Source organism: Oncorhynchus kisutch, linkage group LG13 (assembly GCF_002021735.2).
Source record: "Oncorhynchus kisutch isolate 150728-3 linkage group LG13, Okis_V2, whole genome shotgun sequence".
Taxonomy (NCBI): Eukaryota; Metazoa; Chordata; class Actinopteri; order Salmoniformes; family Salmonidae; genus Oncorhynchus; species Oncorhynchus kisutch.
Window position 1 is genome coordinate 4,302,635 of NC_034186.2, and position 72,089 is coordinate 4,374,723.

The window sequence follows — 72,089 nt, forward strand, 5'->3', positions numbered from 1 at the left end:
GCAGGAGAGTCAGAGCTGACAGCTGTAGAGTCAGAGCTAACAGCTGTAGAGTCAGAGCTAACAGCTGTCAAGTCAGTCAGAGTTAACAGCAGGAGAGTCAGAGCTCACAGCTGTAGAGTCAGTCAGAGCTAACAGCAGGAGAGTCAGAGCTGACAGCTGTATAGTCAGAGCTAACAACTGTAGAGTCAGAGCTAACAGCTGTAGAGTCAGAGCTAACAGCTGTAGAGTCAGAGCTAACAGCTGTAGAGTCAGAGCTAACAGCAGGAGACTCAGTCAGAGCTAACAGCTGTAGAGTCAGAGCTAACAGCTGTAGAGTCAGAGCTAACAGCTGTAGAGTCAGTCAGATCTAACAGCAGGAGAGTCAGAGCTGACAGCTGTAGAGTCAGAGCTAACAGCTGTAGAGTCAGAGCTAACAGCTGTAGAGTCAGTCAGATCTAACTGCAGGAGAGTCAGAGCTAACAGCTGTAGAGTCAGAGCTAACAGCAGGAGACTCAGTCAGAGCTAACAGCTGTAGAGTCAGAGCTAACAGCTGTAGAGTCAGAGCTAACAGCTGTAGAGTCAGTCAGATCTAACAGCAGGAGAGTCAGAGCTGACAGCTGTAGAGTCAGAGCTGACAGCAGGAGAGTCAGAGCTAACAGCAGTGGAAAGGAGATATAGTAATACCCTTGCCTTTTGGGGTAGAGATGTGAGAGTCTTACTACAAGCTCTATGTAAACACAAGATTCAGAGCGCTGCGTTTTCCTCACACAGGGACCTTGTAATACGGTCTGGCATTCGTACTTTTTACTAGTGAAAATTGAGACACGCCGTATCATTCATTCCGCAGCCGTGGGGCCAATGTTTTCACTTGGTTCTTGTATATGACCTATAGGCTATATAGGCTATTCATCAAAGTAACCTATTTTAAAGTAACCCAATGATAACCAAATATAATCTCAGTGAGAAACCAAACAACAAGAATCCACCGAAAAGGAATGTTGTTTAGCAGTAATAACTAGTGATTACAGGCTATTGTGAAATGCTAGAACCTGCTGTAGCCAGCTAGCTAACCATGTGCTTTTTTTTCTACATGAAAAAATATGCTGTTCTATTATTAGCTGGGATGTGAATACACAGGCAGTATATTAAACTGGGATTATGTTTTAGGTTACACAGGCAAGTTTAACAATATTTCCCAGGACATATTTTTTGTTATTATAAATTGGATTTATTTCACATGGAAAGCTGAAAAGCTATGTTTTTAGCCAGGCTAAAGCCAGCTAGCAACTACTAGCAAGGGTACAGTGCCTTGCGAAAGTATTCGGCCCCCTTGAACTTTGCGACCTTTTGCCACATTTCAGGCTTCAAACATAAAGATATAAAACTCTATTTTTTTGTGAAGAATCAACAACAAGTGGGACACAATCATGAAGTGGAACGACATTTATTGGATATTTCAAACCTTTTTAACAAATCAAAAACGGAAAAATTGGGCGTGCAAAATTATTCAGCCCCCTTAAGTTAATACTTTGTAGCGCCACCTTTTGCTGCGATTACAGCTGTAAGTCGCTTGAGGTATGTCTCTATCAGTTTTGCACATCGAGAGACTGAAATTTTTTCCCATTCCTCCTTGCAAAACAGCTCGAGGTCAGTGAGGTTGGATGGAGAGCATTTGTGAACAGCAGTTTTCAGTTCTTTCCACAGATTCTCAATTGGATTCAGGTCTGGACTTTGACTTGGCCATTCTAACCATTTCATTGTAGATTTTGCTTTATGTTTTGGATCATTGTCTTGTTGGAAGACAAATCTCCGTCCCAGTCTCAGTTCTTTTGCAGACTCCATCAGGTTTTCTTCCAGAATGGTCCTGTATTTGGCTCCATCCATCTTCCCATCAATTTTAACCATCTTCCCTGTCCCTGCTGAAGAAAAGCAGGCCCAAACCATGATGCTGCCACCACCATGTTTGACAGTGGGGATGGTGTGTTCATGGTGATGAGCTGTGTTGCTTTTACGCCAAACATAACGTTTTGCATTGTTGCCAAAAAGATCAATTTTGGTTTCATCTGACCAGAGCACCTTCTTCCACATGTTTGGTGTGTCTCCCAGGTGGCTTGTGGCAAACTTTAAACTACACTTTTGATGGATATCTTTAAGAAATGGCTTTCTTCTTGCCACTCTTCCATAAAGGCCAGATTTGTGCAATATACGACTGATTGTTGTCCTATGGACAGAGTCTCCCACCTCAGCTGTAGATCTCTGCAGTTCATCCAGAGTGATCATGGGCCTCTTGGCTGCATCTCTGATCAGTCTTCTCCTTGTATGAGCTGAAAGTTTAGAGGGACGGCCAGGTCTTGGTAGATTTGCAGTGGTCTGATACTTCTTCCATTTCAATATTATCGCTTGCACAGTGCTCCTTGGGATGTTTAACGCTTGGGAAATCTTTTTGTATCCAAATCCGGCTTTAAACTTCTTCACAACAGTATCTCGGACCTGCCTGGTGTGTTCCTTGTTCTTCATGATGCTCTCTGCGCTTTTAACGGACCTCTGAGACTATCACAGTGCAGGTGCATTTATACGGAGACTTGATTACACACAGGTGGATTGTATTTATCATCATTAGTCATTTAGGTCAACATTGGATCATTCAGAGATCCTCACTGAACTTCTGGAGAGAAAGTAAAGGGGCTGAATCATTTTGCACGCCCAATTTTTCAGTTTTTGATTTGTTAAAAAATCCAATAAATGTCGTTCCACTTCATGTTTGTGTCCCACTTGCTGTTGATTCTTCACAAAAAAATACAGTTTTATATCTTTATGTTTGACGCCTGAAATGTGGCAAAAGGTCGCAAAGTTCAAGGGGCCGAATACTTTCACAAGGCACTGTAGGTGACTCTTCCTTGCTTTCACAAAATGAGAAGACAAAAAAACAAAAACAAATGTTTCCCGGCAGGATATCATGTTACCAAAAGGTGTTTTCTGCACCAAAAATCCCACTCCACACGCACATAGATCTAAGGAGTGAATTTATAATTATTATTTTATAAATTTGACCTTTTATTTAACTAGGCAAGCTGAAGCTTGTAGTAAACTTAATGCTTAAAATGATTTTTGGCAATGAGGCCCTTTTATCTACTTCCCCAGAGTCAGATGAACTTGTGGATACCATTTTTATGTCTCTGCATGCAGTTTGAAGAAAGTTGCTAACCTAGCGTTAGCGCAGTTGCTAACTCCTGTTAGCACAATAACTGGAAGACTATGGTAGCAGATACCAAGACCTCCAGTCATTGCGCTAACGCTAGTTAGCATTGGCTTGCGGAACCATCTCTTAATTTCTTCATACTGAACACGGAGACATAAAAATAGTGTCCGGGAAGTTAGTCTGACTTTGGTGGAGTTACACATCATTGCCAGAATCTCAAAGTTTTCCTTTTACACTATGTAACATCATGGTACAAAGTGACATCATGCTAATAGTACCGATACTGATACGTGTCAGCGTGATGAGTGACGAAGGAAAAACCCATGTTATCAATAGGTGTACAGACTGGCTCTTCTCAGAGGAAATCACGTGACACTTTATGCTTCTTTATTGTTATAGTACTATACATCTGACGACCTGTTTCTAAGGTTGGAAAGTTTACTGTAGGCTTACTTTTCTCTTTAAATAATAAGAGCTGTTACAACTATTCACAAAGAACACAAAGGTATTCACACTCAAAATAAAATGCACAGACTACATAACTAGAACTTGATATTAGCAGACTACATAACTAGAACTTGACTTCGGAAGACTACCAATTATTTAAAAAACATATTTAAAAAAATAATGTAAAGTGAAAACAACTACTACTCAAAATCAAAAATCTCTGCCTCCTTGTCTTTCCAGAAAGTGAAACTCCTGTCTATGTATTTGCAAATCTCATCATTGCTGAAACTGGAAATGTCTGTTCCTTGTTTAATCAGAGCCCCTTCATCTGGTGTCGGGGTTTGGAGGATGACTATGGGCACAGGCCTGACCTCTGGTGGAAACTGTTGTTTCTCTACCTCTGGCAGTACAGACCGAGTCGTTGACACCTTCCCAAAGAACTTGACCTTAATGTCCTCGAAGCCGTCCTTCCACTCACGGTTCCCGGCCTCGATGTCCATCATGACGGCCTTGTGGAACTCCCGGATGCTCTCCCAGGTGAAACGACCAACGTGGTCAAACACCTCAAAGCACAGCAGGTGTCTCATCTTCCTCTCGTCCGCAGAGAGTTCGAGTTCCAGGATGTGGAAGTACCCCAGCATAAAGAGGTCAAGGGTCAGACTGTCATAGTCCACCATCGCCCCGTCCACCTTGTGGAGGAATTAGAATCAGATTCAGAATCACAATCAGTGTGTGTGTGTGTAGAAAGTGTCTGTGTATAAAGTGTCTGTGTGTGTGTATAAAGTGTATGTGTGTGTGTGTATAAAGTGCAGAATGACCTTGGGGAGGAACTGTTCAGGGGAGTATGGTGCCTGCTGCCGGTGGAGACGGCGGATCTGGCGAGACGGAACGCTGGAGATCATGCTCCTCCAATCACCAATCATCTTGTTGATGACACTCCTCTGTTTGAAGAAATGTCCCAGAGGCATCTGAGATCCCTTCTGTGGTCCCCTGCCATCTGTCCCCCCAGGTTTACCGCCAACCTCCTCCACACTGGCTCTCCTCTCGGCCTCTCTGGTCTTCAGGGTCACCGTGTAGGCGGACTTCTTCCAGTGGCCCAGGAACAGCACCACGATACGTTCCTTCCGTAGACTGGTGGTTTCCCTAACGTCGGTCATGTCGTCATCGCAGGCTATGCCTGAGTCACTGTTCCTGTCAGCTTCGGGGGCTGGGTTCATCTCTTTGGGCTGTTCCTGTGTTCCTCTGACCTCTGACCCCAGGCCTTCCTCCTGTGTGGCTGACATCGTGTGGACCTCTTCTTCTGTTTCTTGTTCATGACCTTCAAAGTTGGACTTCAGATTCCGGACGGACACCCCAAACTGTTGGATCTCGGACTCTATCTTCTCCCTGCGCCCTCGGGTAGAGGTGGGTCTGTCTGGGCTCTGGGAGAACACAGTGGATAGCTCTGTGTTGGGCATCTTAGAGTACGGCCCGTCTGCCAGGTTGGCCATCAGCAGTGACATGCTCTTTACGATGCCTGAGATGCGGTTGCACCACACGGGCAGAGGGACCTTAATTAAGGGATTACAATGGAAATAAGTAATTGACTTCATTGTGTGATTCTAAAAACATTGTTCATGTTTGTAAAATAGAATTACATATGTAATTTAATAGGATCTCTGTGGTTTATACACTGTTGAATTTTTTGTTGTTGTCAAATAAACTCAAACCTGAGACTCCTGGTTGGGGTTTCTGAACTGAGTGCTGGCTGTGATGTTGACGATGGGAGCTGGCAGGATGGTCCTGAGCTCCTCAGCCAGGCGAGCTAGCTCTGTCTCATAGCCTTCACAGTTTTTCTGGTTGGACACGCTCTGGATCTGCTTCTCCAGGTAAATCAGGTCGTCCTCTGTCAGCAGCTCTCCAAACGGGCCCAGGATAGCGTTGTGGGCCTGTGAGTACCTCCAGTTCACCGCTTTGGAAGTGCTGTTCCCATTCTCCTACAAAGGTTGAGGAGACACAGTACAGAGGTTTTTAAATATACAGAACACGTCATATCACTGACATACACACGATGAGGGATGAGTTTGTTTTTTGGAACACAAGAAATTAGTAGACTTAATCTGGGTCTGAGAATCCATCTCTTTATGTCCTGATTGGTGTAATGACTACGAATAACATGCCAGCTCTATTGATGTGGCCATACAGCATCATGAGTTATCCAATCAGGGCTGTGACCGTATTGGAACATGAAATCAGAGTGCCTCACCTTCCTCCTCTGGTCCTCCTCGTCCAATAGCCTGGCCTGTAGCTGACGCACCATGACCTGTCTCTTCCACTCAGCGATTGGCCGACCCCGCTCGTCATGGGTGGGAACCAGATAGTCAATGTCTGATAGGTTGGCCTCTTCCGTGGGCAGAACTACCATCCTGTTCTGTTGGCGAACAAAACAACATCCAGTTTACCACCAATATAACAGCTGTTCTATTCGTCCAATATGGACGCTGGACGAGATGGGTCTCTCTTGGGACAGGGCAGAAACTGTGGCCAAAGACCGACTCCAGTGGCAGAAGATTTGTTGCCTTATGTGACACACCAGACAAAGAGGACTAAGTAAGTAAGTATTAGCCCAAGTAGAGAAAATATATATATTTTTTAAAGAGAAGTGATGTGATGCTTACTGCTTGTGCTACAGCTACTGTGGATATTTCTGTCTGTTTCAGAGATGTGATGGATTTCATGTTGTCGAGGAACTTTTTGTCACCGAGCAGGTTTTTGCCAGCCAGGAGATTCTTGTCAGAAGCCTTCGCCAGATCAACAGTTTTTACCTCAGCCTTTACCAGTTTCTTACCCTGTTTAAGACAAAGAAAGTTAACATTCATTCCGTTATGACAGCTTGGCGGTACAAGTCTAAGAACATAAATTGAAACAACGGAAGAGGAAATTTGATGTGTTTACGGCGTGTGCTGCGTCAGCTGAAGACTTCATATCAGTGAGGGGCTTTTTGACACCAAGTGTCACGTTATTGGTCAGATCAACAGTAATCACTTCTTCAGAAGGTTTGTTCTGACTGATTCCGTCTGCCGAAAATGTATGTCTCACCACTATTTTACTCTGTTGAAGACAAGACAATACCACACATCAGTTAAAATAACTTGGTCTAATGGACCTAAAGGGGGGCAAAAAAGTATTTAGTCAGCCACCATAATATAACATAATTTGCAAATAAATTCATAAAAAATCCTACAATGTGATTTTCTGGATTTTTTTTTCTCGTTTTTTCTGTCTTAGTTGAAGTGTACCAATGATAAATTACAGGCCTCTCTCATATTTTTTAAGTGGGAGAACTTGCACAATTGGTGGCTGACTAAATACTTTTTTGCCCCACTGTATTAGCCCAAGAACAGTAACAAGATATCAGAGAGTGAAGAGTAATTACAGCATTTGTTGAAGCTTCTGGAGACTTGATTTCACAGAGGAGTTTTTTTCCACCGAGCCCAAGGACATTTTGGGTCGGATCAACAGAAGACTGTTCAGAAGGTTTGACCTCTTCTGTGGAAAACGACACCATCTTACTCTGTTGAAGACAAAGCTATATCATTCAATCATTCACATACGGTGTCCATATTAGGACAACCACAGACACAGCAGGACTTGTTTCCTAATACGGACACAATAATAATAACTGATTAATAATTAATTATAATTATAAGGAGTATTAATACAAAAAAACACAAATATCTGAGGAAGAGAAAAGAGGAAATCCAATGCAATGGCTTTCATCAGCATCTTGTTTCTGTATTAGTTCAAGAACAACAAAACAAAAGCGTTCGGTTCAAAATCTGTACAAAAAAGATATATATCTGAGGAAGAACTAACTACTGCAGTTGGTGAGGATTTCAATTCACAAAGGAGCTTCTTTCCACCCAGCTGAACTTTGGTGAGATCAACAGTCATCTCTTCCACTACTATCTTATTCTGTAGAAGACAAAGAAGACCAACTATTTATAAGTATAACAGCCTGGTATATCATCCTAAAAAACAGGAAGAGACTTATCAAAGGGTTTGGTAAAGTGATGCTTACTGCTCGTGTTGATACTAGCTCTGATGGTTTCATTTCTGTCAGGAGCCCTTTGACACCGTTGATTGTACCAGCCAGGAGGTTTTTGCCTGAGACCTCGGTCAGATGGACAGTTTTCACCTCCTCGCTGCTTTGAGTTAAAGTTTTCAAAACTGAAATAAAACAGTGACAGATGTGTTTGTTTTAAACGAGAGCTGTGTCCTACTCGTGTTAACACATGGCAACAGACACAAAACATCAATTCCAAACGTCATGGATTGACCAATGATTGAACTGAACCAATGGTGAAATCAATTCCCAAACATCATGGATTGACCAATGATTGAACTGAACCAATGGTGAAATCAATTCCCAAACCAACTATTACAAGTAGTGACTTGCTTAGTAAAAACAATTGTTAAATAAATAAATGAAGTAGAAATAGAATGCAATACTGGTATGACACTAAACTGGTCGGGACGATGTCAGTATTGTGATAGTCGTTAGCATCGTGTCAAGGAAACAAAACATGAAGCGGATTTTCCTTCTGTAGGACCCTAATGTTGGAAACAAACATATTATGTTGTCATCCAGAATCACATGTATTTATTTCCCGAGCTATAGAACACAACATTTTTGTTTGTTTGTTTTCAAAGGACCAAAGTATTTGGTCTGCTTTGTGTTTTCATTTTTTGCCATGTCAAAAAATATTGGGATACTGGTATCATCACTAACTGGTGTTAACCCTCACCTGTTGATGCCACTATAACATGTTGTACACTGGAGATGGCAGATGGTTGTGGTTGAGAGGAGGATGAGGTGGGTTCAGGCAGAGGAGCAGGGTATTGAGCCTGAGGGTACTCCTCTGTCTCTGGTTGCTGGGCAGGAAAACAAAGAGATGGTGAATCTTTGGGATATAGGATATGGGACTACATGGGATATACAACATTTCCCCAACAGCCCTGGAATTTGAATTGGAAACCCACTGGGTACTGGCCCACCTCTCAAACCTTGAGGCTATGTGATATATAGAGACAAATAATCACTGACGGTAGCTAGGTTAGAAGGTAGGTTAGTAGATAGGTTAGAAGCTAGGTTAGAAGCTGGTTAGAAGTTAGTTCAGAAGCTAGGTTAGTAGCTAGGTCAGAAGTTAGGTCAGAAGCTAGGTTAAAAGCTAGGTTAGTAGCAAGCTTAGAAGCTAGGTTAGTAGCTAGGTTAGAAGCTAGGTTAGTAGATAGGTTAGAAACTAGGTTAGTAGCTAGGTTAGTTGCTAAGTTAGAAGATAGGTTATTAGCTAGGTTAGTCTTCCGACTAGCTTGGAAAGACGGTACCGTGCAGTATCGAAGAGCCCTCACTGCTGCTCGATCATCCTACTTTTCCAACTTAACTGAGGAAAATAAGAACAATCCAAAATGTATTTTTGATACCGTCGCAAAGCTAACTAAAAAGCAGCATTCCCCGAGAGAGGATGGCCTTCACTTCAGCAGTAATAAATTCATGAACTTCTTTGAGGAAAAGATCATGATTATTAGAAAGCAAATTACGGACTCCTCTTTAAATCTGCGTATTCCTTCAAAGCTCAGTTGTCCTGAGTCTGCACAACTCTGCCAGGACCTAGGATCAAGAGAGACACTCAAGTGTTTTAGTAATACATCACTTGACTCAATGATGAAAATAATCATGGCCTCTAAAGCTTCAAACTGCATACTGAACCCTATTCCAACTAAACTACTGAAAGTGCTGCTTCCTGTGCTTGACCCTCCTATGTTGAACATAATAAACGTCTCTCTATCCACCGGATGTGTACCAAACTCACTAAAAGTGGCAGTAATAAAGCCTCTCTTGAAAAAGCCAAACCTTGACCCAGAAAATATAAAAATCTATCGGCCTATATCGAATCTCCCATTTCTCTCAAAAATTTTAGAAAAAGCTGTTGCGCAAGCAACTCACTGCCTTCCTGAAGACAAACAATGTATACGAAATGCTTCAGTCTGGTTTTAGACACCATCATAGCACTGAGACTCCACTTGTGAAGGTGGTAAATGACCTTTTAATGGCATCAGACCGAGGCTCTGCATCTGTCCTCGTGCTCCTAGACCTTAGTGCTGCTTTTGATACCATCGATCACCACATTCTTTTGGAGAGATTGGAAACCCAAATTGGTCTACACGGACGAGTTCTGGCCTGGTTTAGATCTTATCTGTCGGAAATATATGTTTGACTCTGTGGATGGTTTGTCCTCTGACAAATCAACTGTACATGTTGGTGTTCCTCAAGGTTCCGTTTTAGGACCACTATTGTTTTCACTATATATTTTACATCTTGGTGATGTCATTCGGAAACGTAATGTTAACATTCACTCCTATGCGGATGACACACAGCTGTACATTTCAATGAAACATGGTGAAGCCCCAAAATTGCCCTCGCTGGAAGCCTGTGTTTCAGACATAAGGAAGTGGATGGCTGCAAATGTTCTACTTTTAAAGTGGGAGAAAACAGAGATGCTTGTTCTAGGTCCCAAGACACAGAGATTTTCTGTTGAATCTGACAATTAATCTCGATTGTTGTACAGTCCTCTCAAATAAAACTGTGAAGGACCTCGGCGTTACTCTGGACCCTAATCTCTCTTTTGACAAACATATTAAAGGACAGCTTTTTTCCATCTACGTAACATTATAAAAATCATACATTTTCTGTCCAAAAATTATGCAGAAAAATAAATCCATGCTTTTGTCACTTCTAGGTTAGACTACTGCAATGCTCTACTTTCCGGCTACCCAGATAAAGCACTAAATAAACTTCAGTTAGTGCTAAATTCGGCTGCTAGAATCCTGACAAGAACCCCAAAATTTGATCATATTACTCCAGTGCTAGCCTCCCTACATTGATTTCCTGTTAAGGCAAGGGCTTTACTGCTAACCTACAAAGCATTACATGGACTTGCTCCTACCTATCTTTCCGATTTGGTCCTGCCGTACATACCTACATGTACGCTACGGTCACAAGACGCAGGCCTCCTGATTGTCCCTAGAATTTCTAAGAAAACAGCTGGAGGCAGGGCTTTCTCCTATAGAGCTCCATTTATATGGAATGGTCTGCCTACCCATGTGAGAGACGCAAACTCGGTCTCAACCTTTAAGTCTTTACTGAAGACTCATCTCTTCAGTGGGTCATATGATTGAGTGTAGTCTGGCCCAGGAGTATAAAGGTGAATGGAAAGGCACTGGTGCAAATAACCACCCTTGCTGTCTCTGCCTGGCCGGTTCCCCTCTCTCCACTGGGATTCTCTGCCTCTAACCCTATTACAGGGGCTGAGTCACTGGCTTACTGGTGCTCTTCCATGCCGTCCCTAGGAGGGGTGCGTCACTTCAGTGGGTTGAGTCACTGACGTGGTCTTCCTGTCTGGGTTGGTGCCTCCTTGGGTTGTGCCGTGGCGGAGATCTTTGTGGGCTATACTCGGCCTTGTCTTAGGGTGGTAGGTTGGTGGTTGAAGATATCCCTCTAGTGGTGTGGGAGCTGTGCTTTGGCAAAGTGGGTGGGGTTATATCCTGCCTGTTTGGCCCTGTCCGGGGTTATCATCGGATGGGGCAACAGAGTCTCCTGACCCCTCCTGTCTCAGCCTCCAGTATTTATGCTGCAGTAGTTTATGTGTTGGGGAGCTAGTGTTAGTCTGTTGTATCTGGAGTATTTCTCCTGTCTTATCCGGTGTCCTGTGTGAATTTAAGGTTCTCTCTCTCTCTCTCTCTCTCTCTCTCTCTCTCTCTCTCTCTCTCTCTCTCTCAGTTTTAGGCTGAGTTTCTGTACAGCACTTTGAGATATCAGCTGATGTAAGAAGGGCTATTTAAATAAATGTTATTTGGTTAGTAGGTAGGTTAGAAGATAAGTTAGTAGCTAGGTTTCGAAGCTATGTTAGAAGCTAGGTTAGTAGCTAGGTTAGAAGTTAGAAGCTAGGTTAGTAGCTAGGATAGAAGAGCTAGGTTAGTAGCTAGGTTAGAAGCTAGGTTAGAAGAGCTAGGTTTGTAGGTATGTTAGAAGCTAGGTTAGTAGATATGTTAGTAGCTAGGTTCGTAGATACGTTAGAAGCTAGGCTAGAAGCTATGTTATAAGCTAGTTTAGTAGCTATGTTAGAAGCTAGGTTAGAAGCTAGGTTAGTAGATAGGTTAGTAGAGAGGGTAAAAGCTAGGCTAGAAGCAAGGTTAGTAGCTAGGTTAGTAGCTATGTTAGAAGCTAGTTTAGTAGCTAGGTTAGAAGCTAGGTTAGTAGCTAGGTTAGAAGCTAGGTTAGAAGAGCTAGGTTTGTAGGTATGTTAGAAGCTAGGTTAGTAGATATGTTAGTAGCTAGGTTAGTAGATATGTTAGTAGCTAGGTTAGTAGATATGTTAGAAGCTAGGTTAGTAGATATGTTAGTAGCTAGGTTAGTAGATACGTTAGAAGCTAGGTTAGAAGCTATGTTAGAAGCTAGTTTAGTAGCTACGTTAGTAGATACGTTAGTAGATACCTTAGAAGCTAGTTTAGTAGATACATTAGAAGCTAATTTAGTAGCTATGTTAGAAGCTAGGTTTCCATCAAATTTGCATAAAATAATATGCACATTTTCCCACCAGAGATGTGTTTCCATCAAACAGATTTTTTGCGGATAAAAGTCTGTGTGATGAATGGTGCACATAAAGATAATGTTTGCGGTTCAATTCCCATGTACTGAATGAAAAATACAAGGAAATTGGTTTCCATCGCATTTTCAACTCTGAGAGTTTTGTTATATAGCAAATGTGCTCACTCTGGTCTTGGTACGTGCCCTCTCCAACAGCTAGCAGACACAGTACGGGTAGGCTAGCTACATTATGAGATTATTATGGATAAGAGAATATTATTTTTATTTGTCAAATGGCAGCCAAGCATCGATCATCATGTCACCAGAATAAGACCCTCGATATTTATTGGAAAGGAGCATCAAGCTCATCACCGTGCACATTCACCACCTTGTGAAGTGGGAGGACGAAGCCTAGAGAGGAACCAGAATCAGAGGGGAAGCCCATCTAGAGAGGATCCAGACTCAGATGGGAAGCCCATCTAGAGAGGATTCAGACTCAGATGGGAAGCCCATCTAGAGAGGATCCAGACTCAGATGCCAACCATCAGCTCGGTATCATACTGTCAGTATGTCAGCCAATCACCTTTAAGCTCTCCATATTTGTTTTGTTGTTATTGTGGAAGTAGTCCCGGCCGGGGTCGCTAAGGCGACGGTAGTAGTCCTCTTTACTGGGCTGCCACGCCACAGCCTGTCTCCCCCTCACATCCTCCTCTACCGGACCTAGTTCTTCTATTGGCTGGTCTGCTGAGAAGGGCTGGGAGGGGGACAGAGAGAGAGAGAGAGAAAGAAGCTCAGATCGGTGAGGTACAATGAGTTCAGAACAGAGTAGAGAGGAGAGGAAAACAAAGAAATAGAGGATTAGGGAGTGGAGTAGAAAGAAACAAACCTTGCATGTATTGGCAGGATTTCAACCCCTGTGGGGAGGATGCAGGATATATGGAAGCGTTTAGATCTCCCCTAATGAACCTGTGATGTCCTAATGGAGGCCATGCAGAATGCAGATCAAATTCTGCTCTCAAAGGACAGGAATAAAACCCACAACATCTGTGTTCCAAACGGGACCCTATTCCCTATATAGTGCACTACTGTTGACCAGAGCCCCTAAGGCTCTAGTGTACAGTATAGGGAATAGGGTGCCATTTGGAACACACTAAACATCAAAGGCAGGGCTGATACGCAGCAGAACACTATTGTGCTTTGTCTCCAAGGAGTGGTCCCAGCCATTTCCACACTCACACCACTTTGATGTACGCTGTGACACTGCTGCATTGCTCTCGCTGCGGAGTTAACTTCAAGATGGCGCGGACAGACAAGGTCACCCTGTCCCTAGCTCCTAACCGACTTTGCAGTATTTTTGTTGTGTTATTTTTTACATTATTTTGCTCAGAACGTTTTCTTATTAACTATAGCCGGAAACAACTTAGGTTATTAGATTGGCACTGTTGGTTTCATGCCTCTGGATGTTACGCATGCCACTCATTTCTACAGGAGGACGAAGCTGTCACCATGGACAGCTGCTGGTGAGTCTCTGAGGCCTCAGTCACATTCCTCTCCTCATCGTCGGGTAGAAGCTGTATAGGTAGGCTACAGATCTAGGAATAGCTATGAATCTAGGAAGAGCTCACCCTTTTCCTCCCAGATCTCAACTGTAACTATTGAAGGAGCAATCTGCAGTTACCATAACAAAGTGGCCACCCCACTAGTGTTTGGTAAAAAGCTGAGGGATGGGGCTGGAGAAATGTAACATTTCTCTAATTCATCGACAGATGCTAGGACTGAAGATCCATGAAGTCAAAATTATAGTTTTAACCATGTTTTGAGGCTGTACAATGTTTGTTTACATTGTTTATTTGGGGTTCTGATTGGTTATGACACTTGAACTAAGCATTTATAAGTTAGATTCACCAGCGTAACGACCAGAAGTCCGACTCAGGGATAGTTCATACTATTCACCGCATACGCATTACTTGCTAATGTTCAGTCCATGGACAATAAAGTAGACGAGCTCAGAGCGAGGATCTCCTTCCAGGGAGACATCAGGGACTGTAACATACTCTGTTTCCAGATTCATAGCTCTCTCCGGATATACTGTCCCCGTCCATACAGCAAGCGGGGTTCTCCATACATCATGCGGACAGGAAGAAAGATAGAACTCTCCGGGAAGAAGAAAGACGGAGGTGTTTCATGATTAACTATCATGGTGTGATTGTGTTAACGTACAGGAACTATTCTCCCAATCTGGAATACCTCAATATAAAATGCAAACTTTTCTTTTGTCTCTCCCGAGAGAATTCTCTTGTCACAGCCGTGTATATTCCCCCTCAAGTTGACACTGCGACAGCTCTCAAGGAACTACATTGGACTTTGTGCAAACTGGAAAGCCGCATATCCTGAGGCCGCATTTATTGTAGCTTGGGACCAATAAATCAAATCTGAGGAAAATGCTACCAAAGTCTTATCAACACATCTCTTGCACTCTGTTCATCAAGAAACTCTTGACCATTGCTACTCCCCCTTCCGGGATGGCTAAGGAGCCCTCTCCTGACCTCCTTTTGGCCAATCAGATCACTTCTCCACATTCTGCTCCTCCTTTCCTATAGGCAGAAACTTAAACAGGAAGTTCCCGTGGTAAGGTCTGTTCAATGTTGTTCTGACCAATCAGAATCTATGCTTCAAGATTGTCTTGATCAAGCGGACTGGGATATGTTCCCGGGTTGCCTCTGAGAATAACATTGACGTATACACTGACTCGGTGACAGAGTTCATCAGGAAGTGGTATAGAGGATGTTGTTCCCAGTGTGAGGATTATTCTAACTAAAACCTTCTGGATAGATGGCAGCATTCACACAAAACTGAAATCGCAGGCCTGATTACCAACAACGACGAGACAGCCGACAGGGAAGAGGTGAGGGCCCTGGCGAAGTGGTGCCAGGAAAATAACCTCTCTCTCAGGGTAGCCTAGTGGTTAGAGCTTTGGACAAGTAACCGAAAGGTTGCAAGTTCGAATCCCCGAGCTGACAAGGTCGTTCTGCCCCTGAACAGGCAGTTAACCCACTGTTCCTAGGCTTGCAAGCATCCCCCCTTTCCCTCCAAACATAAATATTGTCATTATGGCAAACAGTTCTATTTTTGTTTCATCAGACCAGAGGACATTTCTTCAAAAAGTACAATCTTTGTCCACATGTGGAGTTGCAAACCGTAGTCTGGCTTATTTTGTGGCGGTTTTGGAGAAATGGCTTCTTCCTTGCTGAGCGGCCTTTCAGGTTATGTCGATATAGGAGTCATTTTACTGTGGAAATAGATACTTTTGTACCTGTTTCCTCCAGCATCTTCACAAGGTCCTTTGCTGTTATTCTGGGATTGATTTGCACTTTTCGCACCAAAGTACGTTTATCTCTAGGAGACAAAACGCGTTTCCTTCCTGAGCGGTTGCCTTGGTGACAGCTTTGCACACTCTTGGCATTCTCCCAACCAGCTTCATGAGGTAGTCACCTGGAATGCATTTCAATCAACAGGTGTGCAATGCGCAATCCACACATGCGCAATCCATATCTCAAGGCTTAAAAATCCTTCTTTAACCTGTCTCCTCCCCTTTATCTACACTGATTGAAGTGGATTTAACAGCTGACATCAATAAAAGATCATAGCTTTAACCTGGATTCACCTGGTCAGTTCATGTCACCAAAAGAGCAGGTATGTTTTGTTTTGTATAGTCAGTGTACATACTGTATATATGTTTTGTATAGTCAGTGTACATACTGTATATATGTTTTGTATAGTCAGTGTACATACTGTATATATGTTTTGTATAGTCAGTGTACATACTGTATATATGTTTTGTATAGTCAGTGTACATACTGTATATATGTTTTGTATAGTCAGTGTACATACTGTATATATGTTTTGTATAGTCAGTGTACATACTGTATATATGTTTTGTATAGTCAGTGTACATACTGTATATATGTTTGTATAGTCAGTGTACATACTGTATATATGTTTTGTATAGTCAGTGTACATACTGTATATATGTTTTGTATAGTCAGTGTACATACTGTATATATGTTTTGTATAGTCAGTGTACATACTGTATATATGTTTTGTATAGTCAGTGTACATACTGTATATATGTTTTGTATAGTCAGTGTACATACTTATTGTTGTATAGTCAGTGTACATACTGTATATATGTTTTGTATAGTCAGTGTACATACTGTATATATGTTTTGTATAGTCAGTGTACATACTGTATATATGTTTTGTATAGTCAGTGTACATACTGTATATATGTTTTGTATAGTCAGTGTACATACTGTATATATGTTTTGTATAGTCAGTGTACATACTGTATATATGTTTTGTATAGTCAGTGTACATACTGTATATATGTTTTGTATAGTCAGTGTACATACTGTATATATGTTTTGTATAGTCAGTGTACATACTGTATATATGTTTTGTATAGTCAGTGTACATACTGTATATATGTTTTGTATAGTCAGTGTACATACTGTATATATGTTTTGTATAGTCAGTGTACATACTGTATATATGTTTTGTATAGTCAGTGTACATACTGTATATATGTTTTGTATAGTCAGTGTACATACTGTATATATGTTTTGTATAGTCAGTGTACATACTGTATATATGTTTTGTATAGTCAGTGTACATACTGTATATATGTTTTGTATAGTCAGTGTACATACTGTATATATGTTTTGTATAGTCAGTGTACATACTGTATATATGTTTTGTATAGTCAGTGTACATACTGTATATATGTTTTGTATAGTCAGTGTACATACTGTATATATGTTTTGTATAGTCAGTGTACATACTGTATATATGTTTTGTATAGTCAGTGTACATACTGTATATATGTTTTGTATAGTCAGTGTACATACTGTATATATGTTTTGTATAGTCAGTGTACATACTGTATATATGTTTTGTATAGTCAGTGTACATACTGTATATATGTTTTTTATAGTCAGTGTACATACTGTATATATGTTTGTATAGTCAGTGTACATACTGTATATATGTTTTGTATAGTCAGTGTACATACTGTATATATGTTTTGTATAGTCAGTGTACATACTGTATATATGTTTTGTATAGTCAGTGTACATACTGTATATATGTTTTGTATAGTCAGTGTACATACTGTATATATGTTTTGTATAGTCAGTGTACATACTGTATATATGTTTTGTATAGTCAGTGTACATACTGTATATATGTTTTTTATAGTCAGTGTACATACTGTATATATGTTTTGTTATAGTCAGTGTACATACTGTATATATGTTTTGTATAGTCAGTGTACATACTGTATATATGTTTTGTATAGTCAGTGTACATACTGTATATATGTTTTGTATAGTCAGTGTACATACTGTATATATGTTTTGTATAGTCAGTGTACATACTGTATATATGTTTTGTATAGTCAGTGTACATACTGTATGTATGTTTTGTATAGTCAGTGTACATACTGTATATATGTTTTGTATAGTCAGTGTACATACTGTATATATGTTTTGTATAGTCAGTGTACATACTGTATATATGTTTTGTATAGTCAGTGTACATACTGTATATATGTTTTGTATAGTCAGTGTACATACTGTATATATGTTTTGTATAGTCAGTGTACATACTGTATATATGTTTTTTATAGTCAGTGTACATACTGTATATATGTTTTGTATAGTCAGTGTACATACTGTATATATGTTTTTTATAGTCAGTGTACATACTGTATATATGTTTTGTATAGTCAGTGTACATACTGTATATATGTTTTGTATAGTCAGTGTACATACTGTATATATGTTTTGTATAGTCAGTGTACATACTGTATATATGTTTTGTATAGTCAGTGTACATACTGTATATATGTTTTGTATAGTCAGTGTACATACTGTATATATGTTTTGTATAGTCAGTGTACATACTGTATATATGTTTTGTATAGTCAGTGTACATACTGTATATATGTTTTGGGGCGATTTTTTTTTGTAGTATTTACATTTTTTTGAGGGGGGGGGGCAGTAACTGAAAGGTCGCTGTTTTGAATCCCCAAGCAGACTATGTGAAAAAGCCGCTCGATGTGCCCTTGAGCAAGGCTAAGGAAAAGAGCGTCTCCTAATTGACTAACGTGACATAAAAAAAGAGACAAACAGTCACACATCTGTTGTTGTTCTTGGCTCTGTACTCCAGCACTTTGGATATGAAATGAAATGTGTTGCTTTTATGGATTTTGTCTTGTTGCTTTTTGTCCTATGTTTCTCTGTCTGTATGCTATGTCTTGCTTGTCCTACGTTGCTCTGCGTGTGCTCACTGCTCAATGATTGTCTATATTGTAATTGTTTTTAATAACCTGGCCAGGGACTGAGGTTGAAAATTAGCCGGCTGGCTAAAACCGGCACTTTTACTGAAACGTTGATTAATGTGCACTGTCCCTGTAAAAATTAAAATAAAACTCAATGACTATGAGGTAAAAGTGCAGACTGTCAGCATAAAATTGAAGGTTTTCTCATCCATATTGGGTGAAGCATTTATAAAGTACAGCAGTTTTTGTACATGACTCTACAAATTTGTTGGATAATCCTGAATGAATTGTGAATAATGATGAGTGAGAAAGTTACAGATGCACAAATATCATACCTCCCCCAAAAAATGCTAACCTCTCCTGTGATTGTAATGGGAAGTTAGCATGTCTTGGGGGTATGATATAAAATGCTAACTCTCCCTGTTATTGTAATGGTGAGAGGTTAGCATGTCTTAGGGTATGATATAAAAATGCTAATCTCCCCTGTTATTGTAATGGTGAGAGGTTAGCATGTCTTGGGGTATGATATAAAATTCTAACCTGCCCTGTTATTGTAATGGTGAGAGGTTAGCATGTCTTAGGGTATGATATAAAATGCTAATCTCCCCTGTTATTGTAATGAGAGGTTAGCATGTCTTGGGGTATGATATAAAATGCTAACCGCCCCTGTTATTGTAATGAGAGGTTAGCATGTCTTGGGGTATGATATAAAATGCTAACCTCCCCTGTTATTGTAATGGTGAGAGGTTAGCATGTCTTGGGGGTATGATATTTGTGCGTCTGTAGCGTTCTCACTCATCAATATTCAAGATTCATTCAGGATTATCCGTAATCATTGTAGCATCCACATTAATGTAGAAGTGTGTAAAAAAATATATTCACAATAAAAGTGACTTCAAAATGAAACAATTCATTATTTACCATTAATTTACCATACTAGCCAAGCAATTTGGACACATCATTCAATGGTTTTTCTTTATGTTAAACATTGTATTGTAACATTGTAACAGTGAAGACATCAAAACTACAGTGGTAGGCTTGATTACCAACAACAACGACGAGACGGCCTACAGGGAGGAGGTGAGGGCCTTCGGAGTGTGGTGTCAGGAAAATAACCTCACACTCAACGTCAACAAAACAAAGGAGATGATTGTGGACTTCAGGAAACAGCAGAGGGAGCACCCCCCTATCCACATCGATGGAACAGTAATGGAGAGGGTAGTAAGTTTGAAGTTCCTCGGTGTACACATCACGGACAAACTGAATTGGTCCACCCACACAGACAGCATCGTGAAGAAGGCGCAGCAGCGCCTCTTCAACCTCAGGAGGTTGAAGAAATTTGGCTTGTCACCAAAAGCACTCACAAACTTCTACAGATGCACAATCGAGAGCATCCTGTCGGGCTGGATCACCGCCTGGTACGGCAACTGCTCCGCCCACAACCGTAAGGCTCTCCAGAGGGTAGTGAGGTCTGCACAACGCATCATTGGGGGCAAACTACCTGCCCTCCAGGACACCTACACCACCCGATGTCACAGGAAGGCCATAAAGATCATCAAGGACAAAAACCACCCGAGCCACTGCCTGTTCACCCAGCTATCATCCAGAAGGCGAGGTCAGTACAGGTGCATCAAAGCTGGGACCGAGAGACTGAAAAATAGCTTCTATCTCAAAGCCATCAGACTGTTAACCAGCCACCACTAACATTGAGTGGCTGCTGCAAACATACTGACTCAAATCTCTAGCCACTTTAATAATGGGAATTGATGGAAATTGATGTAAAGTATATCACTAGCCACTTTAAACAATGCTACTTAATATAATGTTTACATACCATACCATACATTACTCATCTCATATGTATATACTGTACCCTATATCATCTACTGCATCTTTATGTAATACATGTATCACTAGCCACTTTAAACTATGCCACTTTGTTTACATACCCTACATTACTCATCTCAAATGTATATACTGTACTCGATACCATCTACTGCATCTTGCCTATGCCGTTCTGTACCATCACTCATTCATATATCTTTATGTACATATTCTTTATCCCTTTACACTTGTGTGTATAAGGTAGTAGTTTTGGAATTGTTAGGTTAGATTAGTCGTTGGTTATTACTGCATGAGAGCCCTGACCTAAACCTCCCCGAACACCTTTGGGATGAATTGGAACGCCGACTGCGAGCCAGGCCTAATCTTCCAACATCAGTGCCGACCTCACTAATGTTCTTGTGGCTGAATGGAAGCAAGTCCCGCAGCAATGTTCCAACATCTTAGTGGAAAGCCTTCCCAGAATAGTGGAGGCAAAGGGGGGACCAACTCCATATTAATGTCCATGGTAGGTGTCCACATACTTTTGGTCATGTCGTGTACATTTTGCCCCTTGCGAATTGAAGGAAAATTATGAAACACAGAGAGACGAAAGATACATTTAATGTTTTTAATTTAATTTTTTTCTTGGTTCCCATGAATAACACTGCTTCCAATATCGTTTTAGAGAATTTGGCATCTAACCGTTCTCAAAACCGCAGACATTTATGGTGATGTGTGGGCGAGCATTTTGCTGATGTCAGTGGTGTGAACAGAGTGCCCCATGGTGGAGGTGGGGTTATGATGTGGGCAGGCATAAGCTACAGACAACGAACACAATTGCATTTTATCGACGGCAATTTGAATGCACAAAGATATCTTGACGAGATCCTAAGGGCCCATTGCCGTGTCATTTATCCACCGCCATCACTACATGTTTCAGCATGAAAATTAACAGCCTCATGTCGCAAGGATCTGTACACAATTCCTGGAAGATAAAATTTCCCAGTTCTTCAATGATCTATGTACTCACCAGACATGTCACCAATTGAGCATGTTTAGAATGCTCTGGATAGTCGTGTACAACAGCACGTTCCAGTTCCCACTAATATCCAGCAACTTCGCACATCCATTGAAGAGGAGTAGGACAACATTCCACCGGCCATAATCAACAACCTGATCAACTCTATGCGAAGGAGATGTCTCTTTTTTTTCTACAGTTTTCTTTCTACTGTGTTGTTTATTGTTAATTGTTTACTCCATGTGTAACTCTGTGTTGTCTGTTCACACTGCTATGCTTTATCTTGGCCAGGTCGCAATTGTAAATGAGAACTTGTTCTCAACTAGCCTACCTGGTTAAATAAAGGTGAAATAAAATTTAAAAAATGTTGATCACACCAGATACTGACTGGTTTTCTGATCAACGCCCATACTTTTTTTTTAAAGGAATCTGAGACCAACAGAAGCATATCTGTATTCCCAGTCACGTAAAATCCATAGATTAGTGCCTCATTTATTTATTTCAATTGACTGATTTCCTTATGTGAAATGTAACTCAGTCAAATGTTCAAAATTGTTGCATGTTGCGTCAGTATAGTATCCTACCCCCTGGCCTAGCTAATCAACACTATTGACAAGCGTTTGACTCAAAAGCATTGTATCAAATAAATCCAATACAATCAACAAAATCAATAAGTAACTTACGGCTCAGACCCGAGTGAGTCCTTCAGTCAGTCAGTTAGTTAGTTATCCAGTCAGTCAGCCCTCAATGATGAAGATGTGACAGAATCTGCCGATAGTTACCCAGCCAGCCATCCAGCCTGCCAGGTAACCAGGCAGCTAGCCATTCAGTCAGCCATCCAGCCTGCCAGATAACCAGGCAGCCAGTCATTCAGGTAGGTGCTTGACACCCCCATGAACAGACAACTAGCCTCCACACTGCCCCGAGGGCCGCTCTGCCAGCCAATAAACAATAACACTGATCGGAGAATGGTGTTAATTATTAAGGTGTAGGATGGGATGGCCGGTAATGTCCCTAATGCAGGACAAACCAATAGCTATGTTGTTGTGGCACCGAACAAAGGAAGAGAACTGTCCCAATGGCATCCTATTTCTTTTATAGTGCACTAGTTTTGACCAGAGCCCTGTGGACCCTGGTCTAAAGTAGTGCACTATATAGGGAATTGGGTGTCATTTGGTACGATACCTATATCTGTCAAAGCTGCTGGAAAAGAGACATTTTCTACAGAAAATGTATGTGGACATGAATTCAAATGAGTGGAAACAGTAAGTGCTGTTATTTTGAAGTGGAAACATGTTTCAGCAGATCATTATCCCTATTTCAGCTGATCATTATCCCCGTTCCAGCTGATCATTATCCCCTTTCCAGCAGATCATTATCCCCGTTCCAGCTGATCATTATCCCCGTTCCAGCTGATCATTATCCCCTTTCCGGCAGATCATTATCCGTATTTCAGCTGATCATTATCCCCGTTCCAGCTGATCATTATCCCATTTCCAGCTGATCATTATCCCTGTTTCAGCAGGTCATTATCCCCGTTCCAGCTGATCATTATCCCCGTTCCAGCTGATCATTATCCCCGTTCCAGCTGATCATTATCCCCTTTCCAGCTGATCATTATCCCTGTTTCAGCTGATCATTATCCACGTTCCAACTGATCATGATATCTGCTCCAACTGATCATCATATCTGTTTCAGCCGATCCGTATCCCTGTTTCAGCCGATCCGTATCCCTGTTTCAGCTGATCCGTATCCCTGTTTCAGCTGATCCGTATCCCTGTTTCAGCTGATGGATGTAAAGGCCCTTTCTTGACTTTCCAATGTAAAAAATAAATAAAAATAACTGTCTTTGTGTGTGAATGAAGAGCGGAAGTCCTAGGCTGTGTCCCAAATGGCACCCAATTCCCTATATAGTGCACTATAAAGAGAATAGGGTGCGATTTGGGACAAAGCCCTCAATGCCTGTAAAATAAACTGGAGGTCAACCGGTTTATGATTTTTCAACACCGATACTGATACCGATTATTGGAGGGCCACAAAAAAAAAAAGGCCGATACCGATTAATCGGCCGTTTTTTTTATTTGTAATATTGACAATTACAACAATACTGAATGAACACTTATTTTAAGCTAATATAATCCTTCAATAAAATCTATTTAGCCTCAAATAAATAATGAAACATGTTCAATTTGGTTTAAATAATGTAAAAACAAAGTGTTGGAGAAGAAAGTAAAAGTGCAATATGTGCCATGTAAGAAAGCTAACGTTTCAGTTCCTTGCTCAGAACATGAGAACATATGAAAGCTGGTGGTTCCTTTTAACACGAGTCTTCAATATTTGAGGGTAAGAAGTTTTAGGTTGTAGTTATTTTAGGAATAATAGGACTATTTCTCTCTACACCATTTGTATTTCATTAACCTTTGACTATTGGATGTTCTTATAGGCACTTTAGTATTGCCAGTGTTACAGTATAGCTTCCGTCCCTCCCCTCGTTCCGCCCTGGGCTCGAACCAGGAACACAACGACAACAGCCACCCTCGACACAGCGTTACCCATGCAGAGCAAGGGGAACAACTACTCCAAGTCTCAGAGCGAGTGACGTTTGAAATGCTATTAGCGCGCACCCCGCTAACTAGCTAGCCATTTCACATCGGTTACACTAGTCTAATCTCGGGAGTTGATAGGCTTGAAGTCATAAACAGCGCAATGCTTGACACACAACGAAGAGCTGCTGGCAAAATGCACGAAAGTGCTGTTTGAATGAATGCTTATGAGCCTGCTGCTGCCTACCACCACTCAGTCAGACTGCTCTATCAAATCACAGACTTAGTTATAACATAATAACACACAGAAATAGGAGAATTAAGTCATTAATATGGTCGAATCCGGAAACTATCATCTCGAAAACAAGACGTTTATTTTTTCAGTGAAATACGGAACCGTTCCACATTTTATCTAACTGGTGGCATCCATAAGTCTAAATATTCCTGTTACATTGCACAACCCTTAATGTTATGTCATAATTATGTAAAATTCTGGCAAATTAGGAGGCCCGAAATGTTGCATATACACTGAATCTGCGTACAATGAACGCAAGAGAAGTGACACAATTTCACCTGCTAACCTGGATTTCTTTTAGCTAAATATGCAGGTTTAAAAATATATACTTCTGTGTATTGATTTTAAGAAAGGCATTGATGTTTATGGTTAGGTACACATTGGAGCAACGATACGCACAGCATCAATTATATGCAACACAGGACACGCTAGATAAACTAGTAATATCACCAACCATGTGTAGTTAACTAGTGATTATAAGTTTATTGCTAGCTAGCAACTTACCTTGGCTTATTCGCGTAACAAGCAGTCTCCTCGTGGAGTGCAATGAGAGGCAGGTGGTTAGAGCGTTGGACTAGTTAACTGTAAAGTTGCAAGATTGAATCCCCCGAGCTGACAAGGTGAAAATCTGTCGTTCTGCCCCTGAACGAGGCAGTTAACCCACCATTCCTAGGCCGTCACTGAAAATAAGAATGTGTTCTTAACTGACTTGCCTAGTTAAATAAAGGTTCAAATTTTAAATTGTCCAAATCGGTGTCCAAAAATACAGATTTCCGATTGTTATGAAAACGTGAAAAATCGGCCATTCCGATTAATCGGTCTCTAAAATAAACCACAAGGTTTTTTATTTGATTGCAGCTGTTTCTGAAGGAGAGGCACTACTGGTGGTAAGAGGTGGGCAGAGCTGCTGGCTGGCTGGCTGACTGACTGACTGACTGGCTGGCTGACTGGCTAACTGGATAGCTGGCTGGCTGACTGGATAGCTGGCTGGCTGGCTGGATAGCTGGCTGGCTGGCTGGCTGACTGGATAGCTGGCTGGCTGGCTGGCTGACTGGCTGGCTGACTGGCTGGCTGACTGGATAGCTGGCTGGCTGGCTGGCTGGCTGGCTGGCTGGCTGGCTGACTGGCTGGCTGACTGGATAGCTGGCTGGCTGGCTGGCTGACTGGATAGCTTGCTGACTGATTGGATAGCTGACTGACTGGATGGCTGGCTGGCTGGCTGACTGACTGGATAGCTGGATGGCTGGCTGGCTGGCTGACTGACTGGATGGCTGACTGGATAGCTGGCTGGCTGGCTGGCTGGCTGACTGGATAGCTTGGTGACTGACTGGATAGCTGGATGGCTGGCTGGCTGGCTGACTGACTGGATGGCTGACTGGATAGCTGGATGGCTGGCTGGCTGGCTGGCTGACTGGATAGCTGGATGGCTGGCTGCCTGACTGACTGGATGGCTGGCTGGCTGACTGGATAGCTGGCTGGCTGACTGACTGACTGGATAGCTGGCTGGCTGGCTGACTGACTGACTGGATAGCTGGATGGCTGGCTGACTGACTGGATAGCTGGCTGGCTGGCTGACTGGATAGCTGGCTGACCGACTGGATAGCTGGCTGACTGACTGGATAGCTGGCTGGCTGACTGACTGACTGACTGGATGGCTGTAGCAGAATGCTAGCTAAATAAGGAGGAGGGAAGGTGACCTCTTTAGGATTAAAAACCAAACATCAGGAAATACCTAGCACGCAACACTCTTTCCACCAGGCCTGTTAAAGCTGCCGATCAGGAAACGAGACCAAGTGACGGACAGACACTTTAGAACGGACAGAAACCCTACAACGCCGTGAATTACACAGTGCTCTGTGAACGCGTGCCACTAAGGGACGTGTAATTAAAATGGGGTAGTGGATTTTTACTGCAAGGTTTTCACAGTACTACTGTTCGCAATGCCTTCAATTTCATGGGATTAAATGGATTAAAAAGTACAAACATTATCCTTGAGAGTTTACATTTTACACGAGATTTTAGAGTCTTTGTTGAGAATATTTCACCAAAGCCCTATTTTAATCTGTCATAATATGATATGCTATGTGTAATGTGTGATCTGGAAACAGAACGTGACACTCGATCAAACCGAGGACGACGTGTGTTTGAAGCCAACATGACATCCTGCTCCCGAGGGATAGAGTTTTCGGGTTCCAGGCTTCCACAACCACTGTAAAAACGATGAAACCCGAAGCCCTCAGATCTCATAACCGGCTCAGGCCCCTAGGCCAGGCCCTCTCCCCGCCACCTGAGCTTCCTATCTGGGGTAACTGATAGGTCCCAGGGGCTCACGGCGGCTCCAATCCACAGCTGCAACACTGCAGCGCCAGCATGCTCCACAGTTAATTAGCTGTCCCATTGTTAACAAGAGGAAGGAGGGTTATTTTAGGTGAAGGGGGAGGTGAAGCTAACCCCGTCAGCCAAGCCTCGCTGGGTACTCTCCAAATGGCCTTCTATTCCCAATATAGTGCACTACCTCTGACCGGGGCTGGCACCCTATTCCCTATATAGTAAACTACTATTGACCGGGGCTGGCACCCTATTCCCTATATAGTGCACTACTATTGACCGGGGCTGGCACCCTATTCCCTATATAGTAAACTACTATTGACCGGGGCTGGCACCCTATTCCCTATATAGTGCACTACCTCTGACCAGGGCTGGCACCCTATTCCCTATATAGTGCACCACCTCTGACCAGGGCTGGTACCCTATTCCCTATTTAGTGCACTACTATTGGGACTCTAAGGGAATTGGTCTGCCATATGGAGAGCACCTGGCCGTCTCCGTCAGCATTGTCGTCCCTTCATCCTGACTCCACTGTGATCCTCTGGTGACTAATTCATGTTTCTATGGGCTGCTGTTACTGTGAAGGGGACACATCACTGGGTCACTATGGCCTGTCAGGTAGAGCTGCTGTTACTGTGAAGGGGACACATCACTGGGTCACTATGGGCTGTCAGGTAGAGCTGCTGTTACTGTGAAGGGGACACATCACTGGGTCACTATGGGCTGTCAGGTAGAGCTGCTGTTACTGTGAAGGGGACACATCACTGGGTAACTATGGGCTGTCAGGTAGAGCTGCTGTTACTGTGAAGGGGACACATCACTGGGTCACTATGGGCTGTCAGGTAGAGCTGCTGTTACTGTGAAGGGGACACATCACTGGGTCACTATGGGCTGTCAGGTAGAGCTGCTGTTACTGTGAAGGGGACACATCACTGGGTCACTATGGGCTGTCAGGTAGAGCTGCTGTTACTGTGAAGGGGACACATCACTGGGTCACTATGGGCTGTCAGGTAGAGCTGCTGTTACTGTGAAGGGGACACATCACTGGGTCACTATGGGCTGTCAGGTAGAGCTGCTGTTACTGTGAAGGGGACACATCACTGGGTAACTATGGGCTGTCAGATGTTTTAAAGTTTGGTCTGACTTGGATTATAATGCAAAAAGATGCTTGGGAACATTAGACCGTTACAGAGGGCCACCAAACTAGAATATATAATATCTGAACTAAGAAAAGACGATGTAAAGTGAAAGGGTTTGGGTCTCATGCGTGTCTCCACGGCTCGGAGGTAGCCGGAGGTTTTGGGTCTCATGCGTGTCTCCACGGCTCGGAGGTAGCCGGAGGTTTTGGGTCTTACGCGTGTCTCCACGGCTCGGAGGTAGCCGGAGGTTTTGGGTCTTACGCATGTCTCTACGGCTCGGAGGTAGCCGGCACAGTCGTAGTGTCCGTTGTACTCCGCAAGGTCTGCTGCTGTGAACCCATCTATGTCCTGCTCCGATGGGCTCACCTGATTGGCTAACAGGATCCTGCAGCACTAAAAAAGGTAGCAAACAGACTGAATCAAAAACACCTCTGTTACTATGACTTAACATGACTTTAATATACTGTAGATACTTAGGAGTTCTGATTTAAGATCAGTTTTTACCTGGGAATAAGACCACATGGACAAAGGGGCACCAGATCCTAGATCAGCACTCCCGCTCTGAAACTCTGAAATAAAATACAGCCCCACGATCTTGTCATATCTCTCACCTCCAGCTCTCCATTCTCAGCAGCATCATGAAGAGGGGTTCCCCCCCAGTCGTCTCTGATGACCTTTGCCCCCATGCGGAGCAGCCTCTCCAGGATGCGATGGTGCCCTCCACTGGCCGCAAAGTGAAGAGCAGTCGCTCCCTCCCTGTCCTGGCACTGCAGGCTAAGGTCTGTGAAGGTGGCCTGCGAGGGACAAATGTAAGACCAGGATGTTAAGGTGGCCTGCAAGGGACAAATGACAACAGACCAGAATGTTAAGGTGGCCTGCAAGGGACAAATGTAAGACCAGGGTGTTAAGGTGGCCTGCAAGGGATAAATGTAAGACCAGGGTGTTAAGGTGGCCTGCAAGGGATAAATGTAAGACCAGGATGTTAAGGTGGCCTGCAAGGGACAAATGTAAGACCAGGATGTTAAGGTGGCCTGCAAGGGACAAATGTAAGACCAGGATGTTAAGGTGGCCTGCAAGGGATAAATGTAAGACCAGGATGTTAAGGTGGCCTGCAAGGGACAAATATAAGACCAGGATGTTAAGGTGGCCTGCAAGGGACAAATGTAAGACCAGGATGTTAAGGTGGCCTGCAAGGGATAAATGTAAGACCAGGATGTTAAGGTGGCCTGCAAGGGACAAATGTAAGACCAGGATGTTAAGGTGGCCTGCAAGGGACAAATGACAACAGACCAGAATGTTAAGGTGGCCTGCAAGGGACAAATTTAAGACCAGGCTATTAAGGTGGCCTGCGAGGGACAAATGACAACAGACCAGAATGTTAAGGTGGCCTGCAAGGGACAAATGTCAGCTGCCTCAGAAAGATTACTTTCTTATGTTGAAACCTTCTCCTCCCCTGTCGTTTGTTCCTCACAGGGCACCTTAATATTCTGGTCTATTGTCAATTGTCCCTCGCAGGCGACCTTAACAGCCTGGTCTTACATTTGTCCCTTGCAGGCCTCCTTAACATTCTGGTCTGAACAAGAACAACCCCTGGAAGCGAAGCTTGTCTGTCGCAGCAACTTATAACTCAACATAGTAAACTGATACCATCTGTGGTGGATCTGAAGGGTAGGAAAAAAACAACAAGATAACTAATGTAAAATACACTGTGTCCGTAAAATGTATATAGGTTCAGAAATTTGGTGAAACAGCATCGTTAAAAAATATATATGGCAAAATATAAATGAAACTGGATGGGATTCAGAGAAAGACATGAGGGTTTAATTTGTACTATTTTCTACATTGTAGAATAATAGTGAAGACATCAAAACTATGAAATAACACATATTGAATCATGTCGTAACCAAACAAGGGTTAAACAAATCAAAATATATTTTGTGTCAAATTTACCCTGCAGCCCCTATTTTCCAGGTGTACTGGAAAATATCAAATAAGTGCAACTGGTTGGGATAAGTTTAAGAAACAACGGTTCTACAGCATATTGGCATCCAGTCCACTTACCAGCCAGATGACCAGGGCATGGTGCCCCATGTGTGCAGCAGCGTGCAGGCCGGTCATGCCATCATGGGCCCTGAGGTGGACGTCTGACCCGCAGTCCTTCACCAGGTACTCCACGATGTGCAGGTGGCCCTCCTGACATGCCAGGTACAGAGGGGTGGCACCGATGCCAGTCTGACGGTTCACACACCTGGTGGAAGAAACAAACACGGAGGCATCGTAAAGAAGACACCCAAAATGTACAGTATACAACTAATGTAATGTTAGTGGCTGATACTACATTATACAACTATAGTTACACAGTAATGTTAGTAGCTGATACTACATTATACAACTATATAGTTACACAGTAATGTTAGTGGCTGATACTACATTATACAACTATAGTTACACAGTAATGTTAGTGGCTGATACTACATTATACAACTATAGTTACACAGTAATGTTAGTAGCTGATACTACATTATACAACTATAGTTACACAGTAATGTTAGTAGCTGATACTACATTATACAACTATAGTTACACAGTAATGTTAGTGGCTGATACTACATTATACAACTATAGTTACACAGTAATGTTAGTGGCTGATACTACATTATACAACTATAGTTACACAGTAATGTTAGTAGCTGATACTACATTATACAACTATAGTTACACAGTAATGTTAGTAGCTGATACTACATTATACAACTATAGTTACACAGTAATGTTAGTGGCTGATACTACATTATACAACTATAGTTACACAGTAATGTTAGTGCCAGAATGTACACTACTGGTCAAAAGTTTTAAAAACACAGACACATTCAAGGGTTTTTCTTTGTTTTTACTGTTTTCTACATTGTAGTATAATAGCGAAAACTATGGAATAACAAATGGAATTGCAAAAAAAAAGTTCAAATACTTCCAAGCCTTTAGCCACTACAGTTCTACAGTAATGTTAGTGGCAGATGATACAGTATGCTACAGTTCTACAGTAATGTTAGTGGCAGATGATACAGTATGCTACAGTTCTACAGTAATGTTAGTGGCAGATGATACAGTATGCTACAGTTCTACAGTAATGTTAGTGGCAGATGATACAGTATGCTACAGTTCTACAGTAATGTTAGTGGCAGATGATACAGTATGCTACAGTTCTACAGTAATGTTAGTGGCAGATGATACAGTATGCTACAGTTCTACAGTAATTTAGTGGCAGATGATACAGTATGCTACAGTTCTACAGTAATGTTAGTGGCAGATGATACAGTATGCTACAGTTCTACAGTAATGTTAGTGGCAGATGATACAGTATGCTACAGTTCTACAGTAATGTTAGTGGCAGATGATACAGTATGCTACAGTTCTACAGTAATGTTAGTGGCAGATGATACAGTATGCTACAGTTCTACAGTAATGTTAGTGGCAGATGATACAGTATGCTACAGTTCTACAGTAATTTAGTGGCAGATGATACAGTATGCTACAGTTCTACAGTAATGTTAGTGGCAGATGATACAGTATGCTACAGTTCTACAGTAATCTAGTGGCAGATGATACAGTATGCTACAGTTCTACAGTAATGTTAGTGGCAGATGATATAGTTCTACAGTAATGTTAGTGGCAGATGATACAGTAAAATACAGTTCTACAGTAATGTTAGTGGCAGATGATACAGTATGCTACAGTTCTACAGTAATGTTAGTGGCAGATGATACAGTATGCTACAGTTCTACAGTAATGTTAGTGGCAGATGATACAGTATGCTACAGTTCTACAGTAATGTTAGTGGCAGATGATACAGTATGCTACAGTTCTACAGTAATGTTAGTGGCAGATGATACAGTATGCAACAGTTCTACAGTAATGTTAGTGGCAGATGATACAGTATGCTACAGTTCTACAGTAATATTAGTGGCAGATGATACAGTATGCTACAGTTCTACAGTAATGTTAGTGGCAGATGATACAGTATGCTACAGTTCTACAGTAATGTTAGTGGCAGATGATAGAGTATGCTACAGTTCTACAGTAATGTTAGTGACAGATGATACAGTATGCTACAGTTCTACAGTAATGTTAGTGGCAGATGATACAGTATGCTACAGTTCTACAGTAATGTTAGTGGCAGATGATACAGTATGCTACAGTTATACAGTAATGTTAGTGGCAGATGATACAGTATGCTACAGTTCTACAGTAATGTTAGTGGCAGATGATACAGTATGCTACAGTTCTACAGTAATGTTAGTGACAGATGATACAGTATGCTACAGTTCTACAGTTCTACAGTAATGTTAGAGGCAGATGATACAGTATGCTACAGTTCTACAGTAATGCTAGTGGCAGATGATACAGTATGCTACAGTTCTACAGTAATGTTAGTGGCAGATGCTACAGTTCTACAGTAATGTTAGTGGCAGATGATACAGTATGCTACAGTTCTACAGTAATGTTAGTGGCAGATGATACAGTATGCTACAGTTCTACAGTAATGTTAGTGGCAGATGATACAGTATGCTACAGTTCTACAGTAATGTTAGTGGCATCTACAGTAATGTTAGTGGCAGATGATACAGTATACTACAGTTCTACAGTAATGTCAGTGGCAGATGATACAGTATACTACAGTTCTACAGTAATGTTAGTGGCAGGTAATACAGTATGCTACAGTTCTACAGTAATGTTAGTGGCAGATGATACAGTATGCTACAGTTCTACAGTAATTTAGTGGCAGATGATACAGTAAAATACAGTTCTACAGTAATGTTAGTGGCAGATGCTACAGTTCTACAGTAATGTTAGTGGCAGATGATACAGTATAATACAGTTCTACAGTAATGTTAGTGGCAGATGATACAGTATGCTACAGTTCTACAGTAATGTTAGTGGCAGATGCTACAGTTCTACAGTAATGTTAGTGGCAGATGATACAGTATGCTACAGTTCTACAGTAATGTTAGTGGCAGATGATACAGTATACTACAGTTCTACAGTAATGTTAGTGGCAGATGATACAGTATGCTACAGTTCTACAGTAATTTAGTGGCAGATGATACAGTATGCTACAGTTCTACAGTAATGTTAGTGGCAGATGATATAGTTCTACAGTAATGTTAGTGGCAGATGATACAGTAAAATACAGTTCTACAGTAATGTTAGTGGCAGATGCTACAGTTCTACAGTAATGTTAGTGGCAGATGATACAGTATAAAACAGTTCTACAGTAATGTTAGTGGCAGATGATACAGTATGCTACAGTTCTACAGTAATGTTAGTGGCAGATGATACAGTATGCTACAGTTCTACAGTAATGTTAGTGGCAGATGATACAGTATGCTACAGTTCTACAGTAATGTTAGTGGCAGATGATACAGTATGCTACAGTTCTACAGTAATGTTAGTGGCAGATGATACAGTATGCTACAGTTCTACAGTAATGTTAGTGGCAGATGATACAGTATGCTACAGTTCTACAGTAATGTTAGTGGCAGATGATACAGTATGCTACAGTTCTACAGTAATATTAGTGGCAGATGATACAGTATGCTACAGTTCTACAGTAATGTTAGTGGCAGATGATACAGTATGCTACAGTTCTACAGTAATGTTAGTGGCAGATGATACAGTATGCTACAGTTCTACAGTAATGTTAGTGACAGATGATACAGTATGCTACAGTTCTACAGTAATGTTAGTGGCAGATGATACAGTATGCTACAGTTCTACAGTAATGTTAGTGGCAGATGATACAGTATGCTACAGTTATACAGTAATGTTAGTGGCAGATGATACAGTATGCTACAGTTCTACAGTAATGTTAGTGGCAGATGATACAGTATGCTACAGTTCTACAGTAATGTTAGTGGCAGATGATACAGTATGCTACAGTTCTACAGTAATGTTAGTGGCAGATGATACAGTATGCTACAGTTCTACAGTAATGTTAGAGGCAGATGATACAGTATGCTACAGTTCTACAGTAATGCTAGTGGCAGATGATACAGTATGCTACAGTTCTACAGTAATGTTAGTGGCAGATGCTACAGTTCTACAGTAATGTTAGTGGCAGATGCTACAGTTCTACAGTTCTACAGTAATGTTAGAGGCAGATGATACAGTATGCTACAGTTCTACAGTAATGCTAGTGGCAGATGATACAGTATGCTACAGTTCTACAGTAATGTTAGTGGCAGATGCTACAGTTCTACAGTAATGTTAGTGGCAGATGATACAGTATGCTACAGTTCTACAGTAATGTTAGTGGCAGATGATACAGTATGCTACAGTTCTACAGTAATGTTAGTGGCAGATGATACAGTATGCTACAGTTCTACAGTAATGTTAGTGGCATCTACAGTAATGTTAGTGGCAGATGATACAGTATACTACAGTTCTACAGTAATGTCAGTGGCAGATGATACAGTATACTACAGTTCTACAGTAATGTTAGTGGCAGATGATACAGTATGCTTCAGTTCTACAGTAATGTTAGTGGCAGATGCTACAGTTCTACAGTAATGTTAGTGGCAGATGATACAGTATGCTACAGTTCTACAGTAATGTTAGTGGCAGATGATACAGTATGCTACAGTTCTACAGTAATGTTAGTGGCAGATGATACAGTATGCTACAGTTCTACAGTAATGTTAGTGGCAGATGATACAGTATGCTACAGTTCTACAGTAATGTTAGTGGCAGATGATACAGTATGCTACAGTTCTACAGTAATGTTAGTGGCAGATGATACAGTATGCTACAGTTCTACAGTAATATTAGTGGCAGATGATACAGTATGCTACAGTTCTACAGTAATATTAGTGGCAGATGATACAGTATGCTACAGTTCTACAGTAATGTTAGTGGCAGATGATACAGTATGCTACAGTTCTACAGTAATGTTAGTGGCAGATGATACAGTATGCTACAGTTCTACAGTAATGTTAGTGACAGATGATACAGTATGCTACAGTTCTACAGTAATGTTAGTGGCAGATGATACAGTATGCTACAGTTCTACAGTAATGTTAGTGGCAGATGATACAGTATGCTACAGTTCTACAGTAATGTTAGTGGCAGATGATACAGTATGCTACAGTTCTACAGTAATGTTAGTGGCAGATGATACAGTATGCTACAGTTCTACAGTAATGTTAGTGGCAGATGATACAGTATGCTACAGTTCTACAGTAATGTTAGTGGCAGATGATACAGTATGCTACAGTTCTACAGTAATGTTAGAGGCAGATGATACAGTATGCTACATTTCTACAGTAATGCTAGTGGCAGATGATACAGTATGCTACAGTTCTACAGTAATGTTAGTGGCAGATGCTACAGTTCTACAGTAATGTTAGTGGCAGATGCTACAGTTCTACAGTTCTACAGTAATGTTAGAGGCAGATGATACAGTATGCTACAGTTCTACAGTAATGCTAGTGGCAGATGATACAGTATGCTACAGTTCTACAGTAATGTTAGTGGCAGATGCTACAGTTCTACAGTAATGTTAGTGGCAGATGATACAGTATGCTACAGTTCTACAGTAATGTTAGTGGCAGATGATACAGTATGCTACAGTTCTACAGTAATGTTAGTGGCAGATGATACAGTATGCTACAGTTCTACAGTAATGTTAGTGGCATCTACAGTAATGTTAGTGGCAGATGATACAGTATACTACAGTTCTACAGTAATGTCAGTGGCAGATGATACAGTATACTACAGTTCTACAGTAATGTTAGTGGCAGGTAATACAGTATGCTACAGTTCTACAGTAATGTTAGTGGCAGATGATACAGTATGCTACAGTTCTACAGTAATTTAGTGGCAGATGATACAGTAAAATACAGTTCTACAGTAATGTTAGTGGCAGATGCTACAGTTCTACAGTAATGTTAGTGGCAGATGATACAGTATAATACAGTTCTACAGTAATGTTAGTGGCAGATGATACAGTATGCTACAGTTCTACAGTAATGTTAGTGGCAGATGCTACAGTTCTACAGTAATGTTAGTGGCAGATGATACAGTATGCTACAGTTCTACAGTAATGTTAGTGGCAGATGATACAGTATACTACAGTTCTACAGTAATGTTAGTGGCAGATGATACAGTATGCTACAGTTCTACAGTAATTTAGTGGCAGATGATACAGTATGCTACAGTTCTACAGTAATGTTAGTGGCAGATGATATAGTTCTACAGTAATGTTAGTGGCAGATGATACAGTAAAATACAGTTCTACAGTAATGTTTGTGGCAGATGCTACAGTTCTACAGTAATGTTAGTGGCAGATGATACAGTATAATACAGTTCTACAGTAATGTTAGTGGCAGATGATACAGTATGCTACAGATCTACAGTAATGTTAGTGGCAGATGATACAGTATGCTACAGTTCAACAGTAATGTTAGTGGCAGATGATACAGTATGCTACAGTTCTACAGTAATGTTAGTGGCATCTACAGTAATGTTAGTGGCAGATGATACAGTATACTACAGTTCTACAGTAATGTCAGTGGCAGATGATACAGTATACTACAGTTCTACAGTAATGTTAGTGGCAGGTAATACAGTATGCTACAGTTCTACAGTAATGTTAGTGGCAGATGATACAGTATGCTACAGTTCTACAGTAATTTAGTGGCAGATGATACAGTAAAATACAGTTCTACAGTAATGTTAGTGGCAGATGCTACAGTTCTACAGTAATGTTAGTGGCAGATGATACAGTATAATACAGTTCTACAGTAATGTTAGTGGCAGATGATACAGTATGCTACAGTTCTACAGTAATGTTAGTGGCAGATGCTACAGTTCTACAGTAATGTTAGTGGCAGATGATACAGTATGCTACAGTTCTACAGTAATGTTAGTGGCAGATGATACAGTATACTACAGTTCTACAGTAATGTTAGTGGCAGATGATACAGTATGCTACAGTTCTACAGTAATTTAGTGGCAGATGATACAGTATGCTACAGTTCTACAGTAATGTTAGTGGCAGATGATATAGTTCTACAGTAATGTTAGTGGCAGATGATACAGTAAAATACAGTTCTACAGTAATGTTTGTGGCAGATGCTACAGTTCTACAGTAATGTTAGTGGCAGATGATACAGTATAATACAGTTCTACAGTAATGTTAGTGGCAGATGATACAGTATGCTACAGATCTACAGTAATGTTAGTGGCAGATGATACAGTATGCTACAGTTCAACAGTAATGTTAGTGGCAGATGATACAGTATGCTACAGTTCTACAGTAATGTTAGTGGCAGATGATACAGTATGCTACAGTTCTACAGTAATGTTAGTGGCAGATGATACAGTATGCTACAGTTCTACAGTAATGTTAGTGGCAGATGATACAGTATGCTACAGTTCTACAGTAATATTAGTGGCAGATGATACAGTATGCTACAGTTCTACAGTAATGTTAGTGGCAGATGATACAGTATGCTACAGTTCTACAGTAATGTTAGTGGCAGATGATACAGTATGCTACAGTTCTACAGTAATGTTAGTGACAGATGATACAGTATGCTACAGTTCTACAGTAATGTTAGTGGCAGATGATACAGTATGCTACAGTTCTACAGTAATGTTAGTGGCAGATGATACAGTATGCTACAGTTCTACAGTAATGTTAGTGGCAGATGATACAGTATGCTACAGTTCTACAGTAATGTTAGTGGCAGATGATACAGTATGCTACAGTTCTACAGTAATGCTAGTGGCAGATGATACAGTATGCTACAGTTCTACAGTAATGTTAGTGGCAGATGCTACAGTTCTACAGTAATGTTAGTGGCAGATGCTACAGTTCTACAGTTCTACAGTAATGTTAGAGGCAGATGATACAGTATGCTACAGTTCTACAGTAATGCTAGTGGCAGATGATACAGTATGCTACAGTTCTACAGTAATGTTAGTGGCAGATGCTACAGTTCTACAGTAATGTTAGTGGCAGATGATACAGTATGCTACAGTTCTACAGTAATGTTAGTGGCAGATGATACAGTATGCTACAGTTCTACAGTAATGTTAGTGGCAGATGATACAGTATGCTACAGTTCTACAGTAATGTTAGTGGCATCTACAGTAATGTTAGTGGCAGATGATACAGTATACTACAGTTCTACAGTAATGTCAGTGGCAGATGATACAGTATACTACAGTTCTACAGTAATGTTAGTGGCAGGTAATACAGTATGCTACAGTTCTACAGTAATGTTAGTGGCAGATGATACAGTATGCTACAGTTCTACAGTAATGTTAGTGGCAGATGATACAGTATGCTACAGTTCTACAGTAATGTTAGTGGCAGATGATACAGTATAATACAGTTCTACAGTAATGTTAGTGGCAGATGATACAGTATGCTACAGTTCTACAGTAATGTTAGTGGCAGATGATACAGTATGCTTCAGTTCTACAGTAATGTTAGTGGCAGATGCTACAGTTCTACAGTAATGTTAGTGGCAGATGATACAGTATGCTACAGTTCTACAGTAATGTTAGTGCAGATGGTACAGTATACTACAGTTCTACAGTAATGCTAGTGGCAGCTGATACAGTATGCTACAGTTCTACAGTAATGTTAGTGGCAGATGATACAGTAAAATACAGTTCTACAGTAATGTTAGTGGCAGATGATACAGTATGCTACAGTTTCTACAGTAATGTTAGTGGCAGATGATACAGTATGCTACAGTTCTACAGTAATGTTAGTGGCAGATGCTACAGTTCTACAGTAATGTTAGAGGCAGATGATACAGTATGCTACAGTTCTACAGTAATGCTAGTGGCAGATGATACAGTATGCTACAGTTCTACAGTAATGTTAGTGGCAGATGCTACAGTTCTACAGTAATGTTAGTGGCAGATGATACAGTATGCTACAGTTCTACAGTAATGTTAGTGGCAGATACAGTATACTACAGTTCTACAGTAATGTTAGTGGCAGATGATACAGTATGCTACAGTTCTACAGTAATGCTAGTGGCAGATGATACAGTATGCTACAGTTCTACAGTAATGTTAGTGGCAGATGATACAGTATGCTACAGTTCTACAGTAATGTTAGTGGCAGATGATACAGTATGCTACAGTTCTACAGTAATGTTAGTGGCATCTACAGTAATGTTAGTGGCAGATGATACAGTATACTACAGTTCTACAGTAATGTCAGTGGCAGATGATACAGTATACTACAGTTCTACAGTAATGTTAGTGGCAGGTAATACAGTATGCTACAGTTCTACAGTAATGTTAGTGGCAGATGATACAGTATGCTACAGTTCTACAGTAATGTTAGTGGCAGATGATACAGTATGCTACAGTTCTACAGTAATGTTAGTGGCAGATGATACAGTATAATACAGTTCTACAGTAATGTTAGTGGCAGATGATACAGTATGCTACAGTTCTACAGTAATGTTAGTGGCAGATGATACAGTATGCTTCAGTTCTACAGTAATGTTAGTGGCAGATGCTACAGTTCTACAGTAATGTTAGTGGCAGATGATACAGTATGCTACAGTTCTACAGTAATGTTAGTGCAGATGGTACAGTATACTACAGTTCTACAGTAATGCTAGTGGCAGCTGATACAGTATGCTACAGTTCTACAGTAATGTTAGTGGCAGATGATACAGTAAAATACAGTTCTACAGTAATGTTAGTGGCAGATGATACAGTATGCTACAGTTCTACAGTAATGTTAGTGGCAGATGATACAGTATGCTACAGTTCTACAGTAATGTTAGTGGCAGATGCTACAGTTCTACAGTTCTACAGTAATGTTAGAGGCAGATGATACAGTATGCTACAGTTCTACAGTAATGCTAGTGGCAGATGATACAGTATGCTACAGTTCTACAGTAATGTTAGTGGCAGATGCTACAGTTCTACAGTAATGTTAGTGGCAGATGATACAGTATGCTACAGTTCTACAGTAATGTTAGTGGCAGATACAGTATACTACAGTTCTACAGTAATGTTAGTGGCAGATGATACAGTATGCTACAGTTCTACAGTAATGCTAGTGGCAGATGATACAGTATGCTACAGTTCTACAGTAATGTTAGTGGCAGATGATACAGTATACTACAGTTCTATAGTAATGTTAGTGGCAGATGATACAGTATGCTACAGTTCTACAGTAATGTTAGTGGCAGATGATACAGTATGCTAAAGTTCTACAGTAATATTAGTGGCAGATGATACAGTATGCTACAGTTCTACAGTAATGTTAGTGGCAGATGATACAGTATGCTACAGTTCTACAGTAATGTTAGTGGCAGATGATACAGTATGCTACAGTTCTACAGTAATGTTAGTGACAGATGATACAGTATGCTACAGTTCTACAGTAATGTTAGTGGCAGATGATACAGTATGCTACAGTTCTACAGTAATGTTAGTGGCAGATGATACAGTATGCTACAGTTATACAGTAATGTTAGTGGCAGATGATACAGTATGCTACAGTTCTACAGTAATGTTAGTGGCAGATGATACAGTATGCTACAGTTCTACAGTAATGTTAGTGGCAGATGATACAGTATGCTACAGTTCTACAGTAATGTTAGTGGCAGATGATACAGTATGCTACAGTTCTACAGTAATGTTAGAGGCAGATGATACAGTATGCTACATTTCTACAGTAATGCTAGTGGCAGATGATACAGTATGCTACAGTTCTACAGTAATGTTAGTGGCAGATGCTACAGTTCTACAGTAATGTTAGTGGCAGATGCTACAGTTCTACAGTTCTACAGTAATGTTAGAGGCAGATGATACAGTATGCTACAGTTCTACAGTAATGCTAGTGGCAGATGATACAGTATGCTACAGTTCTACAGTAATGTTAGTGGCAGATGCTACAGTTCTACAGTAATGTTAGTGGCAGATGATACAGTATGCTACAGTTCTACAGTAATGTTAGTGGCAGATGATACAGTATGCTACAGTTCTACAGTAATGTTAGTGGCAGATGATACAGTATGCTACAGTTCTACAGTAATGTTAGTGGCATCTACAGTAATGTTAGTGGCAGATGATACAGTATACTACAGTTCTACAGTAATGTCAGTGGCAGATGATACAGTATACTACAGTTCTACAGTAATGTTAGTGGCAGGTAATACAGTATGCTACAGTTCTACAGTAATGTTAGTGGCAGATGATACAGTATGCTACAGTTCTACAGTAATTTAGTGGCAGATGATACAGTAAAATACAGTTCTACAGTAATGTTAGTGGCAGATGCTACAGTTCTACAGTAATGTTAGTGGCAGATGATACAGTATAATACAGTTCTACAGTAATGTTAGTGGCAGATGATACAGTATGCTACAGTTCTACAGTAATGTTAGTGGCAGATGCTACAGTTCTACAGTAATGTTAGTGGCAGATGATACAGTATGCTACAGTTCTACAGTAATGTTAGTGGCAGATGATACAGTATACTACAGTTCTACAGTAATGTTAGTGGCAGATGATACAGTATGCTACAGTTCTACAGTAATTTAGTGGCAGATGATACAGTATGCTACAGTTCTACAGTAATGTTAGTGGCAGATGATATAGTTCTACAGTAATGTTAGTGGCAGATGATACAGTAAAATACAGTTCTACAGTAATGTTTGTGGCAGATGCTACAGTTCTACAGTAATGTTAGTGGCAGATGATACAGTATAATACAGTTCTACAGTAATGTTAGTGGCAGATGATACAGTATGCTACAGATCTACAGTAATGTTAGTGGCAGATGATACAGTATGCTACAGTTCAACAGTAATGTTAGTGGCAGATGATACAGTATGCTACAGTTCTACAGTAATGTTAGTGGCAGATGATACAGTATGCTACAGTTCTACAGTAATGTTAGTGGCAGATGATACAGTATGCTACAGTTCTACAGTAATGTTAGTGGCAGATGATACAGCATGCTACAGTTCTACAGTAATATTAGTGGCAGATGATACAGTATGCTACAGTTCTACAGTAATGTTAGTGGCAGATGATACAGTATGCTACAGTTCTACAGTAATGTTAGTGGCAGATGATACAGTATGCTACAGTTCTACAGTAATGTTAGTGACAGATGATACAGTATGCTACAGTTCTACAGTAATGTTAGTGGCAGATGATACAGTATGCTACAGTTCTACAGTAATGTTAGTGGCAGATGATACAGTATGCTACAGTTATACAGTAATGTTAGTGGCAGATGATACAGTATGCTACAGTTCTACAGTAATGTTAGTGGCAGATGATACAGTATGCTACAGTTCTACAGTAATGTTAGTGGCAGATGATACAGTATGCTACAGTTCTACAGTAATGTTAGTGGCAGATGATACAGTATGCTACAGTTCTACAGTAATGTTAGAGGCAGATGATACAGTATGCTACAGTTCTACAGTAATGCTAGTGGCAGATGATACAGTATGCTACAGTTCTACAGTAATGTTAGTGGCAGATGCTACAGTTCTACAGTAATGTTAGTGGCAGATGCTACAGTTCTACAGTTCTACAGTAATGTTAGAGGCAGATGATACAGTATGCTACAGTTCTACAGTAATGCTAGTGGCAGATGATACAGTATGCTACAGTTCTACAGTAATGTTAGTGGCAGATGCTACAGTTCTACAGTAATGTTAGTGGCAGATGATACAGTATGCTACAGTTCTACAGTAATGTTAGTGGCAGATGATACAGTATGCTACAGTTCTACAGTAATGTTAGTGGCAGATGATACAGTATGCTACAGTTCTACAGTAATGTTAGTGGCATCTACAGTAATGTTAGTGGCAGATGATACAGTATACTACAGCTCTACAGTAATGTCAGTGGCAGATGATACAGTATACTACAGTTCTACAGTAATGTTAGTGGCAGGTAATACAGTATGCTACAGTTCTACAGTAATGTTAGTGGCAGATGATACAGTATGCTACAGTTCTACAGTAATGTTAGTGGCAGATGATACAGTATGCTACAGTTCTACAGTAATGTTAGTGGCAGATGATACAGTATGCTACAGTTCTACAGTAATGTTAGTGGCAGATGATACAGTATGCTACAGTTCTACAGTAATGTTAGTGGCAGATGATACAGTATGCTTCAGTTCTACAGTAATGTTAGTGGCAGATGCTACAGTTCTACAGTAATGTTAGTGGCAGATGATACAGTATGCTACAGTTCTACAGTAATGTTAGTGGCAGATGATACAGTATGCTACAGTTCTACAGTAATGTTAGTGGCAGATGATACAGTATGCTACAGTTCTACAGTAATGTTAGTGGCAGATGATACAGTATGCTACAGTTCTACAGTAATGTTAGTGGCAGATGATACAGTATGCTACAGTTCTACAGTAATGTTAGTGGCAGATGATACAGTATGCTACAGTTCTACAGTAATATTAGTGGCAGATGATACAGTATGCTACAGTTCTACAGTAATATTAGTGGCAGATGATACAGTATGCTACAGTTCTACAGTAATGTTAGTGGCAGATGATACAGTATGCTACAGTTCTACAGTAATGTTAGTGGCAGATGATACAGTATGCTACAGTTCTACAGTAATGTTAGTGACAGATGATACAGTATGCTACAGTTCTACAGTAATGTTAGTGGCAGATGATACAGTATGCTACAGTTCTACAGTAATGTTAGTGGCAGATGATACAGTATGCTACAGTTATACAGTAATGTTAGTGGCAGATGATACAGTATGCTACAGTTCTACAGTAATGTTAGTGGCAGATGATACAGTATGCTACAGTTCTACAGTAATGTTAGTGGCAGATGATACAGTATGCTACAGTTCTACAGTAATGTTAGTGGCAGATGATACAGTATGCTACAGTTCTACAGTAATGTTAGAGGCAGATGATACAGTATGCTACATTTCTACAGTAATGCTAGTGGCAGATGATACAGTATGCTACAGTTCTACAGTAATGTTAGTGGCAGATGCTACAGTTCTACAGTAATGTTAGTGGCAGATGCTACAGTTCTACAGTTCTACAGTAATGTTAGAGGCAGATGATACAGTATGCTACAGTTCTACAGTAATGCTAGTGGCAGATGATACAGTATGCTACAGTTCTACAGTAATGTTAGTGGCAGATGCTACAGTTCTACAGTAATGTTAGTGGCAGATGATACAGTATGCTACAGTTCTACAGTAATGTTAGTGGCAGATGATACAGTATGCTACAGTTCTACAGTAATGTTAGTGGCAGATGATACAGTATGCTACAGTTCTACAGTAATGTTAGTGGCATCTACAGTAATGTTAGTGGCAGATGATACAGTATACTACAGTTCTACAGTAATGTCAGTGGCAGATGATACAGTATACTACAGTTCTTCAGTAATGTTAGTGGCAGGTAATACAGTATGCTACAGTTCTACAGTAATGTTAGTGGCAGATGATACAGTATGCTACAGTTCTACAGTAATTTAGTGGCAGATGATACAGTAAAATACAGTTCTACAGTAATGTTAGTGGCAGATGCTACAGTTCTACAGTAATGTTAGTGGCAGATGATACAGTATAATACAGTTCTACAGTAATGTTAGTGGCAGATGATACAGTATGCTACAGTTCTACAGTAATGTTAGTGGCAGATGCTACAGTTCTACAGTAATGTTAGTGGCAGATGATACAGTATGCTACAGTTCTACAGTAATGTTAGTGGCAGATGATACAGTATACTACAGTTCTACAGTAATGTTAGTGGCAGATGATACAGTATGCTACAGTTCTACAGTAATTTAGTGGCAGATGATACAGTATGCTACAGTTCTACAGTAATGTTAGTGGCAGATGATACAGTAAAATACAGTTCTACAGTAATGTTTGTGGCAGATGCTACAGTTCTACAGTAATGTTAGTGGCAGATTATACAGTATAATACAGTTCTACAGTAATGTTAGTGGCAGATGATACAGTATGCTACAGATCTACAGTAATGTTAGTGGCAGATGATACAGTATGCTACAGTTCAACAGTAATGTTAGTGGCAGATGATACAGTATGCTACAGTTCTACAGTAATGTTAGTGGCAGATGATACAGTATGCTACAGTTCTACAGTAATGTTAGTGGCAGATGATACAGTATGCTACAGTTCTACAGTAATGTTAGTGGCAGATGATACAGTATGCTACAGTTCTACAGTAATATTAGTGGCAGATGATACAGTATGCTACAGTTCTACAGTAATGTTAGTGGCAGATGATACAGTATGCTACAGTTCTACAGTAATGTTAGTGGCAGATGATACAGTATGCTACAGTTCTACAGTAATGTTAGTGACAGATGATACAGTATGCTACAGTTCTACAGTAATGTTAGTGGCAGATGATACAGTATGCTACAGTTCTACAGTAATGTTAGTGGCAGATGATACAGTATGCTACAGTTATACAGTAATGTTAGTGGCAGATGATACAGTATGCTACAGTTCTACAGTAATGTTAGTGGCAGATGATACAGTATGCTACAGTTCTACAGTAATGTTAGTGGCAGATGATACAGTATGCTACAGTTCTACAGTAATGTTAGTGGCAGATGATACAGTATGCTACAGTTCTACAGTAATGTTAGAGGCAGATGATACAGTATGCTACAGTTCTACAGTAATGCTAGTGGCAGATGATACAGTATGCTACAGTTCTACAGTAATGTTAGTGGCAGATGCTACAGTTCTACAGTAATGTTAGTGGCAGATGCTACAGTTCTACAGTTCTACAGTAATGTTAGAGGCAGATGATACAGTATGCTACAGTTCTACAGTAATGCTAGTGGCAGATGATACAGTATGCTACAGTTCTACAGTAATGTTAGTGGCAGATGCTACAGTTCTACAGTAATGTTAGTGGCAGATGATACAGTATGCTACAGTTCTACAGTAATGTTAGTGGCAGATGATACAGTATGCTACAGTTCTACAGTAATGTTAGTGGAAGATGATACAGTATGCTACAGTTCTACAGTAATGTTAGTGGCATCTACAGTAATGTTAGTGGCAGATGATACAGTATACTACAGTTCTACAGTAATGTCAGTGGCAGATGATACAGTATACTACAGTTCTACAGTAATGTTAGTGGCAGGTAATACAGTATGCTACAGTTCTACAGTAATGTTAGTGGCAGATGATACAGTATGCTACAGTTCTACAGTAATGTTAGTGGCAGATGATACAGTATGCTACAGTTCTACAGTAATGTTAGTGGCAGATGATACAGTATAATACAGTTCTACAGTAATGTTAGTGGCAGATGATACAGTATGCTACAGTTCTACAGTAATGTTAGTGGCAGATGATACAGTATGCTTCAGTTCTACAGTAATGTTAGTGGCAGATGCTACAGTTCTACAGTAATGTTAGTGGCAGATGATACAGTATGCTACAGTTCTACAGTAATGTTAGTGCAGATGGTACAGTATACTACAGTTCTACAGTAATGCTAGTGGCAGCTGATACAGTATGCTACAGTTCTACAGTAATGTTAGTGGCAGATGATACAGTAAAATACAGTTCTACAGTAATGTTAGTGGCAGATGATACAGTATGCTACAGTTCTACAGTAATGTTAGTGGCAGATGATACAGTATGCTACAGTTCTACAGTAATGTTAGTGGCAGATGCTACAGTTCTACAGTAATGTTAGAGGCAGATGATACAGTATGCTACAGGTCTACAGTAATGCTAGTGGCAGATGATACAGTATGCTACAGTTCTACAGTAATGTTAGTGGCAGATGCTACAGTTCTACAGTAATGTTAGTGGCAGATGATACAGTATGCTACAGTTCTACAGTAATGTTAGTGGCAGATACAGTATACTACAGTTCTACAGTAATGTTAGTGGCAGATGATACAGTATGCTACAGTTCTACAGTAATGCTAGTGGCAGATGATACAGTATGCTACAGTTCTACAGTAATGTTAGTGGCAGATGATACAGTATACTACAGTTCTATAGTAATGTTAGTGGCAGATGATACAGTATGCTACAGTTCTACAGTAATGTTAGTGGCAGATGATACAGTATGCTAAAGTTCTACAGTAATGTTAGTGGCAGATGATACTGTATGCTACAGTTCTACAGTAATGTTATTGGCAGATGATACAGTATGCTACAGTTCTACAGTAATGTTAGTGGCAGATGATACAGTGTGCTACAGTTCTACAGTAATGTTAGTGGCAGATGATACAGTATGCTACAGTTCTACAGTAATGTTAGTGGCAGATGATACAGTATGCTACAGTTCTACAGTAATGTTAGTGGCAGATGATACAGTATGCTACAGTTCTACAGTAATGTTAGTGGCAGATTATACAGTATGCTACAGTTCTACAGTAATGATAATGTTAGGTTAAGGCCAGGTGAGGGTAGGGACAGGTTAACCAAAAACTGCCCAAACCTGGCCTTAACCCAACCTGTCTCTAACCTTACCTAACCTGGCCCTAACCTCACCCAACCTGGCCCTAACCTCACCCAACCTGGCCCTAACCTCACCCAACCTGGCCCTAACCTCACCCAACCTGGCCTTAACCTCACCTGGCCCTAACCTCACCCAACCTGGCCCTAACCTCACCCAACCTGGCCTTAACCTCACCTAACCTGGCCCTAAACTCACCCAACCTGGCCCTAACCTCACCCAACCTGGCCCTAACCTCACCTAACCTGGCACTAACCTCAACTAAACTGGCACTAACCTCACCTAAGGTAAGGCCCTAACCGCACCTGGCCCTAACCGCACCTGGCCCTAAACTTACCTAACCTGGCCCTAAACTCACCTAACCTGGCAGTAACCTCACCTAACCTGGTCCTAAACTCAACTAACCTGGCCCTACCTTCACCCAACCTGGCCCTAACCTCACCCAACCTGGCCCTAACCTTGCCCAACCTGGTCCTAAACCCACCTAACCTGGCCCTAACCTCACCTAACCTGGCCTTAACCTCACCTAACCTGGTCCTAAACCCACCTAACCTGGCCCTAACTTCACCCCCTGAATGAAACAAAGTAGAGTGGTATGATTGTCATGGTGCCATCACCCATCGTGTGTGAATCTCTGTGGGGTTTCCAGGTGGCTGACCTGGATGGGTCCCGTTGCCCTGGCGATCACATGTCAGCGGGGCAGAGTGAGAGGAGTCATGGGATACCCTGTGGTTACCTCTCTGGGTCAGGAGAGGCAGGGTCAGGGTTAGGGTTACCTCTCTGGGTCAGGTTAAGGTTAGGGTCAGGGTTAACTATCTGGGTCAGGTTAGGGTCAGGGTTACCTCTCTGGGTCAGATTAGGGTCACGGTCAGAGTTAGGGTTACCTCTCTGGGTCAGGAGAGGCAGGGTAGGGTCAGGGTTAGGGTTACCTCTCTGGGTCAGGTTAAGGTTAGGGTTACCTCTCTGGGTCAGGTTAAGGTTACCTCTCTGGGTCAGGTTAAGGTTACCTCTCTGGGTCAGGTTAAGGTTAGGGTTACCTCTCTGGGTCAGGTTAAGGTTACCTCTGTGGGTCAGGATAAGGGTAGGGTCAGGGTTAGCGTTACCTCTCTGGGTCAAGTTAGGGTCAGGGTTAAGGTTACCTCTCTGGGTCAGGTTAAGGGTAGGGTCAGGGTCAGGGTTATCTCTCTGGGTCAGGTTAAGGTTAGGGTCAGGGTTAAGGTTACCTCTCTGGGTCAGGAGAGGAAGGTTAGAGTCAGGGTTAGGGTTACCTCTCTGGGTCGGGTCAGGGTTAGGGTTACCTCTCTGGGTCAGGTTAAGGTTAGGGTCAGGGTTAAGGTTACCTCTCTGGGTCAGGAGAGGAAGGTTAGAGTCAGGGTTAGGGTTACCTCTCTGGGTCGGGTCAGGGTTAGGGTTACCTCTCTGGGTCAGGTTAAGGTTAGGGTCAGGGTTATCTCTCTGGTTAAGGTTAGGGTCGGGGTTACCTCTCTTGGTCAGGTTAAGGTTAAGGTCAGGGTTGCCTCTCTGGGTCAGGTTACGGCCAGGGTTAGGGTTACCTCTCTGGGTCAGGTTAATGTTAGGGTCAGGGTTACCTCTCTGGGTCAGGTTAAGGTTAGGGTTTTTCCTCTCTGGGTCAGGTTAAGGTTAGGGTCAGGGTTATCTCTCTAGTTAAGGTTAGGGTCGGGGTTACCTCTCTTGGTCAGGTTAAGATTAGGGTCAGGGTTACCTCTCTGGGTCAGGTTAAGGTTAAGGTCAGGGTTACCTCTCTGGGTCAGGTTAAGGTTAGGGCCGGGGTTACCTCTCTGGGTCAGGTTAAGATTAGGGTCAGGGGGGTTAGGGTTACCTCTCTGGGTCAGGCTAAGGTTAGGGTTACCTCTCTGAGTCAGGTTAAGGTTAGGGTTACCTCTCTGGGTCAGGTTAAGTTTAGGTTCAGGTTAAGGTTAGGGTTACCTCTCTGGGTCAGGTTAAGGTTAGGGTCAGGGTTACCTCTCTGGGTCAGGTTAAGGTTAGGGTTATCTCTCTGGGTCAGGTTAAGGTTAGGGTCAGGGTTATCTCTCTAGGTCAGGTTAAGGTTAGGATCAGGGTTACCTCTCTGGATCAGGTTAAGGTTAGGGTCAGGGTTCTCTCTCTGGGTCAGGTTAAGGTTAGGGTTCTCTCTCTGGGTCAGGTTAATGTTAGGGTTATCTCTCTGGGTCAGGTTACGGTTAGGGTCAGGGTTCTCTCTCTGGGTCAGGTTAAGGTTAGGTTTACCTCTCTGGGTCAGGTTAAGGTTAGGGTTACCTCTCTGGGTCAGGTTAAGATTATCTCTCTGGGTCAGGTTAAGGTTAGGGTTATCTCTCTAGGTCAGGTTAAGGTTTTAGAGTCAGGGTTACCTCTCTGGGTCAGGCTAAAGTTAGGGTTATCTCTGGGTCAGGTTAACGCTAGGGTTATCTCTGGGTCATGTTAAAGTTAGGGTTATCTCTGGGTCGGGTTAAGGTTATCTCTCTGGGTCAGGTTAAGGTTAGGGTTATCTCTCCGGGGCAGGTTAAGGGTAGGGTTATCTCTCTGGGTCAGGTTAAGATTATCTCTCTGGGCCAGGTTAAGGTTAGGGTTATCTCTGGGTCGGGTTAAGGTTAGGGTTATCTCTCTGGGTCAGGTTAAGGTTAGGGTTATCTCTCTGGGTCAGGTTATGGTTAGGGTTATCTCTCTGGGTCAGGTTCATCATGTCTTACCACCACTGCTTCCTGTTCAATCAGCAAATACACGCTGGAAATGTACATGAAGCTCCAAGGGTCAACAATCACCTGTGTGCTCTAAAAGGATAACCTAAGCATGAACACCCATCAGGGGGAGACAATCTACGCCCAAACTGCTACAGACCTATATCTATCCTACCCTGTCTTTCTAAGGTCTTCGAAAGCCAAGTTAACAAACAGATTACCGACCATTTCGAATCCCACCGTACCTTCTCCGCTATGCAATCTGGTTTCAGAGCTGGTCATCGGTGCACCTCAGCCACGCTCAAGGACTATATTCTCCACTATGACCACTGAGTCAATGAGGACTATATTCTCCACTATGTCCACTGAGTCAATGAGGACTATATTCTCCACTATGACCACTGAGTCAATGAGGACTATATTCTCCACTATGACAACTGAGGACTATATTCTCCACTATGACCACTGAGTCAATGAGGACTGTATTCTCCACTATGACCACTGAGTCAATGAGGACTGTATCTCTCTAATTCTCTCTTTCTTTCTCTCTCTCGGGGAGGACCTGAGCCCCAGGACCATGCCCCAGGACTACCTGACATGATGACTCCTTGCTGTCCCCAGTCCACCTGACCATGCTGCTGCTCCAGTTTCAACTGTTCTGCCCTCGGAGTGTGGTGTCAGGAAAATAACCTCACACTCAACGTCAACAAAACTAAGGAGATGATTGTGGACTTCAGGAAACAGCAGAGGGAACACCCCCCTATCCACATTGATGGAACAGTAGTGGAGAGGGTAGTAAGTTTTAAGTTCCTCGGCGTACACATCACAGACAAACTGAATTGGTCCACCCACACAGACAGCATCGCGAAGAAGGCGCAGCAGCGCCTCTTCAACCTCAGGAGGCTGAAGAAATTTGGCTTGTCACCAAAAGCACTCACAAACTTCTACAGATGCACAATCGAGAGCATCCTGTCGGGCTGTATCACCGCCTGGTACGGAAACTGCTCCGCCCACAACCGTAAGGCTCTCCAGAGGGTAGTGAGGTCTGCACAACGCATCACCGGAGGCAGACTACCTGCCCTCCAGGACACCTACACCACCCTATGTCACAGGAAGGACATAAAGATCATCAAGGACAACAACCACCCGAGCCACTGCCTGTTCACCCCGCTATCATCCAGAAGGCGAGGTCAGTACAGGTGCATCAAAGCTGGGACCGAGAGACTGAAAAACAGCTTCTATCTCAAGGCCATCAGACTGTTAAACAGCCACCACTAACATTGAGTGGCTGCTGCCAATACACTGACTCAACTCCAGCCACTTTAATAATGGGAATTGATGGGAAATGTAAAATATATCACTAGCCACTTTAAACAATGCTACTTAATATAATGTTTACATACCCTACATTATTCATCTCATATGTATATGTATATACTGTACTCTATATCATCTACTGCATCTTTATGTAATACATGTATCACTAGCCACTTTAAACTATGCCACTTTGTTTACATACTCATCTCATATGTATATACTGCACTCAATACCATCTACTGCATCTTGCCTATGCTGCTCTGTACCATCACTCACTCATATATCTTTATGTACATATTCTTTATCCCCTTACACTTGTGTCTATAAGGTAGTAGTTTTGGAATTGTTAGCTAGATTACTTGTTGGTTATTACTGCATTGTCGGAACTAGAAGCACAAGCATTTCGCTACACTCGCATTAACATCTGCTAACCATGTGTATGTGACAAATAAAATTTGATTTGATTTGATTATTCGACCATGCTGGTAATTTATGAACATTTGAACATCTTGGCCATGTTCTGTTATCTCCACCCGGCACAGCCAGAAGAGGACTGGCCACCACACATAGCCTGGTTCCTCTCTAGGTTTCTTCCTAGGTTCTGGCCTTTCTAGGGAGTTTTTCCTAGCCACCGTGCTTCTACACCTGCATTGCTTGCTGTTTGGGGTTTTAGGCTGGGTTTCTGTACAGCACTTTGAGATATCAGCTGATGTACGAAGGGCTATATAAATAAATGTGATTTGATTTTGATTTGATTTGTATTCTCCACTATGACCACTGAGTCAATGAGGACTATATTCTCCACTATGACCACTGAGTCAATGAGGACTATATTCTCCACTATGACCACTGAGTCAATGAGGACTATATTCACCACTATGACCACTGAGTCAATGAGGACTATATTCTCCACTATGACCACTGAGTCAATGAGGACTATATTCTCCACTATGACCACTGAGTCAATGAGGACTGTATTCTCCACTATGACCACTGAGTCAATGAGGACTATATTCTCCACTATGACCACTGAGTCAATGAGGACTATATTCTCCACTATGACCACTGAGTCAATGAGGACTATATTCACCACTATGACCACTGAGTCAATGAGGACTATATTCTCCACTATGACCACTGAGTCAATGAGGACTATATTCTCCACTATGACCACTGAGTCAATGAGGACTATATTCTCCACTATGACCACTGAGTCAATGAGGACTATATTCACCACTATGACCACTGAGTCAATGAGGACTATATTCTCCACTATGACCACTGAGTCAATGAGGACTATATTCTCCACTATGACCACTGAGTCAATGAGGACTATATTCACCACTATGACCACTGAGTCAATGAGGACTATATTCTCCACTATGACCACTGAGTCAATGAGGACTATATTCACCACTATGACCACTGAGTCAATGAGGACTATATTCTCCACTATGACCACTGAGTCAATGAGGACTATATTCACCACTATGACCACTGAGTCAATGAGGACTATATTCACCACTATGACCACTGAGTCAATGAGGACTATATTCTCCACTATGACCACTGAGTCAATGAGGACTATATTCTCCACTATGACCACTGAGTCAATGAGGACTATATTCTCCACTATGACCACTGAGTCAATGAGGACTATATTCACCACTATGACCACTGAGTCAATGAGGACTATATTCTCCACTATGACCACTGAGTCAATGAGGACTATATTCACCACTATGACCACTGAGTCAATGAGGACTATATTCTCCACTATGACCACTGAGTCAATGAGGACTATATTCACCACTATGACCACTGAGTCAATGAGGACTATATTCTCCACTATGACCACTGAGTCAATGAGGACTATATTCTCCACTATGACCACTGAGTCAATGAGGACTATATTCTCCACTATGACCACTGAGTCAATGAGGACTATATTCTCCACTATGACAACTGAGGACTATATTCTCCACTATGACCACTGAGTCAATGAGGACTGTATTCTCCACTATGACCACTGAGTCAATGAGGACTATATTCTCCACTATGACCACTGAGTCAACGAGGACTATATTCTCCACTATGACCACTGTAATAAAATGAGGACTATAATATTATCCACTATGACCACTGAGTCAATGAGGACTATATTCTCCACTATGACCACTGTAATAAAATGAGGACTATAGTATTATCCACTATGACCACTGTAATAAAATGAGGACTATATTCTCCACTATGACCACTGTAATAAAATGAGGACTATATTCTCCACTATGACCACTGAGTCAACGAGGACTATATTATCCACTATGACCACTGTAATAAAATGAGGACTATATTCTCCACTATGACCACTGAGTCAACGAGGACGATATTCTCCACTATGACCACTGTAATAAAATGAGGACTATATTCTCCACTGTAAGTCAATGAGGACTATATTCTCCACTGTAAGTCAATGAGGACTATATTCTCCACTATGACTACTGAGTCAATGAGGACTATATTCTCCACTATGACCACTGTAATAAAATGAGGACAATATTCTCCACTATAAGACAATGAGGACATTATTCTCCACTATAAGACAATGAGGACATTATTCTCCACTATAAGTCAATGAGGACATTATTCTCCACTATGACCACTGTAAGACAAGCAGTGACAACCATCAACATACTGGATGGAGGTGTAAAGGTAACAGTCCATACATGTTGTTCATCTTTGGTCCTACCCAGGTGCATGGTGGACCAGTAGTTTCAGACAGGTGAGGTCTCCCTTGGCAGCAGCGTAATGGGCGGGGACGGCCCCACAGTCCGTCGTCTCCTCGGCGACGCTACCAACCAACAGCAGCCAATGGACGACCTCCCCCCGTCCGAACCGAGCTGCGAGATGGAGCGCTGTCGCCCCGGCTGCATCCTGGTCCTACAAAACAGCCATAGCTTGAATTAAATCAGGATCAGTATTAGACCATTAAAAGACATACGTTATCATGGCAGTCTTATAATGTGTTATAAAAGGCATTATAATGCAGTATAAACCTTTAAGTACAGTGGTACCAAGTTCTTTTAACTTGTACATCTACGCATACAACCATAGATGTGCTTACATACTATGATATATTAGGTCTGGAAAAACAAAAAAACAGACCCAGAGATCTATTCATAATGGTACTACTGTATCAACACAGAGCACAAGACATGTTGTGAAAATCCAACCTGAGAAAGCAATCGTATTACGCCATCCTATTACAAGAACATAATCCTATTGGGTCAACTGTCTGAACACCCCTATTGGCATATGAACATCTATCAAACGGAAAAAAGAAAAGAAAAGCGATCAGATCACTTACTCACACCCCTGGGAGTTGAGTACAGGACAATCTGATGAATACATCTTACAATCATGTGAGGGAATGTTAATTAACGATTTAAATATTCTTATTGCCCTTTTCACCCTTGAAGCACAATAAGCTGGAACACGTACAGGTTCCCTCTGTTGGAAAGACCACCAATTTAGAAAAATGTTATCGCTGGTCTGAACGATAACAAGAAACTCTGAACCTGGTCTTTAACGTGGAGCAGCTGTATTTAAATGAGATCAACAGGTCGTTGAGGTTGAGAGATGGGCCGGTTTGAATTAGAGTGAGAAAGAACTGAATTACAACCTACGTGAACAAACAAGTTTTTTTTTTAGGAGGGAGCGAGAGACGGGGGAGAGAGCGAGAGAAAGAGAGACCGAGACGGGGAGAGAGCGAGAGAAAGAGAGAGAGCGAGAGAGAACGATAACCCATTATCCTAGTCATTATAGAATTCGACAGGACAACAAAGACATGGGCACAAGTAATGACAACACACCAGCTAGGGACTCTTCATCTGTCAACTCTTTCATAAAGCACACGTCGAGAGAGAGCGAGAGAGAGAGAGAGAGAGAGAGAGAGAGAGAGAGAGAGAGAAAGAGAGAGAGAGAGAGAGAGAGAGAGAGAGAGAGAGAGAGAGAGAGAGAGAAAGAGAGAGACAGAGAGAGAGAGAGAGAGGGAGAGAGAAAGAGAGAGAGAGAGAGAGAGAGAGAGAGAGAGAGAGAGAGAGAAAGAGAGAGAGAGAGAGAGAGAGAGAGAGAGAGAGAGAGAGAGAGAGAGAGAGAGAGAGAGACTGTATATTTATTTATTTTTTATTTCACCTTTATTTAACCAGGTAGGCTAGTTGAGAACACCTTTATTTAACCAGGTAGGCTAGTTGAGAACACCTTTATTTAACCAGGTAGGCTAGTTGAGAACACCTTTATTTAACCAGGTAGGCCAGTTGAGAACAAGTTCTCATTTACAATTGCGACCTGGCCAAGATAAAGCAAAGCAGTTCGACAGATACAACGACACAGAGTTACACATGGAGTAAAACAAACATACAGTCAATAATACTGTATAAACAAGTCTATATACAATGTGAGCAAATGAGGTGAGAAGGGAGGTAAAGGCAAAAAAGGCCATGGTGGCAAAGTAAATACAATATAGCAGGTAAAACACTGGAATGGTAGTTTTGCAATGGAAGAATGTGCAAAGTAGAAATAAAAATAATGGGGTGCAAAGGAGCAAAATAAATAAATAAATTAAATACAGTTGGGAAAGAGGTAGTTGTTTAGGCTAAATTATAGATGGGCTATGTACAGGTGCAGTAATCTGTGAGCTGCTCTGACAGTTGGTGCTTAAAGCTAGTGAGGGAGATAAGTGTTTCCAGTTTCAGAGATTTTTGTAGTTCGTTCCAGTCATTGGCAGCAGAGAACTGGAAGGAGAGGCGGCCAAAGAAATAATTGGTTTTGGGTGTGACTAGAGAGATATACCTGCTGGAGCGTGTGCTACAGGTGGGAGATGCTATGGTGACCAGCGAGCTGAGATAAGGGGGGACTTTACCTAGCAGGGTCTTGTAGATGACATGGAGCCAGTGGGTTTGGCGACGAGTATGAAGTGAGGGCCAGCCAACGAGAGCGTACAGGTCGCAATGGTGGGTAGTATATGGGGCTTTGGTGACAAAACGGATTGCACTGTGATAGACTGCATCAAATTTGTTGAGTAGGGTATTGGACACTATTTTGTAAATGACATCGCCAAAGTCGAGGATTGGTAGGATGGTCAGTTTTACAAGGGTATGTTTGGCAGCATGAGTGAAGGATGCTTTGTTGCGAAATAGGAAGCCAATTCTAGATTTAACTTTGGATTGGAGATGTTTGATATGGGTCTGGAAGGAGAGTTTACAGTCTAACCAGACACCTAAGTATTTGTAGTTGTCCACGTATTCTAAGTCAGAGCCGTCCAGAGTAGTGATGTTGGACAGGCGGGTAGGTGCAGGTAGCGATCGGTTGAAGAGCATGCATTTAGTTTTACTTGTATTTAAGAGCAATTGGAGGCCACGGAAGGAGAGTTGTATGGCATTGAAGCTCGCCTGGAGGGTTGTTAACACAGTGTCCAAAGAAGGGACAGAAGTATACAGAATGGTGTCGTCTGCGTAGAGGTGGATCAGAGACTCACCAGCAGCAAGAGCGACCTCATTGATGTATACAGAGAAGAGAGTCGGTCCAAGAATTGAACCCTGTGGCACCCCCATAGAGACTGCTAGAGGTCCGGACAGCAGACCCTCCGATTTGACACACTGAACTCTATCAGAGAAGTAGTTGGTCTGTATATCGTATAGTCTGTATATATACACATAAGAGTCTGTATATATATACGTAATATGACATTTGTAATGTCTTTATTGTTTTGAAACTTCTGTATGTGTAATGTTTACTGTTCATTTTTATTGTTTATTTCACTTTTGTATATTATCTACCTCACTTGCTTTGGCAATGTTAACACGTGTTTCCCATGCCAATAAAGGCCCTCTAATTGGGTCAGAAGCCAGGTGACTTTGGGTTAGTGTTTACATGCACTACAGTCTGATGGTTAAACACCACATCATGTGCAGTGAATGAGACAAGACCCCTGGGAAGTCCAGATACCATGAACTCATTCTAAACTGCTCTTCACACTGCTCCGTATAAACCAAGTGCTCTTGCCCTGATACATGGCTGCTGGCTAAATGCCATAGGAGTCAACAACCACGTATGAGGGCAAAAACTACACCAACTTATCTCCATCTCTCTCCAGCCCCATCAGTGGCTCAACCAGCCTCAGCATTATGTTGTAACTCTCTGGTCTACCCTCAGTAACACAGGAGGAATGATTTGTTAGTTCAGCCTCAGCATTATGTTGTAACTCTCTGGTCTACCCTCAGTAACACAGGAGGAATGATTTGTTAGTTCAGCCTCAGCATTATGTTGTAACTCTCTGGTCTACCCTCAGTAACACAGGAGGAATGATTTGTTAGTTCAGCCTCAGCATTATGTTGTAACTCTCTGGTCTACCCTCAGTAACACAGGAGGAATGATTTGTTAGTTCAGCCTCAGCATTATGTTGTAACTCTCTGGTCTACCCTCAGTAACACAGGAGGAATGATTTGTTAGTTCAGCCTCAGCATTATGTTGTAACTCTCTGGTCTACCCTCAGTAACACAGGAGGATTTGTTATTTCAGGCTCACCTCTACATTGCAGCCCCCTTGGTACACTAGCCACTGCAGTTCCCGGGCGTGGCCTGTAGCAGCAGCGTCGTGGGCGGGCGTGGCTCTGTTCAGGGCCCGGGCGTCGGCCGCCAGCCCCACCTCCACCACCAGGTAGCGCAGACATTCCAGGCGGCCGCAGCGAGCGGCGTGGTGCACCGGGCCTGCCCCCTGGGCGTCTGTGATGGAGGCTGAGACCGTGAGGCACCCAGAGGAGGACAGCTTCCTCAGGGCTGAGAGATCGCCTGCACGGGCTGCCTGGATCACCCGGTGCAGCACCATCATACATACACACCTGGCTGATGGCCGGCCCACAGTAGTCTATCTCCTATTCTGGCTCTGACAGGTGGCTGTTACACAAATAAGATGGACCTGGACCCTGTTGCCTGGCCTACGGTAGTCTCTCTCTGTCTGTCTCCGTCGTCGGGTGTCTTTCTGGCTCTGACAGGTGACTGTTACACAAATAAGATGGACCTGGACCCTGTTGCCTGGCCTACGGTAGTCTCTCTCTCTCTCTCTCTGTCTCCGTCGTCGGGTGTCTTTCTGGCTCTGCTGGGTGGCTGTGGTGCAAAGGTAGGCTGGAGCTGGAGTTGCTCACACACACACACACACAAAGGCCACACTCGAACACACACACTCACAGCCGCATACAAACACACATACAGCCACACATGAATACACACATAGGCACACTCGATCACACACACACACACCAAGCCTCCTCCCAGCCAGGAGCCCACGGGAAAGTGACACCATGGGAGCAGCCAGCTGGCCAGCAGGCAGGGCTGAGAGAGTGAGGGAGGGTGGGTGTCATAGCGGCCCAGGGAGGGAGGGACAGAGGGTCATAGTGGCCCAGGGAGGGAGGGAGGGAGGGAGGGTGTCATAGTGGCCCAGGGAGGGAGGGACAGAGGGTCATAGTGGCCCAGGGAGGGGGGGACAGAGGGTCATAGTGGCCCAGGGAGGGAGGGACAGAGGTTCATAGTGGCCCAGGGAGGGAGGGACAGAGGGTCATAGTGGCCCAGGGAGGGAGGGACAGAGGGTCATAGTGGCCCAGGGAGGGAGGGACAGAGGGTCATAGTGGCCCAGGGAGGGAGGGACAGAGGGTCATAGTGGCCCAGGGAGGGAGGGACAGAGGGTCATCGTGGCCCAGGGAGGGAGGGAGGGAGGGACAGAGGGTCATAGTGGCCCAGGGAGGGAGGGAGGGAGAGAGGGAGGGCGTCATAGCGGCCCAGTGAGAGAGGGAGAGAGAGAGGGAGGGAGGGACAGAGGGTCATCGTGGCCCAGGGAGGGAGGGAGGGAGGGACAGAGGGAGGGACAGAGGGTCAATCTTGGCCCAGGGAGGGAAGGGGGGACAGAGGGTCATAGTGGCCCAGGGAGGGGGGGACAGAGGGTCATAGTGGCCCAGGGAGGGAGGGAGGGACATAGTGGCCCAGGGAGGGAGGGAGGGACAGAGGGTCATAGTGGCCCAGGGAGGGGGGGACAGAGGGTCATAGTGGCCCAGGGAGGGAGGGAGGGAGGGACATAGTGGCCCAGGGAGGGAGGGAGGGATATAGTGGCCCAGGGAGGGAGGGAGGGAGGGTCATCGTGGCCCAGGGAGGGAGGGTCATCGTGGCCGAGGGAGGGAGGGAGGGAGGGAGGGAGGGAGGGAGGGAGGGAGGGAGGGAGGGAGGGAGGGAGGGAGGGAGGGAGGGAGGGAGGGAGGGAGGGAGGGAGGGAGGGAGGGAGGGAGGGAGGGAGGGACAGATGGTCATAGTGGCCCAGGGAGGGAGGGAGGGTCATCGTGGCCCAGGGAGGGAGGGAGGGACAGATGGTCATAGTGGCCCAGGGAGGGAGGGGAGAGGATCATAACGTCCCAGAGACCTAAAAAGATCATGAAAGACAGGTTGAAGGAACAAAGGTCCACCTTTCACAGCCTAGCACTTCCCTTTGTGCTGAGCTGAACACATGCTGCCACACGCTCCCATGCTTCACTGAAGACAGGGGATCGAGCCCCAAATGGCACCCTTATTCCATATGTAGTGCACTGCTTTTGACCAGGGCCCTATGGGGTTAGGCTTAACCTAGTCCAAGATGTGCTCTTAAAGGAGCCTGATGTTACTCCATAACGTCCAAAGGACCTTCTATGTTACAGAGGTAGATTGTATTTACACTATATACAGAGGTAGATTGTATTTACAGTAGCACGCTAGATAACTAATTACCACAGGTGTTCAGAGCACGCTAGATAACTAATTACCACAGGTGTTCACGCTAGATAGCCAATTACCACAGGTGTTCAGAGCACGCTAGATAATTAATTACCACAGGTGTTCAGAGCAGGCTAGATAGCTAATTACCACAGGTGTTCAGAGCAGCATAGATAGCTAATTACCACAGGTGTTCAGAGCAGCATAGATAGCTAATTACCACAGGTGTTCAGAGCAGCATAGATAGCTAATTACCACAGGTGTTCAGAGCACGCTAGATAGCTAATTACCACAGGTGTTCAGAGCAGCATAGATAGCTAATTACCACAGGTGTTCAGAGCAGCATAGATAGCTAATTACCACAGGTGTTCAGAGCAGCATAGATAGCTAATTACCACAGGTGTTCAGAGCAGCATAGATAGCTAATTACCACAGGTGTTCAGAGCAGCATAGATAGCTAATTACCACAGGTGTTCAGAGCAGCATAGATAGCTAATTACCACAGGTGTTCAGAGCAGCATAGATAGCTAATTACCACAGGTGTTCAGAGCAGCATAGATAGCTAATTACCACAGGTGTTCAGAGCAGCATAGATAGCTAATTACCACAGGTGTTCAGAGCAGCATAGATAGCTAATTACCACAGGTGTTCAGAGCACGCTAGATAGCTAATTACCACAGGTGGTTTAAACCCTCACTGTAACATGGAAATATGGCCATGTGGAAACGCTAACCTCAATTAAAACCCTATAAAAAGGTGTGTATGAGATAACGCCTTTGTCCATTGATTCTTATGTGCAATGTAATGGAACTGAGAGCCATGGTCAATGGCTAGGCTAGGGGCCCTGGTCAAAAGTAGCGCACTATATAGGGAATAGGGTGCCATTTGGGACACTTGCGGAGGGGACGGAGGGAGCATGGTGTAACGGGAGAATTCCCCGTCGACAAGATGAAGGGGATACACCTGCATTCTACACCACCTACGCCTGCATTGCACCTACACCTGCATTGCATCTACACCTGCATTCTACACCTTCTACACCTGCATTCTACACCACCTACACCTACATTCTACACCTGCATTGCTTCTACACCTGCATTGCTTGCTGTTTGGGGTTTTACGCTGGGTTTCTGAACAGCACTTTGTGACATCAGCTGATGTAAGAAGGGCTTTATAAATACATTTGATGATACATCAGATGACTAGTGTTATTTGAAGCGGTGGGGAGTGAACAGACTACTATCTATCAGATCAAATCAAATTTTATTTTTCACATGCTCCAAATACAACCTTACTGTGAAATGCTTACTTACAAGCCCTTTAACCAACAATGCAACAATTCAAGAATAGAGTTAAGAAAATATTTACTAAATAAACTAAAAATGGTCAAATAAAAATGTAAAGTAACACAAAAATAACGTGGCAGAGTCAATGTGGAGGCTATATACAGGGGGTACCAGTACAGAGTTAATGTGGAGGCTATATACAGGGGGTACAGAGTCAATGTGGAGGCTATATACAGGGGGGTACCGGTACAGAGTCAATGTGGAGGCTATATACAGGGGGTACCGGTACAGCGTTAATGTGGAGGATATATACAGGGGGTACCGTTACAGAGTCAATGTGGAGGCTATATACAGGGGGTACCAGTACAGAGTTAATGTGGAGGCTATATACAGGGGGTACAGAGTCAATGTGGAGGCTATATACAGGGGGGTACCGGTACAGAGTCAATGTGGAGGCTATATACAGGGGGTACCGGTACAGCGTTAATGTGGAGGATATATACAGGGGGTACCGGTACAGAGTCAATGTGGAGGCTATATACAGGGGGGGTACCGGTACAGAGTTAATGTGGAGGCTATATACAGGGGGTACCGGTACAGAGTTAATGTGGAGGCTATATACAGGGGGGGTACCGGTACAGAGTTAATGTGGAGGCTATATACAGGGGGTACCGGTACAGAGTCAATGTGGAGGCTATATACAGGGGGTACCGGTACAGAGTCAATGTGGAGGCTATATACAGGGGGGTACCGGTACAGAGTTAATGTGGAGGCTATATACAGGGGGGGTACCGGTACAGAGTCAATGTGGAGGTTATATACAGGGGGTACCGGTACAGAGTCAATGTGGAGGCTATATACAGGGGGGTACCGGTACAGATTTAATGTGGAGGATATATACAGGGGGGTACCAGTACAGAGTTAATGTGGAGGATATATACAGGGGGTACCAGTACAGAGTCAATGTGGAGGATATATACAGGGTGTTACGGTACAGAGTCAATGTGGAGGATATATACAGGGGGTATCGGTACCGAGTCAATGTGCGGGGGTACAGGTTAGTTGAGTTAATTTGTACATGTAGGTAAGGGTAAAGTGACTATGCATAGATAATAAACAGCAGTGTAAATAGCCCAGGTGTCGATTTGATAACAGCTATCATGGGATTTAGACAGCTTGATTAGATAACACACGCATTCAAAACAGCAAACCCTCCATCATAAAACAATGAACGTGAAGTTAGATGCTTTATTTTCAGTTTATTTATTTATTTACCTTTATTTAACTAGGCAAGTCAGTTAAGAACAAATTCTTATTTTCAATGACGGCCTAGGAACAGTGGGTTAACTGCCTGTTCAGGGGCAGAACGACAGATTTTGTACCTTGTCAGCTCGGGGGTTTGAACTTGCAACCTTTCGGTTACTAGTCCAACGCTCTAACCACTAGGCTACCCTGCCGCCTCTACACTCTAACCACTAGGCTACCCTGCCGCCTCTACACTCTAACCACTAGGCCACCCTGCCATCTCTACACTCTAACCACTAGGCTACCCTGCCGCCTCTACACTCTAACCACTAGGCTACCCTGCTGCCTCTACACTCTAACCACTAGGCTACCCTGCCGCCTCTACACTCTAACCACTAGGCTACCCTGCCATCTCCACACTCTAACCACTAGGCTACCCTGCCATCTCCACACTAACCACTAGGCTACCCTGCCGCCCCTACACTCTAACCACTAGGCTACCCTGCCATCTCCACACTCTAACCACTAGGCTACCCTGCCATCTCCACACTCTAACCACTAGGCTACCCTGCCATCTCCACACTCTAACCACTAGGCTACCCTGCCGTCTCCACACTCTAACCACTAGGCTACCCTGCCATCTCCACACTCTAACCACTAGGCTACCCTGCCATCTCCACACTCTAACCACTAGGCTACCCTGCCATCTCCACACTCTAACCACTAGGCTACCCTGCCACCCCAGTAAAGCCATCCATCTATTTCACATCATTCAAGTCAAGTTTGAGTAAAAAAATTTCAGTCTTAAACATTGGAAACATTTTCTCCTGAATGAAATGAATAAGAAGTACTAAAAGTATAAATGTGGTCTACACGCATGCTACATGCTACAAACAAATAACAACAACAAATTACAAAAAACACCTTTCACAAAGGTGAAACATTCTCACTGCAGAATCGACAAGATATTGCTTTAAATTATTAACTGTTTGCAACACACAGCACTATGAAAAGGTGTATATTCTGTAGATCAATCAACCTGATAGGTCAAACAATTACAATCAACGTTGATCAGTTGAGCCCCTCCAGCCTCTCGACAGCATTCTTCAGATCCTCCACCACCAGGCCTACCTCAGCCCGGCTGGTCCCTCTCCCCACACTCAGCCTCAGGGCATTAGCTGCCACCTCTTCAGGGATGCCACAGCTCAGCAGGATATGGGAGGGCCTGAGGGACAAAGAGTGAAAACGAACAGGGACACCATAACAATATAGTTCCACTAAACAAGGGTGATTTATTTTGTCGTTTGTAATTAATGCGCATAGTTTCAATATATAATGTCTATACGTCTAATATATATATATAGCGGCAGTATATATATATATATATATATATATATATACATATACATACACACACGTGTATATACACACTACACACACACGTGAACAAGGCAACCCACTGTTCCTAGGCCGTCATTGAAAATAAGAATTTGTTCTTAACTGACTTGCCTGGTTAAATAAAGGTAAATAAAATATAGAGTAACGGTCTTAAGTTTGGCTGAGGGCAGTTATTGTGACTGTAAAGTTACTGTAGGTCTAGCTACTGTAGCTAGTAACTGTAGGTCTAGCTACTGTAGCTAGTAACTGTAGGTCTATGATGTAGCTAGTAACTGTAGGTCTATGACATAGCTAGTAACTGTAGGTCTATGACATAGCTAGTTACTGTAGGTCTATGATGTAGCTAGTAACTGTAGGTCTATGATGTAGCTAGTAACTGTAGGTCTATGATGTAGCTAGTTACTGTAGGTCTATGATGTAGCTAGTAACTGTAGGTCTATGATGTAGCTAGTTACTGTAGGTCTATGATGTAGCTAGTAACTGTAGGTCTATGATGTAGCTAGTAACTGTAGGTCTATGATGTAGCTAGTAACTGTAGGTCTATGATGTAGCTAGTAACTGTAGGTCTATGATGTAGCTAGTAACTGTAGGTCTATGATGTAGCTAGTAACTGTAGGTCTATGATGTAGCTAGTTACTATAGGTCTATTATATACAGTAGCTAGTAACTGTAGGTCTATGATGTAGCTAGTTACTATAGGTCTATTATATACAGTATCTAGTAACTGTAGCTCTATGATGTAGCTAGTTACTATAGGTCTATTATATACAGTATCTAGTAACTGTAGGTCTATGATGTAGCTAGTTACTATAGGTCTATTATATACAGGATCTAGTAACTGTAGGTCTATGATGTAGCTCTATGATGTAGCTAGTAACTGTAGGTCTATGATGTAGCTAGTAACTGTAGGTCTATGATGTAGCTAGTAACTATAGGTCTATGATGTAGCTAGTAACTATAGGTCTATGATGTAGCTAGTTACTATAGGTCTATTATATACAGTAGCTAGTAACTGTAGGTCTATGATGTAGCTAGTTACTATAGGTCTATTATATACAGGATCTAGTAACTGTAGCTCTATGGTGTAGCTAGTTACTATAGGTCTATTATATACAGTATCTAGTAACTGTAGGTCTATGATGTAGCTAGTTACTATAGGTCTATTATATACAGGATCTAGTAACTGTAGGTCTATGATGTAGCTCTATGATGTAGCTAGTAACTGTAGGTCTATGATGTAGCTAGTAACTGTAGGTCTATGATGTAGCTAGTAACTATAGGTCTATGATGTAGCTAGTAACTATAGGTCTATGATGTAGCTAGTTACTATAGGTCTATTATATACAGTAGCTAGTAACTGTAGGTCTATGATGTAGCTAGTTACTATAGGTCTATTATATACAGGATCTAGTAACTGTAGCTCTATGATGTAGCTAGTTACTATAGGTCTATTATATACAGTATCTAGTAACTGTAGGTCTATGATGTAGCTAGTTACTATAGGTCTATTATATACAGGATCTAGTAACTGTAGGTCTATGATGTAGCTCTATGATGTAGCTAGTAACTGTAGGTCTATGATGTAGCTAGTAACTGTAGGTCTATGATGTAGCTAGTAACTGTAGGTCTATGATGTAGCTAGTTACTATAGGTCTATTATATACAGTATCTAGTAACTGTAGGTCTATGATGTAGCTAGTTACTATAGGTCTATTATATACAGTATCTAGTAACTGTAGGTCTATGATGTAGCTAGTTACTATAGGTCTATTATATACAGTATCTAGTAACTGTAGGTCTATGATGTAGCTAGTTACTGTAGGTCTATGATGTAGCTAGTTACTATAGGTCTATTATATACAGGATCTAGTAACTGTAGGTCTATGATGTAGCTAGTTACTGTAGGTCTATGATGTAGCTAGTTACTATAGGTCTATTATATACAGTATCTAGTAACTGTAGGTCTATGATGTAGCTAGTTACTAAAGGTCTATTATATACAGTATCTAGTAACTGTAGGTCTATGATGTAGCTAGTTACTATAGGTCTATTATATACAGTATCTAGTAACTGTAGGTCCATGATGTAGCTAGTTACTATAGGTCTATTATATACAGGATCTAGTAACTGTAGGTCTATGATGTAGCTCTATGATGTAGCTAGTAACTGTAGGTCTATGATGTAGCTAGTAACTGTAGGTCTATGATGTAGCTAGTAACTGTAGGTCTATGATGTAGCTAGTAACTGTAGGTCTATGATGTATCTAGTTACTATAGGTCTATTATATACAGTATCTAGTAACTGTAGGTCTATGATGTAGCTAGTAACTGTAGGTCTATGATGTAGCTAGTTACTATAGGTCTATTATATACAGGATCTAGTAACTGTAGGTCTATGATGTAGCTCTATGATGTAGCTAGTAACTGTAGGTCTATTATATACAGTATCTAGTAACTGTAGGTCTATGATGTAGCTAGTTACTAAAGGTCTATTATATACAGTATCTAGTAACTGTAGGTCTATGATGTAGCTAGTTACTATAGGTCTATTATATACAGTATCTAGTAACTGTAGGTCCATGATGTAGCTAGTTACTATAGGTCTATTATATACAGGATCTAGTAACTGTAGGTCTATGATGTAGCTAGTTACTGTAGGTCTATGATGTAGCTAGTTACTATAGGTCTATTATATACAGTATCTAGTAACTGTAGGTCTATGATGTAGCTAGTTACTAAAGTTCTATTATATACAGTATCTAGTAACTGTAGGTCTATGATGTAGCTAGTTACTATAGGTCTATTATATACAGTATCTAGTAACTGTAGGTCCATGATGTAGCTAGTTACTATAGGTCTATTATATACAGGATCTAGTAACTGTAGGTCTATGATGTAGCTCTATGATGTAGCTAGTAACTGTAGGTCTATGATGTAGCTAGTAACTGTAGGTCTATGATGTAGCTAGTAACTGTAGGTCTATGATGTAGCTAGTAACTGTAGGTCTATGATGTATCTAGTTACTATAGGTCTATTATATACAGTATCTAGTAACTGTAGGTCTATGATGTAGCTAGTAACTGTAGGTCTATGATGTAGCTAGTTACTATAGGTCTATTATATACAGGATCTAGTAACTGTAGGTCTATGATGTAGCTCTATGATGTAGCTAGTAACTGTAGGTCTATTATATACAGTATCTAGTAACTGTATGTGTCAGGTCCTCACCTGTCTCCTCTGTGTGAATGGCATGCAGCCCCAACACTGGCCAGCAGTCTTCTACAGCTGGACAATACCTTCCTCCCTACAGTACAGGGGACAGAAGAGACATGAATACCTTCCTCCCTACAGTACAGGGGACAGAAGAGACATGAATACCTTCCTCCCTACAGTACAGGGGACAATAAGAGACATGAATACCTTCCTCCCAACAGTACAGGGACAATAAGAGACATGAATACCTTCCTCCCTACAGTACAGGGGACAGAAGAGACATGAATACCTTCCTCCCTACAGTACAGGGGACAGAAGAGACATGAATACCTTCCTCCCTACAGTACAGGGGACAGAAGAGACATGAATACCTTCCTCCCTACAGTACAGGGGACAATAAGAGACATGAATACCTTCCTCCCTACAGTACAGGGGACAGAAGAGACATGAATACCTTCCTCCCTACAGTACAGGGACAATAAGAGACATGAATACCTTCCTCCCTACAGTACAGGGACAATAAGAGACATGAATACCTTCCTCCCTACAGTACAGGGGACAGAAGAGACATGAATACCTTCCTCCCTACAGTACAGGGGACAGAAGAGACATGAATACCTTCCTCCCTACAGTACAGGGACAATAAGAGACATGAATCATTAACAGCCACCGTAGTTTATAAATAGCCACAGCAACGTAGGTTGTGACCTCGCGGCGATGTAGGGTTAGAGATACTGCACAGCAGGGCTTCTTAACCTTTTTCTTCCTGGGACCTAAATGAGAAATTCACTGTTTTCCTGGGACCCAAGCTCATGAAAACATGGCTCATTTTGACAGAGAACACATTCTCAATTACAGCGACGACCTGGGGAATAGTTACAGGAGAGAGAGGAGGAGGGGGGACTACGACCTGGGGAATAGTTACAGGAGAGAGAGGAGGAGGGGGGACTACGACCTGGTGAATAGTTACAGGAGAGAGAGGAGGAGGGGGGACTACGACCTGGTGAATAGTTACAGGAGAGAGAGGAGGAGGGGGGACTACGACCTGGGGAATAGTTACAGGAGAGAGAGGAGGAGGGGGGACTACGACCTGGGGAATAGTTACAGGAGAGAGAGGAGGAGGGGGGACTACGACCTGGAGAATAGTTACAGGGGAGAGGAGGAGGGACTACGACCTGGGGAATAGTTACAGGAGAGAGGAGGAGGGGGGACTACGACCTGGAGAATAGTTACAGGGGAGAGGAGGAGGGACTACGACCTGGAGAATAGTTACAGGGGAGAGGAGGAGGGACTACGACCTGGAGAATAGTTACAGGAGAGAGGAGGAGGGACTACGACCTGGGGAATAGTTACAGGAGAGAGAGGAGGAGGGGGGACTACGACCTGGGGAATAGTTACAGGAGAGAGAGGAGGAGGGGGGACTACGACCTGGGGAATAGTTACAGGAGAGAGGAGGAGGGAATACGACCTGGAGAATAGTTACATTTCCGCAACCCAACCCATACTTAAAGAACGGCTGTTGTACCGAGTGGCAGATTGACGGAGACCAATCCCACAGCAGGAAGGGTAGAGAACGGGGGGAGACGTAGGTATGACTCTACAGTTCAATTCAGATGTCCACATCCACAGAGATGTGATCGTCCACTGGTAAATATGTAATAATTGGCCAATGTAGTTTCATTGGCTGTTATTGAGTGGCTGAAGTGTGTAACATAAATACTGCGCAGCTCAACGGCACATTTTTACTCACCCTGTAGTCCAGCACCCAGAATAGACACATTACAGGTATTGGGTAGGGTCTCCGAGTCAGGGAAATGACTGTTGAAATGGATCCTCTCTCTCCCAAAGATCGCCTTGGCAACACACAACACAGCAAACACTTGTTGGACACAGAAGACATAGCTATTGGACAGGTACTATACTTGTACATTGACTTCTTCACTCACAAAACAGTCAATTTGAAGGAAAACATGGCAACGATCTAAAAGGAAAACAAACAAAATGGTGGTTCTACATTGAAACTACTGAACAAATATCCAAACAGGCTATAAATATATTCTGAAAGCCAACAAAAAAAACATTGATGCTTGTGATAGTCTATGACGGACGGATTAGCAGACTAACGTCCTGTTACTGTACCTCTAGTTGTTCCTCCAGGTAGTCCCTTGTATCCAGCATATGAGTTTCATACTCAGTCAGGTTAGCGTTCACCAGCTCTGCTGCCTAGTAGAGAGACAACTAGTTAGTTCACCAGCTCTGCTGCCTAGTACAGACAATAAGTTAGTTCACTAGGCTCTGCTGCCTAGTAGAGAGACAACTAGTTAGTTGACCTGCCCTGCTGCCTAGTAGAGAGACAACTAGTTAGTTGACCTGCTCTGCTGCCTAGTAGAGAGACAACTAGTTAGTTGACCTGCTCTGCTGCCTAGTAGAGAGACAACTAGTTAGTTGACCTGCTCTGCTGCCTAGTAGAGAGACAACTAGTTAGTTCACCAGCTCTGCTGCCTAGTACAGACAATAAGTTAGTTCACCAGCTCTGCTGCCTAGTACAGACAACTAGTTAGTTCACCTGCTCTGCTGCATAGTAGAGAATCAACTAGTTAGTTCACCTGCTCTGCTGCCTAGTAGAGAGACAACTCTTTAGTTCAGCTACAGGCTCTGCATCATCCCGTCATATAGACACCATGAATATGGTTTGCTTTACCAATACTTATATACAGTAAATGTTCCCATTGACAATACAGTGCCTTGCAAAAGTATTCATCACCCCTTGGCATTTTTCCTATTTTGTTGCATTACAACCTGTAATTTAAATAGATTTTTATTTGGATTTCATATAATGAACATACACACAATAGTCCCAATTGGTGAAGTGAAAAAAAAGAACGTGTTTCAAAGAAATGTGAAACAAATTAAAACTGTAAAGTGGTGCGTAGTATACATACTGTATGTATTCACCCCCTCTGCTATGAAGCCCCTAAATAACATCTGGTGCAACCAATTACCTTCAGAAGTCAAATCATTAGTTAAATAAAGTCCACCTGTGTGCAATCTAAGTGTCACATGATCTGTCAAATGATCTCAATATATATACACCTGTTATGAAAAGCCCCAGAGTCTGCAACACCACTAAGCAAGCGGCACCATGAAGACCAAGGAGCTCTCTAAAACAGGGTCAGGGACAAAAATAAAGTCCACCTGTGTGCTAAGTGTCACATGATCTGTCACATGATATATGTCTCAGTATATATACACCTGTTATGAAAAGCCCCAGAGTCTGCAACACCTCTAAGCAAGGGGCACCATGAAGACCAAGGAGCTCTCTAAAACAGGGTCAGGGACAAAAATAAAGTCCACCTGTGTGCTAAGTGTCACATGATCTGTCACTTGATATATGTCTCAGTATATATACACCTGTTATGAAAAGCCCCAGAGTCTGCAACACCACTAAGCAAGGGGCACCACCAAGCAAGCAGCACCATGATATTGGAGTATCTGTTCATAGGACCAGTTTAAGCCGTACACTCCACAGAGCTGGGCTTTTTGGAAGAGTGGCCTGAAAAAAAAGCAAACACGGTTGGTGTTCGCCAAAAGGCACGTGGGAGACTCCCCAAACATATGGAAGAAGGTACTCTGGTCAGATGAGACTAAAATTTAGCTTTTTGGCCGTCAAGGTAAACACTATGTCTGGCACAAACCCAACAACTCTCATCACCCCGAGAACACCATCCACACAGTGAAGCATGGTGGTGGCAGCATCATGCTGTGGGGATGTTTTTCCATCGGCAGGGACTGGGAAACTGGTCAGAATTGAAGGAATGATGGATGGCGCTAAATACAGGGAAATTCTTGATGGAAACCTGTTTGTCTTCAGAGATTTGAGACTGGGAAGGAGGTTCACCTTCCAGCAGGACAATGACCCTAAGCATACTGCTAAAGCAACACTCAAGTGGTTTAAGGGGAAACGTTTAAATATCTTGGAATGGCCTTGTCAAAGCCCAGACCTGAATCCAATTGAGAATCTGTGGTATGACTTGAAGATTGCTGTACACTGAAGGAACCCATCCAACTTGAAGGAGCTGGAGCAGTTTTGCCTTGTAGAATGGGCAAAAATCCCAGTGGCTAGATGTGCCAAGTTTAAAGAGATGTACCCCAAGAGACCTGCAGCTGTAATTGCTGTACAAGGTGGGGGGGGGGGGGGGGGCGTGAATAGTTATGCACGCTCAACTTTTCTTTTAAACTTTTCTGTTCTTATTTCTTGTTTGTTTCACAATAAAACCTATTTTGCACATTCAAAGTAGGCGTGTTGTGTAAATCAAATGATACAATCCCCCCCAAAACTTTAATTCCGGATTGTAAAGCAACAAAATAGGAAAAATGCCAAGAGGGTGAATACTTTCACAAGCCACTTTTGACCAGAGCCCTATGTGTCCTGAACAAAATGGCACCCTATTCCCTATGAGCCCTGGTCTAAAGTAGTGCACTATAAAAAGGTATAGGGTGCCATTGGGGACACAATCCTAATTGTATTTGGCCACCAGTTTTAGCAAAATATACACGGTAGGAGTAAGGGTCAATGTTTTGTTACACAAATGGGCTAATTAATACCGTAATGATTCAAGACTGTACCTTTCCAAGGCCAGCGATCATTGGTGTGTTCTCAGTGCTAAAACAAAACAAACATGAAAACAGTGCTTTTCCTTTATTACTTGTTCATTATAACTTCAGAGGGTGTTTAATACAGGACCAGTCAAAAGTTTTAAAACACCTAATCATTCATGGGTTTTTCTTTATTTTTACTATTTTCTACATTGTAGAATAATAGTGAAGACATCAAAACTACTTAACAACAGATATGGAATCATGTAGTAACCAAAAAAAAAGTG

At 42.3% G+C, this 72,089-nt stretch overlaps 2 protein-coding genes across 2 annotated transcripts in view; both read right to left on the reverse strand.

Annotated features, from left to right (window-relative positions):
- Positions 1 to 3,566: 3,566 nt before the first annotated feature.
- On the reverse strand, positions 3,567 to 58,323 carry espnla (espin like a). The gene is made up of 12 exons (XM_031838021.1): positions 57,862 to 58,323; positions 54,026 to 54,216; positions 29,800 to 29,986; positions 28,350 to 28,532; positions 27,730 to 28,131; positions 12,835 to 13,005; positions 6,560 to 6,715; positions 6,283 to 6,453; positions 5,871 to 6,035; positions 5,335 to 5,601; positions 4,444 to 5,175; positions 3,567 to 4,314 (listed from the first exon to the last, which is right to left on the reverse strand). The coding sequence occupies exons 1-12, from the start codon at positions 58,162 to 58,164 to the stop codon at positions 3,826 to 3,828; spliced, it is 3,417 nt and encodes a 1,138-aa protein (XP_031693881.1). The 5' UTR covers positions 58,165 to 58,323; the 3' UTR covers positions 3,567 to 3,825.
- Positions 58,324 to 62,373: 4,050 nt separating this feature from the next.
- Positions 62,374 to 72,089, reverse strand: part of scly (selenocysteine lyase) — a 22,388-nt gene continuing 12,672 nt past the window's right edge. Inside the window, exons 9-13 of the mRNA XM_031838188.1 lie at positions 71,833 to 71,869; positions 69,346 to 69,429; positions 68,957 to 69,059; positions 67,222 to 67,297; positions 62,374 to 63,821 (exon numbers count right to left, since the gene is read on the reverse strand). Coding sequence (XP_031694048.1) covers positions 63,668 to 63,821; positions 67,222 to 67,297; positions 68,957 to 69,059; positions 69,346 to 69,429; positions 71,833 to 71,869 — 454 coding nt within the window. The 3' untranslated portion in view covers positions 62,374 to 63,667. The remainder of the gene's footprint in view (positions 63,822 to 67,221; positions 67,298 to 68,956; positions 69,060 to 69,345; positions 69,430 to 71,832; positions 71,870 to 72,089) is intronic.

Bases quoted from the DNA above. Each gene is read 5' to 3' on its own strand.
- espnla (XM_031838021.1), bottom strand. From the start codon at position 58,164: ATGATGGTGCTGCACCGGGTGATCCAGGCAGCCCGTGCAGGCGATCTC. The intron at 54,217-57,861 runs GTGAGCCTGAAA...GCTGTTTTGTAG, and splicing joins AAGGGGGCTGCAATGTAGAG to GACCAGGATGCAGCCGGGGC. The intron at 5,176-5,334 runs GTTTGAGTTTAT...CCCTTAATTAAG, and splicing joins ACCCCAACCAGGAGTCTCAG to GTCCCTCTGCCCGTGTGGTG.